Raw genomic sequence first — 72089 nt, 5'->3', positions numbered from 1 at the left:
CTGTTTCCGCTGAAGTTCAGGTCTCTTCAGGCCTGAAGGTGGGGATCTCACCCCCTCACCCTCCACCCTACCCCACCCTCCAGCCTCCCCACATGACTATTACTGGCTCCTCAAGTACTAAATTATCCTTGTGGTTTTCCTATATCCTGCCCACAACTTTGTCAATAATCCCTTTTATAAGCACTCTGCAGGGAGTTCCCTAGCACTCCATTAGTTAGGACTCAGCACTTTCACTGCCGGGGCTGGGGTTCAATCCCTGGTCTGGGAACTACGATCCCGCAAGCCCATGCAACATGGCCCCCACAAAAAAAACAAACCACTCTGCAAAATCCCCACTTGGAGTGTGCTATGTGTTTCCTGCTGGAACCCTGACTGATTCTCGTCATTCATGGTCCACCCTGCAGGGCAGTGGCCAAAGATGACTTTCAGGTTCATCAGAGTGAAAACTTAGAAATGCTTCCTCCTAACACTGACCTGCCTTCTTCAATAAAAAAATAAGTTCCAAGGGGGCTGTGATCCTCCGTTTTACTATTTATTCTTGGAGCCCAGCACAATACTTAGCACAGAGCAGGCACACTAAATATCACATACAAATGAACACTGAGTCCTACATATAGTAGTTTCTCAACAAATGTGTGTCTGATGATTACTCGAATGGCCCCAACCTTGTTGATAACGGCTTCAAACAATTCCTTCTGAAGCCATAAGAGATTTTTTTTAAGAGAAAAAATTACAGGACTTCCCTGGTGGTCCAGTGGTAAAGAATCTGCCTTCCAAAGCAGGGGATACAGGTTCAGTCCCTGGTGGGGGAACTAAGATCCCACATGCCGCAGGGCAACTAAGCTCGGGTGCTCTGGAGCCTGCGCGCCACTAGAGAGCACGCACGCCACAACTAGAGAGAAACCAACGTGCCACAACGAAAAGCCTGTGCACCACAACTAAGCCCCGACACAGCCAAATAAATAACTTTTTTTTTTTTTTTAATTAGCTGTCCAGGGCTTCCCCCGTGGCGCAGTGGTTAGGAATCCACCAGCCAACACAGGGGACACAGTTTTGAGCCCTGGTCTGGGCACATCCCACATGCCGCCGAGCAACGAAACCCGTGAGCCACAACTACTGAGCCTGTGCTCTAGAGCCCACGAGCCACAACTACTGAGTCCACGTGCCACAACTACTGAAGCTCGCACACCTAGAGCCCGTGCTCCGCAACAAGAGAAGCCACCGCAATGAGAAGCCCACGCACCGCAACAAAGAGTAGCCCCTGCTCACCGCACTAGAGAAAGCCCGCAGGCAGCAACGAAGACCCAGTACAGACAAAAATAAATAAATTAAATAAATAAAAAAATTTTTTTAATTAGCTGTCCAAAATGATTTTTTAAAAAAAGAGAGAGAGAAAACAGTGCACTATGTAACTTATTTAGCTGTGATACTCCTATAATCTCAAATCCTCATTCACCTTTATGGGTTTTAATACATCCTGTCATTGCAACATGTTCACCAGATTTTTCACTCCCCTTTGTAATGCTTTGAAGTAGAGTCTTAATTGAAAAACTGCAGTTGAACTTGAGCAAAGTTCTTAGTAAACAGACCGCAGACAATTTCCTTTAAATGTGATCTTAGAAAGGAGGAGTACGTTAAGCACAACAGGACAAGAAATTTACCAAGAAAAGGACATGAGATTCAACTTTTCAATCCAAAGCAAATACTACCATATTTCATTTTAGACTTATTTAGTCATAGATTTTCATTATATATCACATTGCTCTTTTCCACACATTTTGGTAAATATAATAACTTTTTGTTTCAATGCCAAATCACAGTGAGATTATTTTGAAGACACTGTAAATGGCAACTAAATGCATATAACTCAACTACAGTGTCAACAATATGAATAGCTACGACCAGATTCCTGCAACCATATCACAACCGTGACTTGGAAGATAATAATTGTAGATGCCTTCAGTTGTAAGATGCATCTTGATTTCAGAGATGTTAAAAATGAGGTGGAGGGAGTACAGTAAGTGTTGGAATCAATGAAATGAGACTTAGCGCAGCAGCCAGACTGAGGAGCTAAATCCCATAGTTCTCTGATTGTATCCTTTGTAACACCTCTGTTAGGAGTGGTGGGGGAAGACAAGAAGAATGGATCAGGGAGGCAACAATTAAAGAATGCAAATAATCTCTAGTTTCAAAATTCATCTTTAGCAAGTCAGGCTACAAATTACTTTTTTAAAAAATCACTCCCTAAATATTGCACATTAAATATTTTCTAGTTAATAATTGCTTAAGGTGACATTGAAAACTAAAGAATGATCCAATGAATTAATCAACGGACAGACCAGTCTAGATCTCAGGGAACACCCCCAAAATAGCCAGTAGGAAATGTTTCATGTGTTTAAATGCAAGCCAACGTATTCCCAAAATTAACCCTCAGAAAAAGTGGAAAATTCTTGTATTTGAGTCCCTATGAAGTCTTTCATATTGTAAAGTACTCTTTCCATTACTCTATTTTGAACTACAAAGTACGGTTTGAGGAACACATATTAGCCTAACTTTAATTAATACTATTTTGGATGTTTATAGGTATAAACAAATGAAACTGATTCTTTAAAGGGCATATTGTTATACATTAATTGTATGGAGGTATGAAAATTACAAGTATTGGATGTCATTATAATCAAGACTTTCAAAAATCACCTAAAGCAATACAGAAGTACTTTAGACTGTGGCCAGCATAGATGAGTCAGGAAGCCAATAGGAGAAATAAAAAACCCACTGGCTATAACATTATATGAATGGCTACCTGTGACTTGGGTTGAAATTTCTAGTGACCTTCATCATTCATGGATTCAGAAAGTGCTCTGTCTCAAACAATTTAGACAGAAATACAGACAAAGTGCTCTGAAAAACTGTGACTGGTAATGATGAAAGAAAATATATGCCAAAGATGTCTGTAATAGCATAAGTTAAAATTTTTCCATCCCTACTTTTTTTTTTTTTTTTGCTGTACGCAGGCCTCTCACTGTTGTGGCCTCTCCCGTTGCCGAGCACAGGCTCCGGACGCGCAGGCTCAGCGGCCATGGCTCACGGGCCCAGTCGCTCCGCGGCATGTGGGATCTTCCCAGACCGGGGCACGAACCCACGTGCCCTGCATCGGCAGGCGGACTCTCAACCACTGCGCCACCAGGGAAGCCCCACCCACTTTTAAAGTAATGCGTTTTATATGTGACTTTAAATATCAAATTTTAAATACGTAATTAAATTAATAATTAAATATAATGAGTAGACATTGGACTATTTCCTCTATATCCACAGAACTTTGTATATTCAAGTTGATAAAAATAAATATTCTCATTGTAAAAAACAAAAAAAAAGTAAATAGTATTACATTCCATGTTGCCTTATATTTGAACACATGTATGATTTTTTTTCCTGAATTAGCTGGATAATTTCCCAAATTCTTTATTTCATTTGGTCTTGTGAAATGCCTCTTCCCTTTCAAAATTTATAATAAAAACTATAAAGATAATGAGCATGAAATGATTAAACAGAAAAACTCTTAAGTGACTGCAGTTAAAGCTACATCAATTTATCATGGCATCCAGGAATCTGCCTAATGGGAAATCTTTTTAAGTCCAACTCAGTCTGGAAGTTTCTTTTTCCACCAAAATAAGCAAGTATATAGGCTTCTTCCTTCTGCCCCAGTGGGAAGGAGACATTCATTCAACAACCATTGATGGGAGACCCTCTGTGGGAGAGATGTTGGTCTAGATGTTGCAGATACAACAGTGAACAGGAGAGACTGGTGCCTGCCCTCCTGGCACTTAACGTGGGAGACAATGTGTTGACAACTAGCCACACAATAAATTAGTTAATTACAGTACAAGCTGAGCTCTGAAAGCATTTTGTAGGGTGGGGTAGAATTGAAGAGCACATGAACAACCAAAAAACAATGCCAAGAGGTGGGAAATGGCACCTGCTTAGAACTTAGAGCTCTCCCATCATTTCTGAAAGTTAAAAGATACAGAGTATTAAAAGCAAAATTCAGCTGAGAAAATATAAAGATCTAATTGGCTTTACTTAATGATTCATGAATCCGGCAGCACCCCATCTAGCAGAAGAAAGGAACCGTAAGGAGCTATACAAAATAGAAGGTGTTTATAGTCATAAGGGGGCGGGAAAAGGAAGTTTCTAGCAAAGAGTGGAATGTTTCAGGAAAGGTCACCTTCCTATGGGGACGGAAGGGGTCCCTCAAGCTGATAACCTCACTAGTGCTGAGCAGGCAATTCCAGATGGACTGGCTAAAGATCACATCCCCAGGAGAGACTGAAACTGCAATTAGGTTAGGTATTAAGTCTTGGTTTGCTGATGTGGGTTTAGCACAAGTGACTCCATTTGGGGTCTGCTGTCTCTTTTTTAACATGAGAAAAGACTTTCCCCGGCATAAAGTAGACAGCAAACACTTAGCCACGCCCACTGGAGCTGCCTAACAGCCTTTACTCAGTAACAAGGACTCTGTTATTCGAGCTCTAAACAGAGCATTTTTGCTGTATGAGACGTTCAGTTAGTAGCAGAAAAAGGAAAGGCCCCCTATTGGACGAAGCAACCATTCCAGTGCAAACTAGTGCCAGATAAGAGTAGCATGGGACATTCTAAAAAGGTCAGCAGACAAAACACAGAACCTGGCTGACAAAAGAGGAGAATAGACACAGCGGAGTCCCTTCCTTTAGGCACACACAGCTAAAGGTTTCCCCAAGTCTCCAGCAGCGAAGGATTATAAATTAATAGCAGAACCACACTGTAAGGTATCTGTAGTTGTTATATAGAAAATGGTGCTTACATTCAGCACAGAATAAATTGGATCTAGGTCTCCCTCCACATGAGCGTTTTAGCATTCTTAATTAATGCCTTTATTAGCTCTGTGAAATTCCCTGCTGATGAACCCTCCCGGTATTGTTATAGCCATATTCAGAGAAAACCCCTAACTGACAATGAAGGTCCAGATTCCGGTGCCTCAAAGGGGTGGACCAGGTAAGCAAGGTTACCCTACAGATGCTGCCTTAATAAGCTACCTGAGACTTCCCTGGCGGTCCAGTGGTTAAGACTCCAGGCTTCCAATGCTGGGGGCACAGGTTCGATTCCTGGTTGGGGAATAAGATCCCACATGCTGCGTGGTGCAGCCAAAATTAAAAAAAAAAAAGAAAAAGAAACTGGAAAATAAGCTACCTGAGTGTGCAGTGTGTCAATTAGAAATACCTTTCAGCTCCTACTCTACAAGAAAAAGAAGATGGATCAAAGGTTTTCAGTGCAGCCAACTGTTCAGGAGGAATATGTCATTTTCTAGATAAGAAAAAAAAAGGATATCTTAGACGTAAAATTACTTTTGTCTTCTCTGTGCTTCTTCTGTTTCTGCTTAACCTGAGACTTCTCAGACACCCCAGTGGCCTTTAGAGTACATACAAACTTCCCGGACTTCACTCAGTTCTCCAATCCCCTATTCTCATGCAAATTTACCCTATAAGTCCTCAGCTTTCTCATTCCTTTCCTACTTTGAAACATAAAAAGAACACCCCACCCCCACCCTCAGGCCCTGCAGTTGCACCGGAAGGGGTAGAAGCTAAATGACTTTCCTACCTTTTCCAACAAATTCCTGATCTGATCCCAATGTGTTCCCCTTAGTGCTGCTGCCTGACCATTCTGCAGTTTGAGTGTTTGCAATGCCCCCGGCAATTCACAACCATAAAAAGTGAGATTAAATGTTTATAACTGCTGGCCTGGACTCCTGAGTTCCCTTTCTGGCTCTAATAATGATTTTTTTTCAAGGGCAGATTTTTACCCTCAGGAAATATCATGATGCCTCTCTGATGGTAGGAATCATTTTTTAAGAAACCAAGCTAGATCTCTCCGACACAAAATAAATTATTTGGTGAGTTTAGTAAATTCACGGCAAAAGACAGCAAGAGAATCATTCATTTGTTAAATAAAATTTTATTAATTATCTACAGGAAATACACACAGATAGTCTTTATGCTCAAGAAACTTAGGATCAAGCAGAGGAGATAAAACAAAAATGTTTTTTTAACATGTGAGTGCTTAAAGGGCCACAGGAGTTCAAGGGAGGGAAAGAATTAAAACTTCCCTGTAGTTGCTTTTAAAATTCCTTTTGATTGGCTACATAAAGGCCTGTAACAGAATCCCAAAATATGACTGTAGGAGTTCAGGACACCCCAAAATATGCCCCTTTAATACACTGATTATTTTGAGCTGTACACACTTGAAAAACAGCAGATGCAGAGAGAGGCTTTCCCTGAACTTCCCTTATCTACTTAAAGACAGATCCTCCAAAAGGAACTGAATTGTTCCCAATCCCCTGCTGGGTCTGGAGCTTGTGCTCTGCAACAGGAGAGGCCACGACAGTGAGAGACCCGCGCGAGCCGCCATGAAGAGTGGCCCCTCGCTGCAACTAGAGAAAGCCCTCTCACAGAAACGAAGACCCAAAACAGCCAAAAATAAATAAATAAATAAAAATTAAAAAAAAAAAAAATCCCCTGCTGGGCAGTTTCATCAACCAGTGAAGATTGACTTTTTTTCTTTTAATAATCTATTCTTTTTGTTTGTTTTTTATAAATTTATTTATTTATATTTGGCTGCATTGGGCCTTTGTTGCTGCGCTTGGGCTTTCTCTAGTTGCAGCCAGTGGGGGCTACTCATTGCGGTACGCATGCTTCTCATTGCGCTGGCTTCTTTTGTTGCGGAGCATGGGCTCTAGGCACGCTGGCCTCAGTAGTTGTGACATGTGGGCTTAGTAGTTGTGGCTCACAGGCTCTAGAGCACAGGCTCAGTAGTTGTGGCGCAGGGGCTTAGTTGCTCCGCGGCATGTGGGATCTTCCCTGACTAGGCCTCGAACCCATGTCCCCTACACTGGCAGACAGATTCTTAACCACTGCACCACCAGGGAAGTCCCAAGATTGACTCTTATCACAGGAGAGAAGATGAGACAAACTTTGTCCCAAACTGTCATACTTCCCGTCAGTTCTTCTAAGGGTCCATTCATCTTTTCTAAAAATTATTTACACTCCCCTACGAGACCTACATCCCCTCTCCACTTTCCCTATTAAGATGGCATTTAAGTCTGAATTCTAAGCCACCTCGGGGAGTTCCTCATCTTTGCCTGGGTATCTCCCATGTATACATGAGGTATACCTGTTAATAAACTTCTGTTTGAACTGACAGACATAGAGAACAGACTTGTGATTGCCAAGGGGGGATGGGGGTAGGGGAGTAAGGGAGGGAAGGATTGGCAGTTTGAAAGTAGCAGATGCAAACTATTATATATAAAATGGACAGACAAGGTCCTACTGTATAGCGCAGGGAACTATATTCAATGTCCTGTGATAAACCATAATGGAAAACAATATGAAAAAGAATGTGTGTATATATATAACTGAATCGCTTTGCTGTACAGCAGAAATTAACACAGCATTGTAAATCAACTTGAATAAAATAAATTTTTAAAATAAATAAGCAAATAAACTGCTCTTTTTCTCTTGTTAATCTGTCTTTCATTACAGGGGTCTCTGCCAAGGACTCAGAAAGGTAGAGGGAAAATTATTTTTCCTCCCCTGCAGGCCCAAACATACCACCTTCAACCCAAACTAATTCAACAGTCATCAAAGTCATAACACATAAAAACTTTGCTATGACAGCTACAAACATCAGGATGAACAATGTTAGCCAAAGCAAACAAAGCTATGTGCCAGATGCTATGCTAAGCACTTTACGTACATTATCTAATTTTACCTTCACAGCAAACCTGAGAAATAGGTAAAGTCACTATATCATTTTACAGATGAAGTAAAAGGAAGTTCAGACAGGTTGAATAATTTACTCAAGATAGATAGCAATGCAAGAATTTAAAAATACTCAACTCTGTCCAAATCTTTAGTGTTACATGTACTATCTCCTCTTTTCCTAACAAGACAGTTATGTCAAGAAGAAAAACAATGTTTTCTCTATCCTCTTATGTTGCGATGAGGGGCCTACAAATTAAGATGACAAAAGACAAATTAGCAAGAAAAGTGACAGGTTTTTATTTACATATGTACACAGGAGTTCACAGAAAAATGTGACTCAAGGAGCTGGTTAGGGACTTCCCTCGTGGTCCAGTGGTAAGGAATCCACCTTCCAATGCAGGGGACGCAGTTTCGATGCCTGGTGGGGGAACTAAGATCCCACATGAGGGGGGCAACTAAGCCCGCGCACCACAACTACTGGGCAACTAAGCCCGCACACCACAACTACTGAGCTCGCGCACCTCAACTAGAGAGCCCGTGTGCCACAAACTATAGAGCCCACGTGCCCTGGAGCCCGCACGCCGCAACTAGAGATAGAAAACCTGCATGCCACAACTAGAGAGGAACCTGCACGCTGCAACGAAGAGCCCACATGCCGCAACTAAGACCCGATGCAACCAAAAATAATAAATAAATAAAATATTTTTTAAAAATACGGCTGGTTAGAGTGGGGCTGGAGAAGAGTAGAGGGGCCATTTCTGGGAGAATAAATAACTTCTTAGAAGGGGGGCAGAAAAGGCATTTATGAAAACACAAATGACTTTTTTTTGTATATATAGTTACTGCTTATTTATTTTAATTTTTTTATTGAGGTACAGTTGATATACAATATTATTATATGTTTCAGGTATATAACACAGTGATTCACAGTTTTTAAGGGTTATATTCTATTTACAGTTATTATAAAATATTGGTTATATTCCCTGTGTTGTACTATATCACCATATCTTTGTAGCCTGTTTTATACATAGTACTTTGTACCTCTTAATCCTCTACCCCTATCTCACCCCTCCCTGCTTCTTTTCCCCCCTTCTAAATAACTTCTTAGAAGGGAGGCAGAAAAGGCATTTATGAGAACACAAATGACTTCTTGAAAGATAAATGAGATCTTAAGAGAACAGATGGGAGATAGGATCGTTTGGATATGGTGCTTCTGGACTTCTGGACTTCTGTCTCCAAAAAAAAAAAAGATTAGGGACTTCCCTGATGGCGCAGTGGTTAAGAATCTGCCTGCCAATACAGGGGACAAGGATTCGAGCCCTGGTCCAGGAAGATCCCACATGTTTCAGAGCAACTAAGCCCATGTGCCACAACTACTGAGCCCGTGTGCCACAACTGAGGTCCGTGCGCATAGAGCCCGTGCTCCGCAACAAGAGAAGCCACAGCAGTGAGAAGCCTGCGCACCGCAACAAAGAGTAGTCCCTGCTCGCTACAACTAGAGAAAGCCTGTGCACAGCAATGAAGATCCAACACAGCCAAAAATAAATAACTATTTTTAAAAAGAAATAAAATGCTTAGAAATGAATGAAAACAAAAACACAACATACCAAAACTTATGGGATAGAGCAAAAATGGTGCTAAGGGTAATATTTACAGCTATAAATGCTTACATTAAAAAACAAGAGGGACTCCGCTGGTGGTCCAGTGGTTAAGACTTTGCCTTCCAATGCACGGGGTACGGGTTTGAACCCTGGTCGGAGAGCTAAGATTCCACATGTCTTGTGGCCAAAAAAACAAATCATTTAAAAAAAAAGGAAAACAGAAGCAATATTGTAACAAATTCAATAAAGACTTAAAAAAAAAAAAAAAACAAGAAAGATCTCAAATCAACAGCCTAACTCTATGACTTAAGGAACAAGAAAAATAAGAACAAACTAAAACCAAAGCTAGCAGAAGGAAGGAAATAATAAAGTTTAAGGTACAGATAAATGAAACAGAGAACAGAAAAACCATAGATATAATCAATGAAGCCAAAAGTTTGTTTTTGAAAAGATAAAAAATATTGACAAACCTTTAGCCAGAAGGACAATGGAAAAAACAGAGAACTCACAAATACTAAAATCAGAAATAAAACTGGAGGCATTACTACTGATTCTACAGAAAGAAAAAGATTATAAGAGAATACTTTGAACAACTGTACACCCACAAACTGGATAACCTAGATGAAATGGACAAATTCATAGAAGCAAAACCTACCAAGACTAAGTCATGAAGAAATAGAAGATCTGAATAGACCTACAACTAGTAAGAAAATTGAAAGAGTAATCAAAAACCTCCCCAAAATAAATGCCCTGGACCTAAGTGGCTCCACTGGTGAATTCTACCAAACTTGCGAAGAACAAATACCAATCCTTCTCAAACTTTTCCAAAAAATTAAAGAGGAGGGAACACTTCCTAACTCACTCCTTGAGGGCAGTATTATCCTGACACCAGAGCCATACAAAGAGTCTACAAGAAGAGAAAACTACAGACCAATATCCCTTATGAATATTGATGCAAAAATCCTCAACAAAATACCATCAAACTGAATTAAGCAGCATATTAAAGGGATCATATATGACAACCAAATGGGATTTATTCCTGGAATGCAAGGGTCGTTCAACATACAAAAAAATCAGTCAGTGTCAATGTAATATATCATATTAATCTAATGAAGGGGAAGAAAACACATGATCATCTCAAATGAAGCAGAAAAAGTGTTGACAAAATTTTAAATCTTTTCAAGATAAAAATACCCAACAAACTAGGAATAGAAGGAAACATCCTCAAGGTAATAAAACCATATATGGAAAACCCACAGCAAACATCATACTCAATGGTGAAATATTGAAAGCTTTTCCTCTAATATCAGGAACAAGACAAGGATACTTACTTTCATTACTTATTTCATTACTTATATTCAACCTAGTATTGGAAGTGCTAGCCAGAGAAATTAGAGCAAAAAAAAGAAAAAAGGAGAAGAAGAAATAAATAAAAGTCACCTAAATTGGAAAGGAAAAATTTCAATTATCTCTGTCTGTAGCTGATATGATCATATATGTAGACAGCCCTAAAGATTCCACGCACAAAAACTGTTAGAGCTAATAAATGAATTCAGCAAAATAGTAGGATACAAACTCAACACACAAAAATCAGTTGCATTTCTACACACTAACCATGAACAATCCAGAAAAGAAATTACAGAAACAATTCCATTTACAATAGCATCAAAAAGAACAAAATACTTGAATGGAAGACTTAATATTGTTAGGATAGAAACTATACCCTAAGCAACCTACAGATTCAATGCAATCCCTATCAAAATCCCAATGATGTATTTGCAAAAAGAGAAAAACCCATCTTAAAATTCATATGGAGGAATTCCCTGGCAGTCCAGTGGTTAGGACTCTGAGCTCTCACTGCCAAGGGTCTGGGTTCGATCCTTGATCGGGGAGCTAGGATCCTGCAAGCTGCACACGCGGCCAAAGAAACAGGAAAAAAAAATTCATATGGAATCTCAAGGGACCCCAAATAGCCAAAACAATCCTGAAAAAGAGAATGGTGCTGGAAGACTCACACCTCCTAATTTCAAAGCTTATTCTAAAGCTACAGTAATCAAAATAGTGTGGTAATGGCATAAAGACTGAAGTAAGGACCAACAGAATAGAATAGAGAGCCCAAAAATAACCTCTCACATATAGTCAAATGATTTTTGACAAGGGGGCCAAGACCATTCAATGGGTAAAGGACAGTCGTTACAACGATGGTACTGGGAAAACTGGATATCCATATGCAAAAGAATGAAGCTGGACCCTTACCTAACACCATATCCCAAAATTAACTCAAAATGGATCAAAGGCCTAAATGTAAGACCAAAAACTATAAAACTTATAGAAGAAAACATAGGGTAAAATCTTCATGACATTGGATTTGGCAACGATTTCTTGAATATGATGCTAAAGGCACAGGAAACAAACTAAACATCATAACATTTTTTAAAATTTGTGCATCAAAAGACAGTATCAACAAATAAAATGGCAACCCACAGAATGGGAGAAAATATTTGCAAATCATATATCTGATAATGGATTAATATCCAGAATATATAAAAAACTCCTATAACTTAACAATAAAAAAATTTAAAAGCTTATTCAAAAAATATGCCAAGGGGGCTTCCCTGGTGGTGCAGTGGTTGAGAGTCCACCTGCCGATGCAGGGGACACGGGTTCGTGCCCCGGTCCAGGAGGATCCCACATGCCGCGGAGCGACTGGGCCCGTGAGCCACAACTACTGAGCCCGCACATCTGGAGCCTGTGCTCCGCAACAAGAGAGGCCGCGATAGTGAGAGGCCTGCACACCGCAATGAAGAGTGGACCTTGCTTGCCGCAACTAGAGAAAGCCCTCGCATAGAAACGAAGACGCAACACAACAAAAATAAATAAATAAATTTTAAAAGAAATATGCCAAGGACTTGAATAGACATTTTCCAAAGGAAATATATACATAGCCAAAAAGCACACGAAAAGATGCTCAACATCACTAATCATTGAAGAAATGAAGATCAAAATTATGAGATACCACCTCATATCCATTAGGATGGCTACTGTCCTAAATAAATAAATAAATAAGTGTTGGTGAGGATGTGGAGACACTGGAACTCTTGTGAACTGCTGGAGGGATTGATAAATTATAAAGCTGCTTTGAAAAAAGAGTATGGCAGTTCCTCAGAAAGTTAAAAATAGAACCACCATAAGATCCAGCAATCTCACTTCTGGGTACATAACTAAAAGAACTGAAAGCAGCATCTCAAAGAGATATTTATACATCTATGTTCATTGCAACATTATTCACAATAGCTACAACACAGAAGCAACCCAAATGTCCAATGACAGATGCCTGATGGTGAACATTGTTCTCTCATATGTGTCACTGCCATAAAAAGCTTGGGGGGCTTCGCTGGTGGCGCAGTGGTTGCGAGTCCGCCTGCCGACGCAGGGGACACGGGTTTGTGCCCCAGTCCGGGAAGATCCCACATGCCGCAGAGCGGCTGGGCCCGTGAGCCGTGGCCGCTGAGCCTGTGCATCCAGAGCCTGTGCTCCGCAACGGGAGGGGCCACAGCAGTGAGAGGCCCGCGTACCGCAAAAAAAGAGAAAAAAAAGCTTGGGAACCCCTGTATGCGTGTGGCTTTAACCTCTATGTGAAAGGTGAGTTTTTTATGTCCAATCATATAGTAGATATAAAGGATGGTCTTTAAGCTACTGCAAGGAAAATGCACCACACAATTTTAAAGATATTAGTCTGATGATCATCTCTGACCTTGTAAACATATGCCTGGCATCCTGATCTTTCAGAAATATTGGTGGGGGAAAATGCTTTCTGAGTAGTAGAGGGGTGTGTCGGGTATGTGTATGTGTGTCTCTGTGTCTGTCTCTGTCTGTGTCTCTGTCTAATTTTCATCTCTACTGTGTAGATTCACATAACCTGAAACACTAGCACAAAAAGACCCCAGTGAATGCTATAGAAGCCGGCACCTGCTGCATGATCCTGGGCTTTTATGCCCAACACATGGGAATAATTCATGAAAATAACCAAGCAGTCTCATACCACATATCTGTTCAGTAGGCCCTCCCTGTCTTTAAGATCATACTGGATGTAGCTAGAAGATCTGTTTACCAATTTTCACTGTACCCTCACTTACAAGGAAGGCTCCTTAGTTGGATAAACTTAATTAACGAATCACTCAGATGACTAGTCAAGATGTAGAAATGACAGTGGCTCAAAATGTGCCAGTTTGGGGGGTTTGGGAGGTTTGGGATTTTTTTTGATTGCTGAGAGTATTTCTGGCTACGTAAAAGGGTAGCAGTAACTACTGTCATAAATCACATTGACTTTTCCCAGGTTGTTTAAGGCGGTATGGAAAGTTCAGCCAGTCAAAGCACCAGGCTGGCTCTCTATTCCACACCTCATAAAATGAGCCCAAGTTTCCTCTGAAAGAAAGCAACTTGGACCATAGGGAAGAGAGAAAATGTGAAAAGCAAACTACAGGCTTTAAGAAATGCAAATCCAGGTTATGTTTGGACTCAACAATTTTAAAATATTACCTCTCAGCTCACTAGCCACTCCGCTTGGAAGGAAACTCTTAATTTATTTCTAAGGAGTGGCAGAATCCATTAGAATCACAGTCTGCTCATTCAGCCTTATGGTTTTAAAAACTGCCTCTGGGAACTTGCCTAAAATAACTCTTTAGATCCTGTACCTCAATAAAGAGTCCTTTGCTGAAACTTGGATCAGATGTTCATTGATTACCCTCACCTTTTAATCAATTAAAAAATATATCACAGGGGCTTCCCTGGTGGCGCAGTGGTTGAGAGTCCACCTGCCGATGCAGGGGACACGGTTTCGTGCCCCGGTCCGGGAGGATCCCACATGCCGCGGAGCACCTGGGCCCATGAGCCATGGACGCTGAGCCTGCACGTCCGGAGCCTGTGCTCCGCAACGGGAGAGGCCACAACGGTGAGAGGCCCGCAAAAAAAAAAAAAAAAATCACAAAAGCACAATTCTTACGAGAAAAAACATAGGACTCCTTACTGTGCTCATGACACAATTTTTCTAAAATTAAGGGCAACTACACATGTGCACTGAGTGTAGGAAATGCAGCATCATGGGGTAGCTCTATGAAATGTTCTTACATTGTCAGAGTCAGACAGGGACTGATGGGCAGGAGGTAATAACTTCCCTTTGCAAGTGTTACCTCCGGACTCAGGTAGGAGTAGGAGTGTTTAAGAGACTGGAAAAAGGACCAGAAAATCATGTTTTTATTCCATTTTAAAAACTGAACATTCTCTAGGTAAAAGGAATCTTGCTTTATTGGTCTTGGAATTGGGATGATTACAGAGTGCTTGTGGAGATGGCTTATTCCTAAATCCCCTCTTCTTGAAAAAATACTTATTGAAAGCTCCAAGCCTGGGAGCCCTCACCAACTTTCCATTTGTTCTTCTTGGCACATGGCTGTTCTGCACCCAGCCAGCTCCCAAATCCAGTCATTGGGACATATGACATCACAGTCTAGGAGGCTCTTTCCTCTCCCTGCTCCCCCCAACACACACACACACACACACACACACACACACACACACACACTCATAAAGAAATGAAACAACTCTTAAATTCATGTACTTAAGCATGTTTGTTAAGGTTATATGGCTGCATCCCCCAGAGATGAAAGACAAGGAAAACCCAGACAGCAGAGAAAAAAAGGTGTTTGAAAACAATTAAAAAAAAAAAAACAGGACAAAACCTTTTGACTACAGCTTGAAACTCTTTTAAAAGAGCTCTTTTTGACGTGTTCAATCTCTGGTCCATCTAAAACAGCAAACTTTGTGACACGTGAGACTTCGTGTGACTTTGTCTCTCAACTGGGAACCATCATTTGGAGTGATCCGTATGTGTCTCATGTAGTAACTGGGATGGAGGGCTGGATGTCAGGGAAGTTAAGGTTTCTACTCACAGGAAGTCTGTAATCTAGTTTGGAAGGCGTAAGTAAGACGTGAAATAATTAACAAACTAAGCCAGACAATATATAAAAAGGTGTGGAAGGGTGCGACTGTCATCAGTGTTGCGTATTCCATCGGGTGTGCTGCAGACCAGCCTCCTCAGAAAGCAGGCTGAGGTAGAGATTAGGTCACAGGAAGATCTTGGGGACTGCTCTCGGGGGCCACACCTGTTGGAGAACGGAAGGACTCAGCCTGGCAGATGGAGAAGCAGGGCTGTGGCGCAGGTCATCTGTGGGAAGCTCTGAAGCTGAGATGTCCCTTCAGAATGGTCCACGTTGGGCCTTCAGACAGCCCCACACATTCTCACCAGTTGCTGGGTGTGGGATGTCCAGGTGGGAAGCTTGACGGAGAGCAAGGTGGCCTTTCCCAGGGTGGGCTGAGAGCTGGGGGCTCCCCGCCCGGCCTGCACACTCCCAGCAGCTGAGGAATAGGTTCTTCAACCTTGAAGGGGCCATCTGGGCAGCACAGCATCCATGGGATGGTGGCCCCAGGTCACAACAAATTCCCCTGCTCTGGGAAAAGTCTCCCCTCAGAGGGAAGGCCCCAGTGGCCCCAGTTTCCTCACCCACCTCCACCTGGCTGCAAGATCTAAATCACCTGAGTCAAACTTAAACACGCCAGCTTCTCCTGGGACTTGAAACTCTGCATCCATGCCCGAAGCAGCAGTTCTGGAAGCCGAGGCACTGCCCTGCAAAGTGTAAATATTTCCACTGCTGAGATCCCTGGAGATTCTCTCTTCCTGCCCCCGGAAGCCAGAGTTTCAGCTCTCCTTCAGTTCTCTGAGGTACCCCAGGACGTTCCCAAGAAATCCATGTTTGGGTCTATATTCCAGAACTAGGTCTTGTTGATTGCAAAAAAAAAAAAAAAAAAAAATACCCTGATTAATACGGATTATAAAGAGGACTGAAAGGCTCTATTATTGTGTGATTTTTGTGTGTATAATACCTAAACTTTCAGTCCTATGAAGGCGGGGAACAAATCTGCCTTATTTACTGTGGAATTCCCACTTAAAGCATGGTGGTGGGCATAGCACAAGCATGTAACAAATATTTGTTCAGTGAATGAATGAAGGAAGGAAGGAAGGAAGGAAAATATAGGACTTCGATGCAGGCTGGGATCATCAAAAAGCTTCAAGAAGGAGATAAAACTTGATCTCGGCATTACATGGAAGGATTTAGCTGAACAGAAAAAGGGACCCTGCCAGGAAGAAAAGAGACATGAATACACAGATGAAGGAGGCCAGCTGCTTGGAGCAGAGGTTATGGATTACAGGAGTAGGCCAGATTGTGCAGACTACTGAAACCCAGGGGGAGTGGGGTAAATTTCATGTGGAGGGCAGTAAGAAGATATTGCTGGGTCCCATGCAAAGGATAACTGGATTCCTCATCAGCTTCCTTCCTCTCTAGTGAAAACTCACACTGAGAGACAATCTAATGCCAAAACCTGTTAGAAATTTCCATCCACTGTTACTGCCAATGGAGCTGGGTTGAGAAAAATCTAACCAGAGCCAGACTGAAAAAAGCAATAAGACATGCTATACCTCCCTGGGATTCTACTTCCTGTCTCAGAGACTGAGTGTCTGTGGCTACCAAAAAACCAAATAATGAGCTGTAAGGCAGGCAGGATAAGATGCCTCTGTGCACCCTGTCTCTCTGCCAGAAAACTCAGGACAAGAGAGAAGAGTTGATAGCAGCAGTGCATTGCATCCTGGAAGGTAAAACCCCACAAGTAAAATTCTATAGATTAAGAGAAGGATCTGGGTGGCAGTTCATGGGGATTGCAATCTACCCTGGAGGGTGTGGTCCACCCTGGGGATTACAGTTGTCCCTGTGTTCCAATGGGTCAAAGAATCAAAGGACAAATCAAGAGGGTTTAGGAAGGACTCATTCCTGAGTACCTCAAGAGCCCCACTAGATTCATTTCTTTGGGGACATAGGCAGAGGGCTGAGCGTATCAATCTGCCTCCAGCTCTGAATCTAAGAAGGGGAAGTACATATAGTGAGTAGGTAGAGCCAAGGACAATCAACAGCAATTAAAGGTCTGAGAGCAAATATCAAGTGTGAATAGATCTCTCTCTCTCTTGTCTGAAGCTCAGAAAAAGGAGGGGATTGGTGGAAAACTTGAGGTCTGTGAAATCACATTTAGACAAGGGAAAAAGGAAAAATGCCCAGAGAGCTCATAGGAAGAGCCTACAACTGAAAAATGATCCTATGCAGGATCCAGGAAAGAAATTAGGAAATGGTTTAGTATCCTTTATACAATGAAGAAGGCAAGAAGGTGCATGTGATAAATTGTAAAAGTAATAAATACCATAAAGAGAAAACAGCTTGAAATGAAGGCAAATGTATTGATTATATTAATTAAGACTTTCCTTGCACCAAAAAAAAAAAAAAGGTAAAAGTAAAAAAAAAAAAAGAGAGTGAGAGAGAAGGGATTTATTGCAAGAACAGGGGGTGGTTTACAGACCCCTGGGGCACGAAGGAACAGAGCAGGGGCCTGAGAAGGGGCTGGAGCTGGACCACGGTAGGGTGGGGAGTAGGGTTTTGAGTTCTCTTTGCCCCTCTCCCTCACCACAATGGTATGATTAATATCTTTCATTTCTGTCCCAATGATAGGAGAAACAATACTATCTCATTTTAATATGCATTTCTTTGATTATTTGGCAAGTTGAGCATTTTTCATGTTTAACAATATTTCCGTTAAGGCTGTTGTGAGGAATGAGATGAGAGAATAGAAAACAAATTTTTTGAGAATAAATGCAGGCTGCTATGCTGCTTTACTTTTGTAAAAAATGAAGAGTGGTTTATATTGAGTACATATTTCAAATAAATTCTGAAGTTCATCAGGTTTCTATTAGAGAAGAGTAATATGTATGTATACAAAGCCCATTTCAGATGATGGAATTGCACCCAAGAAAATAAGCACTTGATGGTTACATATGATACAGATCTGTCATTTAGCCCGAAAGCAAACTCCAAAAAAGGGAGAAGAAAGGTAAAAATGGTAAACCTACAAGAAATTCCATGTAATAGGTCATCTTTTCTAGACTGTCTTTGGCTGATTTTTGTGGGACTCTTCTACAGAGAAAGTGTGTATTCACTTAGCTCTAATTATAAGGTATTTTCCTCAAGCTTTAACCCAACAAAATCAGAATAGCTACTAGGAATTATTTGACCCTGTTTTCAGGGTTAGTTTTCTCACACAGAGGGTTGGTAAATACTAAAAGAAAGGGACAAATGCCTTTTCTAAGTTAGATTCTCAACGGCACAATGAGGAATAAAACTGACTTATACTAACTCTTCCTCTTACTATAAAGAAGACATGATTCTACATGTATCTTCGAAAAAAATAGTCTTCAGTTGGGCACTGTTTTTAGAGCATTCTTTTACATATTTTTTACCCAACTGAGACTATGTCCTCACTGTAAAAACAACACATTATGTTATTGACCCTAAATTTTACAGAGAGAGAGAGAGAGATTCTTCTCCACTAATGACTTCCAGGTGGACAGAGCGGCTCCACTGGGCCCCATCACCTGGTGGAAAAGGGATAATTCTAACTGGACCGAAGGATCCATCTTGCCAGAGTAAGTCAAAGGCCATTAGCACTTCCAAATACTCTGCCAAATGGTTCATTATAATTAGAAAGACATACAGATGACCAAAAGCACATGAAAAGATGCTCAACAAACTACAATGAGGTATCACTTCACACAGTTCAGAATGGCCATCATCAGGGACTTCCCTGGTGGTCCAGTGGTTAAGAATCTGCCTTCCAATGCAGGGGATGCGAGTTCAATCCCTGGTCGGGGGAACTAAGATCCCACATGCCGCAGGGCAACTAAGCCTGCTCACCACGATTACTGAGCTCACGCACCTCAACTAGAGAGCCCGCGTGCCACAAGCTACAGAGCCCACGTACCCTGCAACCCACATGCCACAACTAGAGAGAGAAAACCCGCATGCCACAACTAGAGAGAACTTTTCCTTATACTGTTGGTGGGAATGTAAATTGGTGCAGCTACTATAGAGAACAGTATGGAGGTTCCTTAAAAGACTAAAAATAGGGCTACCATATGATCCAGCAATCCCACTCCTGGGCATATATCTGGAGAAAACCAAAATTCCAAATGATACGTGCACCTCAATATTCACTGCAGCACTATTTACAATAGCCAAGACATGGAAGCAACCTAAATGTTCATTGACAGAGGAGTAGATAAAGAAGGTGTGGTACATAAATACAATGGAATGTTACTCAGCATAAAAAAAGAACGAAATAATGCCATTTACAGCAACATGGATGGACCTAGAGATTATCATACTAAGCGAAGTCAGACAAAGAAAGACACATATATGACATCACTTATATGTAGAAAGCTAAAAACATGGTTCAGATGAACTTATTTACAAAACAAAAATATAGAATCACAGATGTAGAAAACAAATTTATGGTTACGGGGGGGGGAAGGGGGGGGAGGGATCAATTGGGAGATTGGGATTGACATATACACACGTGTATCATCAGGCCACTCACGATGGCTCTTCTCTTGCTCTCTGTACATCCCCTGCCTGACCAAGGCCTGCTTCACCTACACCATACTCTCATGACTGAACTTCCTTTTGCCCCAGGCCCCAGCTAATGATAGTTTATCAAAAGGGCAATGAGGGTCATGCCCCTTTGCTGGTTTCCCTGGTAACTAATGAGCCCACCTGATGTCAATTTCCTTATAACTGGTAATCTATTCCTTCCCCCTGGGAGCGAAAGACAGCCACCATGTCCTACCCACTGTCTGCCACACATGGTGGGGTATCACTCCAGGACCTTGCTTCAGACATGTAAGCTCCCCCATCCATTAAACCCCTGATGTCCCTGATTGCTGACTCCAGGCTCTTTCTTCAATCTTGAAGCTGGGCAAGCACAGGCCTTGTAGGCCTGTGGGGCATAGCCCAACAACACTACTATATATAAAATAGATAATTAATAAGGACCAACTGTATAGCACAGAGAACTCTACTCAATACTCTGTAATGACCTATATGGGAAAAGAATCTAAAAAAAGAGAGCATATATGTATCTGTAAAACTGATTCACTTTGCTGTACACCTGAAACTAACACAACATTGTAAATCATCTATACGCCAATAAAAATTTTTTAAGAAGAATCAGGGGACTTCCCTGGTGGTCCAATGGCTACGACTCTGCCCACTCCCAATGCAGGGGCCCAGGTTTGATCCCTGGTCAGAGAACTAGATCCCACAAGCCGCAACTAAGAGTTTGCATGCCACAACTAAAAAAAAGATCCCACATGCTGCACCTAAGACCTGGTGCAGCCAAATAAATAAATAAATATTAAAAAAAAAAAAGAATCAGAAAGAAATGTTCTTTACTAATTAACAGAGGATGGAGCACCCTGACTCCACTAGGGGGTCTGTATATATGCAAATGAACACCCCACAAACATCTATAAACCCTAAAGTCTGCTTTTATTTTTTTCTATCCAGCTTCATTTTCTAACTCTCCATCCCAGAGGTACAACAAAGGAAGTGGCACTAGAGACTATTTCCACCTAGTTCCTCACAGATCATTTTATTTGGTCCACATAAGGCACGCCAAAACATGCAATGCAAATCTGATCAATGTTGAAATAGATCCTTTTTTAAAAGAATCTATTTTTCTGACCAGAGGTCACAGAAACAGGATATCTTATTCTAATTCCCCAATTTTTTTTCTTAACAGAAAATATTTTCAGGGCACCCATAGAAAAATAAAGGAAGCCAAGCAGAACTCCTACACTTCTTCCTCTCAACCTGGGGAGTTATGCCTTTTCTGTGTCAAGGATCAGTTTCTGATTTAGAAGGCCCTAGATGTATAAGCTCACGAGGCCAAGTATCCAAAAGCAAGCCTCAACATCAAACATGTCTAGAACTGTGACGTGACTTTCCAATGGACTCTCACAATGGGAATACTTCAGTCGTCTGCATAACATTTGAAGGAAAAACGTCCATTAAAGGGGAGAAGGTAAGAACGAGCAAACCATTTTTCACATCTGAAAATCTTCCTGTGTTAAGAACTTCAAACAGTTGGAATTCAACTGGCCAGAAAGATCTGGATTTATACTTACTTCAAAGCAACTCAGCTAACTCTGGCTTTGTTTCTTGAGAGGTCTCCCCACGTTTCTGCAGCTCCTCTAACGGATTAAGAACTCAGGGGTCCAGGGACCAGTCTTTAAAACTGCTCCTCTTGGATGAAGGAAAAGATGGTGTAAGCAGATAGGTTAGAGGGTCCCTGGAGAAGGAGAATCAGGCTTCACTTTCTTGACATAAGAGAACCCCTTTTAGCCTAAGCCATTTTGTGATCTAAGTCTGGCTACAGTGCTTGCCCTTGAACAGGTCTCCATAATTAATGATCTTAAGGAAGGGAATGCAGAAACAAGGCAGGAGCAGTCAAGAATCAACAGCACAGGCTTGGGGTAGGGTCCTGGTTCCTCGAGGGATATACGTAATAATATATCTTTGAGTTGGGCAGGAACTAAGGCCCCCACCCAGGTGGAGGATGGAATGATGATGTTGACCCACCTGACTTCAATCAACTAAAGCTTGGACTCTGTCAAACCTTGCCCCAATTCTATGCTGAATTCTCCTCTGCTCAAGCCCCTTCATGAATATGCATGTACCCTTAGCTTGTAACTTCCCCAATTTTGCTTTTCTGGGAGACACTGCTTTGGGAGAGACCCCCAGTGTTCTCCTTACTTGCTTCAAGTAATGAATCCTTCCTTCTCCTGATCTCTGGCTTGGTTGTATCTATTGGCTCAAAACCCACCAACAGATTGTTGCCAAAATCTTGGCACTGTGTGATGCTGAACAGAAATACGGAGATGGAGTTATGGAGGAGAAAGAAAGAATGGCTTTATTTCTTTTTTTTTTTTAACTTATTTATTTTTGGCTGCAGTGGGTCTTCGTTGCTGCGCGCGGGCTTTTCTCTAGTTGCAGCGAGCAGGGTCTACTCTTCGTTGCGGTGCGCAGGTTTCTCACTGCAGTGGCTTCTCTTATTGTGGAGCATGGGCTCTAGGCGAGCGGGCTTCAGTAGTTGTGGCTCATGGATTCAGTAGTTGTGGCTCATGGGCTCTAGAGCACAGGCTTGGTAGTTGTGGTGCACGGGCTTAGCTGCTCCCGGCATGTGGGATCTTCCCGGACCAGGGCTCGAACCCATGTCCCCTGCATTGGCAGGCGGATTCTTAACCACTGCACCACTAGGGAAGCCCAGAATAGCTTTATTTCTTTGCCAGGCAAAGAGGAAACACAGTAGGCTAGCGCCTCAAGAACTGTGCCCCCCTCCCTGGGGAAGAGGGACAGGTTTATATAGCCAGGACTCCTGGTGATAAGGATCATGTGATAAGGATCAAGGCAGTAACAGTCTTGCATTCTTCTTTCTTCTGCAAAGTTTCAAAAGGGTGGGGTTGCTGACAAGATTAGGGTGTGTGGAGGGTCTCAGGTGGTCTAACCTTGAAGAGCTTCTCTGGTCCCTGTAATCTTGCCTCAGGTGGTTTCATGGCTGCTCCTTCCTTGATTAGCAACTGTTTGAATCTACCCTTTGGAACTCAGGGAAGGTCATGGAGGCTGGAGTCTTGCCTACGAGAAATGCGGGACAAAAAGGCCTCCGTACCTGGGAGCCCCACAGGGCCCTGCTCAGCATCAAGATGAACTCAGTTTTTGGGTATCAAATGTACCCAGTTTTCTAAGCAAGGTTATTTGCCTCCTTCACTGGGCATCCCCACTCACACCCACATCTTAGGATGCAATTTTTTGTCTATCTGTTCGTTCCTTGGGGGAAGGGACAGTGTCATGGACTCCTTTCCCCCTCGCTGGTTCCCCAGCACCTAGTGACCACAGCTCTCTCCTTGACCAGACTCTAGGCAGGCTCCTCTAAGTCCTTTTTCTTTTCTTTGTTTTAATTTTTATTAGAGTATAGTTGATTTACAATGTTGTGTTAGTTTCTGCTGTACAGCAAAGTGTATCATTTATACATATAACCACTCTTTTTTAGATTCTTTTACCATGTAAGTCAATACAGAGTATTGAAAAGAGTTCTCTGTGCTATACAGTAGGTCCTTATGAGTTATCTGTTTTATACATAGTATATGTCAATCCCGGTCTCCCAGTTTATCCCTCCCTCCACCCCACCCCCCACTCCCGCTTTCCCCCCTGGTAACCATAAGTTCGTTTTCTACATCTGTGCTAAGTCCTTTTTTTAAATATTTATTTGGCTGTGCTGGGTCTTAGTTGTGGCATGCGGGATCTTTCGTTGCACCATGTGGGATCTAGTTCCCTGACCAGGGAACGAACTTGGGCCCCCTGCATTGGAAGCATGGAGTCTTACCCACTGGACCGCCAAGGAAGTCCCTGTGCTAAGTCCTTTTTCAACTAGACCTCAACCTAGACTGTGTCCATTCATGTTAGGCCTGCACTGCCCAGTTTTAGCAAGAATCTTGTTAAGCTCAGTTTACAGAGAACCCCACCCTTAATATCTGATCAAATTTCTCAACCCGAATCATCCTCTGGGTGATATCTGATCACTGTTGCCTGCCCTCGGCTACAAACCTGTTCAGTTTGTTTAACCAGAATCCCCCCTACCCCTGATGTTTCCTCTTAGTAATTTCCTTCCACTAACTCCCTCCCTGCTCCTTGGCTGTAAATCCCCACTTTTTCTTGTTGATTCAGAATCAAGGTCAAATCTATGCCGGGGTCTCTTTTTCCCAGTTGCAATAGTTCCTGAATAAAATCTGTTTTTACAGCTTTAGCTACAGTCTGGCCCCGGTTTCCTTTGATAATAGTACAGTACCTGGGGTACTGTCTTCACTCAAAAACTGCATTAATTGAACGATGGATAAGACAAATATGAATGAACAAACAAATGCATGAGTGAACCTTCAGCCCACTCCACTCTCAGAGGGCAGGGGTAAGCAGCACAGATGAAATGACAGCCCTCAAGCGTCTCTCTCCTTACTCTGCTCTAGTACAGAATCGTTACCTCCTGCACGAATCTGACGGCCTTGTCGGGGAGGGAAAAAAATCTCTTCCTCTACTCATCTTACGTTCTCAGGCTGGGGCCCTGTACACTGGACTCACGAAAGACAAATTAACAAGAGAAAAACATAAAAATTTATTTAGTGTAAGTTTTATGTGACACAGGAGAATTCATAAGGAATGAAGACCAGAAGAAGCAGTTAAGCCCAAGTATTTTTACACTAGGTTTGATGAAGACTGGGAAGTCGTGGTAAAATGTGATAGGACAAAAGGATACGAGATAAAGTTAGTAAACTGGGGGGAATTTAGCAAGGCCTGATCATTTGGATTCCTCCTGGCATCACTCCATCTGTGAAGATAAGAAGGGCACCTCTCTCATGAGGATCTCATGACCCACTTTGGGGAAGAGGGGAGATGAGAGAATCCCTTCTGCACCTGCTACATCCCAAATTCCTTCAACCCAAAATATTCAAGATGTCAAGGTGCCATATTGTGAGGTAGCATGTGTTTTACCCCATCAGCCAAACCCCTAATAACAAGGAGATGGGAACCACAATATGAAGAAGTAATTGAGCTAAGAGGCTCCTCTGAGTAATGAGAAGAAAAAAAAAAAATGAAGAGTAGAAAGTGCAACAGAGTAGACACCTCCCCAAAACTAATAAAGACCATTAGAAAGGTCCGAGGTCTGACACCTGGGGGAGGGTTGATATGAGCCATTGCACCTGTGTGGTTACAGATGCATGAATGAAATTTGATGACTCCAGCAGAGGACCAAGTATGCACCTCGGGCACCAGCAAAGCAGTAGCACTAAAGAGGAGAGAGAATCTCAAAGTTGGGGCTTCATTGTGAAAATTAAATTATTCTTATTTTATTGTCTTCATATATGTGCGATGTCATCGTCTCTGCAGGGTCAGGACCTCTACCACTCTACCCCTACACACACGGACAGAAACAATTTTTGCACCTCTGGGAACCTAAATAAAGAGCATGCCGAGGAACGCATGAGATGTCGCCATAGAGTAAAGAAAGACTGTTGTGAGCAACTTTGAAAACTGTCTCACTATTTCCAGTGACGTTTTGTATATTTGTGAGCACACGTGTGATTAGAGGCTGGAGCTGAGTCCTCATGTGATTAGCTCTGTGTGATTGCGTGTTTGTGTAAACGTCTGTAGAAGCATTTGTACACAAGACGTGGGTAAGTAAAGGATCCCAAATGGTGTCCTAATCAGAAATGTTGTCTCAGAAGTGAGACAGATTGAAACAATCTATAAAGAGAATAAGAAAGAGAAAGGAAGTTAAGTCAGAAGAGGAAAAAGGCCAAAGTGTTACTGAAGAGGCACAAATGTCATAAATCTAAAATAGATGTTTAGCACCAGTTATAACTTTGCCACTCTGCTGTGACATTTAAAAATTACCAACTCCATAATATGGTTTAAAGCAGTGTTTGCCAACCTTAAATGGGTTTAGACATTCATCACTCACATGCGAAAGAAGTTTAGGTCAAGCATAAGAAAAAACTTCCTAAAGAACAGAGTTTCTAGTTAATAGATGTAATTTGTGATATTTTCATTAACCTAAGCTATTATAAAATAGTGCATTACATTACAGAAAAAAGCAAAATTTCAGAGAAATGATTACCAATTTATCATTCCTGGTTAATAGGAAGAAATCCACTTTCTGAAGAGAAGTAAAGAAAACCTTTCATTTTGATTGCCTTGGCCAATGTAAAAATGAAGAAATAGAATGTGACATTTTAAATCTCACAGACAGGTTTAGTGTAAACTGTTACAAAGTGGAAGAGGTATACAGATCTTAGCTGATCTTCCCCCGGAACCTGTTTTCTTGAAGGTTTAGGCATTTCACAAATCTCCTGCATTTGTGTAATGGTTTACCCTTTTTCAAAGGGCTTTTACATTTCTGATTCTTGCTGATCCCCATAACAACTTGGCACAGTGTTTGAGTATTAAGTGTGAGCTACAGAGAGGTTGTGTGGTTTATTTGAGATGTCACAGTCTGTGACAGCCCCACTACAAGTGATACTTATTCTACAGTCATTAATGCCTCCCTAAAATTATACAAAGGGAATCCACACATCCATTCCAGGAACTGTAGAGCCATCCATTGTCTTGTGTTCCTGTGAGATTTCCTGCCGGGAGGGGAACACAAAGGCTGCCATCTTGGTGGTATGGGTTCATTCTGACCAGTTGGTACCCAGGCCATGATAAACATTTTAATATCATCTGTGATTACTTGTGTAAAGGAAAAGACCCTGGATGGGGGTCAGGAAAGTTGAGTTTTCGTTCTGGCTTTTATTATTGAGAATACTGCAGCCATCGTGGCTAACACTTACTGAATGCTTACTTCAAATAACGCCAAGTATGCCACATGGAGAATCAATTCTCACAGCCACCCTCTGAAGTAGATAAGCTCAGCTTGTACTTTACTGATAAGAAAACCTAGATCTAGAGAAATGAAACAAGTTGCCCAAGGATATGAAGCTTCCTGAGAAGCCAGGACTTGAACTTGGCAGTCAAATGCCAGAACTTGTGTTTCTGACCATTATGAGAACCTGCCATTCACTGGTTGACCGATTTAGGCAATCTCTTAGTTTCCCTGAGTTCAGTTTCCTTGATTACTTAGTAAAAAGGTTTCACTAAGTCCCTTCAAATTCCATATACATTATGGAAATTAGAGAAGAAATACTGCTGAAGTGTGATTTCTCCTTTGTTAATCAGTGTGTAAAAGTTGCTCTGAACCCAACAGATAAAACTGAAGGGCTTCACACCCCCACCGGTTTCCTCCATTGTAAACTTCGTGTATCATATTTTTTTATTTTATACTTTAGGTATGTTCCCAGTATGTTACAGACAGAATTTTATTTTATTTTTATTACTTTTTTAAATCTGCATGCTATTTTATTTCCATTAGAAAAATATTATCTATATAAAATTTGGTCCAGTTTCTTCTCCTTTACCTCTACCATTCAAACTTAAATGCTTTAATCTTACTCAAGTAAAAGCAGAATCATGTATCTGACATGAGAACTAAATAGTTCACATCATTAAATTAATAGAGTTTAATTGAATTAGGTGTGCTCTTTCTTATTTCTCAGGAATAGTAACTCATCTTTCCTATATGCTATTTCCCTTTACTTTTATTTTTCTGAGTAACTATGTAATGTGTGTCTCTTTTCCCACATCCAGTAGTAATATGAGTGTTATAGAAGTGTAATTTATAACATCAGTAACTAGATTCATCATTAATCTTCAACTCATGTTCAATTCCCCTTATCATATGGTATTTCCATAATAACTTCAGATATATCAGTCAACCTTACACTTTCCAACAAATACTGTAAAGATTAAGACATTAATTTAAAAACATTATTAAAATTCCAGACTGAATAACACTGGGCCCACTTAGAGCGATGCTGTCACGAGAGGTCCTTGGACAGCTACTGCTTCAATCTCAACACGGCCTCCTTTGGTAAAAGCAGCTACCTGGTAAGCAGCTCTTGTAGGAAAACTACTCTGGAAATACTGCTTGTAGATGTCATTGACAGTATTGAAGTTGTTTATGTCAGCCAGCAAAACAGTCGTTTTTACCGCATTCGTGAAGTCACTGCCTGCTGCTTTCAGAATTTCACCCATGTTTGTAAGAGCTTGTTTAGCCTCTTCTGCCACCCCTCCTGGCACAAGCTGTCCACTTGCAGGATCCGTGCCTAGCTGTCCTGAAATGTAAATGGTCCTGTCGACTAACACAGCCTGACTGTAGGGACCAATGGCCGCTGGGGCTTTCACGGTGCTGATCACCTTTCTGATCAAAGACAACATGGCTAATCCTTTTCCCTTGCCGCCCCCACCCGTACGTACTCGCGTCTCACGGGTCTCTACAGACAGAATTTTAAAATGAAAATGCTATGTTAAATTTAGTGGATGATTAATCTTTTTAAAAATTCTATTGTGAATCTTTTTGTGTTTGTTGTTCTTAAATTTTATTATTTTTAAACCACTTTATTGAGGTATGATTCACATATAAAAAGCTATACATACTTAATGTGCACAACTTGATGAGTTTGGAGATAAGTATACACTCATGAAACCATCATCATAATCAATGTCATAAACCTATCCATCACCTCTGGAAGTTTTCTCCTGCCCTCTTATTTATCATTATTTTTAGTACTGTTATTAGTGATAAGAACACTTAACATAAGATCTATCCTCCTAGCAAGTTTTTAAGCATACAATACAGTATTGTTAACTATATTGTGAATCATTTGTAAAATAGAGAATCATCCCTTTAAAATTGCTTTTGTAAAACTCAGATTTTCATTGTGAAGTGCTTAATTAGAAGTGCTCCTATAATTCAACAGGTCTTTACACAGCTTTGTGCTTTTGTTCCACTATCCTAAACACAGCTCCAAAGAGGTAGTTCAATCTGATTAATATCAGTAATTCCTTCTTTCTTCCTAAACAGATTCTTCATTGTCCTCATTCTATGGAGGGGAGGCTTCTGGTCTCCCTGATGGTTTTCATTAACACATCAGCCATTATTTTACTTCAATGACATATTTTGTGGTGATAGCCCATCAATAGATTAAGGAAACATTGAAATCCAACACAGTCTGGTAAATAATCATGACAAGATTAATGGTTTTATTTAATGAAAGCCACCTGTTTGTTACAGCAGCTCACTTGCTTTCTTCATTTCATTTCAGATTCCAATAAATTGTGAATGCCTTGAAGCACACTCGACCCAGGCGGAGTAAACATAGGTCTCTGGGAGTAATCGCCACCTCTTTGGGAACACACCCAATATCCACATGGTCTACAGTTGGAAGAGGGAAAGCATAGTCAACTGACAGGCTGTTTGTTGACTTGACCAACAGGCCTGTCCTTTTGTGTCCCCCTGGCTTTCATGAACGGACATGTGTTTTCTTGGTGTGCAGGCATCATCACAGAATGATAGAGCTCAGACAGCTAAATTCCTGGTCTTACAGGTCATATTTTACCCTCCTCCCCAAAGCATGGTAAGTCAACCACCATAAAAATTACCTAATTAAAAAAAAAAATTACCTAATTGTCTAAAGTGAAACAGACAGTTCCAGCTTTGGTGACTTTTTAACCGAATGACTGGAGTAAAATACAAGTTGAAGGGAGCAAAAAAACTTGCAGTCTATCTTTTGAGGACACTCATCAGTGAGTGTGTACGCTCAAAAAGTCTAGAAGGACACAGTAAAAAACATGAACAATGACTATCTCTGGAAGTAAGATTAAGTGATTTCCTTTTTTAAATTGTTTACTATTTGTTTTTTCAAAATGTTCTTTACAACTTCTTATTACCATCTCAATAATAAAAGAAAAATAACTTTTTGTTTTATTATTAACTGAAATTATGTCATTCCCTCATATTTTGGTGGCAAATTTACAGTTAGGACAGTGAATAAGAGGTTAAAACTCATATCATTTTTATTCCCACTTTGAAACCAGGGCATACAAGGTTTCTCTGAGGAATCCATTTTCTATACAGTTATGCTAGTGATAAAATCTCATTCAGCTAAACTCTCCATCGTGGAGTGGCCAGAACACAAGAAATTCTAGTTTTAAAATAGACCCTTCTGGGACTTCCCTGGTGGTGCAGAGGTTAAGAATCCGCCTGCCACTGCCGGGGACATGGGTTCGAGCCCTGGTCCGGGAAGATCCACATGCCGCGGAGCAACTAAGCCCCTGTGTGCCACAACTACTGAGCCTGCGCTCTAGAGCCCATGAGCCACAACTACTGAAGCCCGTGCGCCTGGAGCCCGTGCTCCGCAACAAGAGAAGCCACCGCAATGAGAAGCCCGCGCACGGCATCAAAGAGTGGACCCCGCTCGCCGCAACTAGAGAAAGCCCGCACACAGCAACGAAGACCCAACGCAGCCATAAATAAATAAATAAATAAATTTATTTTTAAAAATAGACTCTTCTTACACAGAAAACTATTTATCTGGAAGTCATCACTTATCAAGGAACCTTAGCTAATCAGAGTATAGCCAAGTACCCTGACAATCCAAAAAGGCCTCTGAACAGTCCAAAAAAAGAGACGATAAAACATCTTGCTCAGGGCTTCCCTGGTGGCGCAGTGCTTGAGAGTCCGCCTGCCGATGCAGGGGACGCGGGTTCGTGCCCCGGTCTGGGAAGATCCCACATGCCGCGGAGCGGCTGGGCCCGTGAGCCATGGCAGCTGGGCTTGCGCGTCCGGAGCCTGTGCTCCGCAACGGGAGAGGCCCCAACAGTGAGACGCCCGCGTACCGCAAAAAAAAAAAAAAAAAAGAACCACCCTAGACAAGACAAGGGGTCTTAGCCCAGGCTAGAACCCCTGCGCGAGTCCAGGCAACCAATTTGGTAACAGTCGGAGGGGGCAGACTCACAATATATTCAAGTCCCATACTCCCAGGTGGGTGACCTACACACTGGAGAATAATAACGTTGCAGAGGTTCTCCCAAAGGAGTGAGAGTTCTCAATCACATGCTGGGCTTCCAAGCCTGGGGGTCCTGCACCAGGAGCAATGAGACCCCAGAGCATCTGGCCTTGAAGGCCAGAGGGGCTTACTTTTGGGCCGACTCAGAGGGCTGTGGGAAATAGAGGCTCCACTCTTAAAGGGTGCATATAAAATCTCACACGTTCTGGGACCCAGGAGAGAAGCAGTAATTTGACAGGAGCCTGGGTCAGACCTACCTGCTGGTCGTGGAGTCTCCCGGAGAGGCAGAAGGCAACAGCAGCTGACTCTGGGGACACAGACACTGGCGGCGGCCTTCTCGGACCCCAGTGCTGGCAAGCCTGCCGTTGTGGAATCCTCCCCTCTAGCTTATTAGCTCAGGCCCAACAGCCTGCTGGTGCCAGTGCCTGGACGCCTCAGGCCAAGCAGCACCTCAGGATAGGACACGGGCCCACTCCTCAGCCGTCAGGCTGCTTTAAGACGCCCAGAGCACAGAGCCCCGCCCACCAGAGGGCCCAGGACGAGCTCCGCCCGCCTGCGTTCAGGACCAATCCCAGAATCCCCTGCGCTTGGCCCCTCCCTACGGAGCCTGCTCTAGCCTCCCACCGACCTCCCCCGCCCGAGGGGAGACGCCAGAGGTGGTAAATCCACAGCCTGCGGAGCCAGCCTGCCCACTAGCAAGGTCTGACCGTGACTCACCACCAGCAGGCCACACAAGCTTCGGGACAGCCTGGACTTCGTACGCGACTGGGTCAGGAACCGGCTGCTCCCCGCACCGACCCCGAAATCCGACACCAGCTCCGGGAGCCCTGGGCCCTGCAGCCAGACTCCACGACCCGGCTCTGCCCTCCAGTAAGCCGGCACTAACCCCAGGACCTGGCTCCACCCAGAAGCCCAGACCCACCGGTGAGGCCGCACTAGCCCTGAGGCCTCCTGGGGTCCGCCCGTCAGCCGCTTCATGCCCTGGGCCTGCCGAGCAGCGGCCGGCAGCCTCCTCTCAAGGCAGGGCCCGGGGCCAACCGAGCCTACCAGACCGCCCTCATGGTCAGCCCGCCGCAAAGAAGGACCCGTGCAGCCCTCTTAGGGGGACCCCTAGAGCATATGAGTCAGGTGACAAGAGGGGAGTGCGCTGTGGGGAAACATGGGACGTCTGCTTCCAAAGGCCACTTCTCCAAGGTCGGGAAATGTACCTAACCTACCACATACATAAAAATACAGAGTTGGGAGTTCCCTGGCGGTCCAGTGGTTGGGACACCGTGCTTTCACTGCTGAGGGCCCTGGTTGGATCCCTGGTCGGGGAACTAAGATCCTGCAAGCTGCGCAGTGCGGCCGAAAAAAAAAAAGTTAAAAAAAAAAAAATACAGCAGTTTAGGCAAAATGAGGCAACAGAGGAACACCTTGCAGATGAAGGAACAAGATAAAACCCAGCAAGAAGAACTAAGTGAAGTGGAGATAGGCAATCTACCTGAGAAAGAGTTCAGGTAGTGACCATAAAGGTGATCAAAGAACTCCGGAGAAGAATGGATGCAAAGAGTGAGAGGTTAAAAGTTTTTAACAAAGAGTTAGAAAATATAAAGGACAACCAAACAGAGATGAGGAATACAATAACTGCAATGAAAAATGCACCAGATGGGGCTTCCCTGGTGGCGCAGTGGTTGAGAGTCCACCTGCCGATGCAGGGGACACGGTTTCGTGCCCCGGTCCGGGAAGATCCCACATGCCGCGGAGCGGCTGGGCCCGTGAGCCATGGCCGCTGAGCCTGCGCCTCCGGAGCCTGTGCTCCACAACGGGAGAGGCCACAACAGTGAGAGGCCCGCGTACCGGAAAAAAAAAAAAAAAAAATGCACCAGAGCCTGGGAACCCAGAAACACCCTGATAGGAGCAGCGGAAACAAAGTTTCAGAATGCCTTTGTTACGTTCATATTTAACTGTATTAAAATTATTATATCCTACACAAATGTGTTCAAAGGACATGGTTCTCAGAATTGTGACGCCTGGATATGTCCACTCACAGTCCACAAATATGAGGTGTCAAGACAGGGCTTCCTCACCTACCAGCTGTGTGACCTTGGGTAAGTCACTTAACCCCTTGAGCCTCAGATTCTTTTTCTATTGAATGAGGATGGGAATGTCATAGTGGGCCTCTGTTATTTTGGTCTGAGCAGCATCCATACCTTGGGGGATTCACGTCTTCCCCAAGTCATGTGTCAGCTCATAGTAATCACTGAGTAAATGATCATTTTTATTGATATTATTACACTACTAGTGTAATAATAGCGGTACAGAATGTACCTATGTCTCTGCAAAAGAAAGAAAATCTGTATCATGCTAAATATAGTCACTGACACATATTCTCATCAATGCTCTCTCTATTCTGCACCATGTGGATCCTGACCTGGAGGGTCTGTGAGGGGGAAACGCCCCTTACATTGTCACGTGGTATGTCCAGAGGCCCTGCAGCAAACCAATTCCATTTTTTCTTTCTGAGCATGGAGGTGTTCTTTTTGTCCTTTGTTTTCATCAAGCATTTCAGTTCTCTCTAACTAGTAGCCCCTGTTGTGAGACCGATTGTATCACGCTTAATGGTATGATGTCTGACCTGGGAGACTATGGGGATAATGTGGGTGGTGGTCACAGTTTAGCCAAAGTCTATATAAATTTCAATTACTACCTGCAGCTATCCCCTGCACGTACCCCTGTCCTGAGCCAGACGCCACTGCTTTCCTTTGCCATAAACTGCATGGACACAACCTATAATCTTCCTCCATCTTCCTCATTCCTTGTTTTTATTTTCATTCTTCTTTCTACAACTGCAATATTCACAATTCAAATGCCGCCTAGTGAAGCCTGTGACATGCACCGTGGGTGAGGACATCGTTTATATCAACAAGATTGGTTCTTACTCTTCCTGCTCATGCAAGAGTCAAGAGTTGAAAACACAGGCACGAAGTACATACCTGAGTCATTTTTAAGCCCTCTACACCTAGGATTCAGCATTTTTAAAAATCACTACTGTTTCTTTCCTTTTATTTATTTTTTTTTTTCAAAAGAGCATTTTCTGCTTTTTTATGCGAAAAGAGCTTCGTTAACTGTAGGCCCACATAAGTGCAATGGACAGAACACTTCAGGATGAACAGAAAGGCTCATTTATAGGATGCTTCTACTTTCCCAAATAGATTTCATTTTCCAATTGTCTCATCCACTGCTGTCTTACTCTAAAGCAGCTAATTTCTGTAATGGTTCTGTTGCCATGGACTAAAAAAAAAAGTGTTAAAATGTAGCAGAAGCCCTATGTTTAGGGGAGCCAGCTGGTGTCAAATGTTGTAGTTGTAGCCAACCTCTCCTCTTCTCCCAGGAGTCCCCTTTGGGCAGCAAAGGGACACTGAGTTTACCTGGCAGTCACTACTGTGTGGGAAAGGACATATTTTCCACCTGGGAGAAATCAAATCACAACTGCTAGAGGTGACTCTGAACACAGTTATCCTACAAATTTCCAGAAACTACGTGCACAGCAGTTGGGCTTCTGGTGCATTTTTGCTTTTTCAATGTACCATAAATTATATCTATAAAACATTGAACAGAAATCTCCTTGGTCAAAATAGCCATGGTTTTGTGCATTCCAAAAATAATTTCTTTTTCTTTTGGTCAGGATTTTAAAGGTAAATGGTATGGTCTCCAGGCAGGACGAGAATCCTCGCTTGCTGTTTCCCGGGCATGGGGCCTTGGGCAAGTCACTTAAGATTTCTGTACCTTAGTTTCCACATATGTAAAAAGGTGACATTAACAGTGTCTAACTCACATGCTTGTTGGGATCATATAAGTGAGATAAATATAGTGCCTGATATAGAGCAGCAAGTATAAATTTTTTAAAAATCACCTTTTAAAAAACTTTTTAAGGAGAAGTAAGATCTTGCAGTTATTCTATATTATTGATAATAGCAGCAAGATAGCTAAGCCTATTTATTATGCATCTTAGCTACTATTTTTACTGTTAGTATTATTAGTCTCATTTTGTTTCTACACATTTTCCATGTGTTCCAGAGCTCCCTTTCCCAAATAGAGTCAGCATCCATGACCTCATTTGCTGTTTTGCCTAAAAATTTTCATTCCCTTTTTTTTTTAAATTAAGGGTACTTTAATTTATTTATTTATTTTTGGCTGTGTTGGGTCTTCGTTTCTGTGCAAGTGCTTTCTCTAGTTGCGACAAGCAGGGGCCACTCTTCATCGCGGTGCGCAGGCCTCTCACTGTCGCGGCCTCTCTTGTTGCGGAGCACAGGCTCCAGACGCGTAGGCTCAGTAGTTGTGGCTCACAGGCCTAGTTGCTCCGCGGCATGTGGGATCTTCCCAGACCAGGGCTCGAACCCGTGTCCCCTGTATTAGCAGGCAGATTCTCAACCACTGCGCCACCAGGGAAGCCCCATTTCCTCCTTTTTTACCCTTTTGTGTTTTTTTTTATAAATTTATTTTGTTTGTTTATTTTTGGCTGCGTTGGGTCTTCATTGTTGCGCGTGGGCTTTCTCTAGTTGCGGCGAGCGGGGGCTACTCTTCGTTGCGGTGCACGGGCTTCTCATTGCAGTGGCTTCTCTTGTTGCGGAGCATGGGCTCTAGGCGCGCGGGCTTCAGTAGTTGTGGCTCGCGGGCTCTAGAGCACAGGCTCAGTAGTTGTTGTGCACGGGCCTGCTTGCTCCGCGGCATGTGGGATCTTACCGGACCAGGGCTCGAACCTGTGTTCGCTGCATTGGCAGGCGGATTCTTAACCACTGCGCCACCAGGGAAGTCCACTTGCAGTAATATCTTAATATTTTCAAGTAATTCTCATATAGCATGTCTTCATGCACCTGTATAAATTAGGGCATTTATGTATATGCATAACCACAATATTATCAGCTATACAAACAAAATTAATGTCATCTAATACCCAGACCAAAATCAAATATCCTGATTTGGCTCAAAAATGGCATTTTATAGTTGGTTTGCTCAAACCAGGGTCCAAACAAGGTCTACACCTTCTATGTAATTGTTGTATTTCTTAAGACATAACAATGTACTTGAGGCATGATACTATCTCTTAAGTCTTTGGGGTTTTTTTTGTTTTGTTTTGTTTTGCGGTATGTGGGTGGGTGGAGCACAGGCTTATGGGCCCAGCCGCTACCTCAGCATGTGAGATCTTTCCTGGACCGGGGCATGAACCCGCGAACCCTGCATCAGCAGGCAGACTCTCAACCACTGTGCCACCAGGGAAGCCCTATCTCTTAAGTCTTTTTAATCAATAATATAAGATCTTAATTCTCCTTAAAGACCTATTATGAATTTTAAAAGCAGGTGATTCTTTTTCTCTTTTTATTACTAAGCGTTGAAATGAATTCTTATTTGGATTATGCTCCTCAAGCGCAAAAAGAAAAAGAAAAAGGAGGTGGGGCCGGGTTGGAGCTGAAAGCCAGAGGAAGGGCATCTTCTCACTTTTGTTTTCTCTTCATTGTTTTTGTAGCCTTTCATCCTTCTGTTATTTCTTACCCCGATACTTTGTTTTTTTCCCCATTTTCCATTATGTTAGGAATGATCAAGCACATTACCAAGGATAAAATGTAAAACCCTATCACCCACCCAACTAAAAAATAAGGGATTGTTTTACTGGACCGCCTTTACTTTACTTCCTGAGAAGTTAGTCAGCAACACCATTATGTATCTTCTATGTCCTTGCTGTCACCTTGCATCATCGTGGAAGCCAAGAAAGATACAGAAAACAAAGTCCTGATGTCTGGGCAAAGATGGAAGAATTGAACCTTTGCATTTATGTCTATTCTCTCCTAAAACCATGCTAAAATGACAGTATAGGGATTTTTAATCCAATAAAAGTAGTGTTTTATTGGTAAAAAAAAAAAAGGGCAAAATATAAACACGAGTGCTTTAAATCTACTTTAAAATGAAATTTAAGCCAAACGTATCCAGAACCCCAGCACATCTCTATGGACCTTCATTTGAAAACCTCGGGCTGAGCTCTGTTTGGGGGCTTCCTTCTTGTCCCTAGCAGCAAGAACTGGTAGCCTAGGAATCACCAGATCCGGAAGCCAGTCCCAGCCCCGCCCCTCTCTGGCTGTGAGATATTAAGCTAGTCTTTTCCCCTGTCAGGGCCACGACTTCAGCTTGTGGGAAGGGGTGGGGCAAGTCCCATATATGATCTCCCACATCCCTTCCAGTTTTGAGAGTGTTTGCTTCTGGCCCCAGTCTTAAAAATCTTAGGCAAAATCAAATGAAATCCTATCTCAGAACCTACTGAACCAATAGATGTGACCCAGTTCACCCAGAGGGTTTAAATCAATAAACCAACCCCCCAAAAAAGAAAGAATAGGAGAGAAAACAAAGCATGAAAACTGTGAAAGCCGGAAAGCAGATTATTAACCGACAAATGATTTAGCACCCTGAAAAAACTAAATCCTAAACTGACAGTGAAGAAAGTCAAGAAACAACTGGATTTACGGCCGAGAAGCCCCAAAAGGCTTGGGAATTGGTGGCATCAGACACTGCTAGAAATGGAGCTGAAATGGAGGCAGGGGTGAGGCAGGGAAGGAGAGTAAAAGAGAGACTTGAAAGTCTGTCTGAGAAGCAATTAGAGCTTCCTTTCCCTTGCCAGCTATAAACAATCAAGCTACTGCCTCATCCCCACAAACGGGGAAAAGGCAAGGGGCTTGGGACTGGGGGGCACCAAGGAATAATTGAAAGCAGAAGAAAATGGAGGGATTCATTAGCATATGCCTACTGGATGCTGAGACGCCACCTTTCTTTCTCCCGGGCTTGCAGAACATTGACCATCAGCACCTCCCTCAAGCAGTATTTGACAAGTCTTCTCTATAGAATGTGACCAGTCCAAGAGCAAACATCTACGTGGAGGTTTCCCACTGAACAGCCAGCCTAATGTGAAGTGCAGTCCATGTGTAGGTACGACACACAGATTTTTACCCATCCATGCTTAAGTGGGAGCTGACACTCGAGTATCAACAGGTATCCAAGGAAGCCGTCTAATATGAAAGACACTGTACAGTTAGAGGGCACGGTCCAGAGGACCACCCTCACTTCTGACGTCAACTGTAAATTTGGAGGTCCCCAAGACCACCCTTGGGCTTTTCTTTAATTCGCTAGAAGGACTCACAGAACATGCTGAAAGCTGTTTTACGCACAGTTATGGTCTACTGCAACGAAAGGATACAGATTAAAATCAGCCAAGAGAGGAAGTGCACAGGGCAGAGTTTTCTCGTTGTCCTCTCCCCATGGCATCCAGGGATGATGTGTGGCAGTGAGCAGACTATTGCCAACCAGGGAAGCTCACCCTGTCTGTCCAGAGTTTTGACAGGACCCAAAACACCCACTCTAAATCATGCTGTTGGCCTGGCTCAAAGCCCCCAGGCAAACAAAAACAATCCTATCAGCCTGACATTCCAAGAGCTAAGAGATTACCTCCCAGAAGCCTAAGGCAAAGGCCAGAACATTTTTAGAGCAAAATTAAATTCTTTACTATACAGGCCACTCCTTGGTTTTTTTGCCAAGGCTTTTTTTTACAACAAAACAATGAGTACCTAGCATTCCCATGATAACATGTCCCTGTACAGACCCTTTCCATTCTATTATGAAATTCTTCTGGGCACGGCCCTCCCCCATTAGAATGTTTTTTTGTTTTGTTTGGGTTTTGTTTTTTTTTTTAATTTTTTTGTCACGCAGCATGCGGGATCCAGTTCCCCAACCAGGGATGGAACCTGTGCACCCTGCAGTGGAAGGGCGGAGTCTTAACCACTGGACAGCCAGGGTTAAACCCAGAATGTTTCTTCAACATCACCCAAGACATTTGGGGTATTTCAGGTTTCAAGATTATTTTATATCCCGCAGTCATAGAGGCAGTTTCAATTAAAGTCTGAGAGTAAGCTAGTAATCTCTCAAATGGGAATTTTATGGTCCAAAATCCCAGTGGTCACTGCTGGGTGGTGATCACTGGCTTTTACCATAAGCCTCAGTCTGTGCTTCACACAGGGCTATTGTAGAGAGAATTTGTCTGAGCCAGCACTCAAGCTTCTAACAGGGCATTAATTAAAGTAATAAACTTTTTGTCCACCAGATGTTCTATATTCTTTCAAATTAACAACCTGTGTGGGCTTGGGCAATCTTGTTGGTTTCCACTGAGCATGTCAAATCAACATTGGCTGAAGGGCAGATTTACATGACTTTTGTTTTACAATACTAAAATAGGAGACATGTTCCTCAGCCAGACACAATATTTATCCCCATAGTACATTCAGGTAAAGGAGACACAAACATTCCAATTTTCTGGAAGCTGTTCAGTCATTCCAGCTTTCATCCAAATTTTTACCTTGATCCTATCAACCACTGCGTTCCTACATCCTCCCAATCTCAGTGTAGCCCTGTTAGGACTTTACCGACAGATTTTGGAATCACAGTGCATTGGGCTCCTGTGTCCAGGAATCCTAGGAAAGTCTCTTCTCCACCCTCTGACCATTCTACCCACTCACGTGCACATGACTGTGAGTCTTCAGACAGGGGTCAGACCAAGAGACCCAGGCCCCCCTGTCAATCCTTATCTTGATTATCAACGTGGGGGTTTGGAGATCAGATTTCTGTTTATCATCTTTGTCTCCTGGCTTTTTAAATTTCTCAAAACTAGGATATATAGAGCAGACTTGTTTAGAACCCTTCAGAGTTGGGAGACCTTCAGGGATTCGTGTCAACCCACCCAAGTTCCAAGAGTGCTGCAGTAAGACCTTTGTTTTGACCATATCAATTCCACTTTATTCATCCCATTTCTTTTTGTTGTTGTTGTTAATTTATTTATTTTTGGCGGTGTTGGGTCTTCATTGCTGTGCATGGGCTTTCTCTAGTTGTGGCGAGAAGGGGCTACTCTTTGTTGCGGTACACAGGCTTTTCTCGTTGCGGTGACTTCTCTTGTTGTGGAGCACGGGCTCTAGGCACATGGGCTTCAGTACTTGTGGCACACGGGCTCAGTAGTTGTGGCTCGCAGGCTCTAGAGTGCAGGCTCAGTAGTTGTGGCACATGCGCTTAGCTGCTCCATGGCATGTGTGATCTTCCTGGACCCAGGCTCAAACCCATGTCCCCTGCAATGGCAGGCGGATTCTTAACCACTGGACCACCAGGGAAGTCCCTACTCATCCCATTTCTTAATCACCATTTAAAGAGTTCTATCCTGCTGGGGTAAGTTTTTTTTTAAAATATTTATTTATTTGGCTGTGCCAGGTCTTAGTGGTGGCATGCAGGAACTTTATGCTGCGTGCAGGATCTTTAGTTGTGGCATGTAAACTCTTAGTTGCAGCATGCGTGTGGGCTCTAGTTCCCTGCCCAAAGATTGAACCCGGGCCCCCTGCACTGGGAGTGGGGAGTCTTAGCTACGGGACCACCAGGGAAGTCCCCTGGGATGAGTTCTTTAACTCTCCCTTCTCTCTTTCCCCATTCTCTTATGTATCACTCTAACCTTCTTCACTATCTGTTATTTCAACATAACTTTTCGCTTTGGTAATGACCCGGAGGCTAGCAGCTGTAGCTCAGAGTCCAAGCTTGGTCCCGTGTCAGGATCTGCCCTAACATTCTCCTTTAACTTCATTTTAGCTGTTTCAGAGAATAATAACCAAGGGATTGTATAGTTAGCTTGTTTCTTGTTATTTTGCATTTCTATATGCAACCAGTGAGCCAGCTCCTTGGAGTTGGATTCATCATTTCTAAATTCCATTGTTAACTTTTACCTCCAGTAACTGATGGCAGTAGAATTGCAGTTCCATACCATGGATGACCCTGTAGCCATCCAGGAATCAAAGGTTCATCATCCCACACCCTCTCATTCTTCCTCGTCCCAAACCATAGCTTTCAGTTCTGTGAGTCCTTTTAGTGAGTTATCAGACCTAAGGGTGGTCTCATGAACCCTTGAATTTTTGCAGTTGGTATCAGAAGTGAGGGTGGTCTTGTGTACTATTCCCTCTAACTTCACAGACACCAAAGCAACAAACAGAAAATAGCAACTTGGGGGCTTCCCTGGTGGCGCAGTGGTTGAGAGTTCCGCCTGCCGATGCAGGGGACACGGGTTCGTGCCCCGGTCCGGGAAGATCCCACATGCCACGGAGCAGCTAGGCCCGTGAGCCATGGCCGCTGAGCTTGTGCGTCCAGAGCCTGTGCTCCGCAACGGGAGAGGCCACAACAGTGAGAGGCCTGTGTACCACAAAAAAAAAAAAAGAAAATAGCAACTTGGAGGAAAAAGAAACTATGTAGGAAGAAAGTGTTAAAAAACAAAACAAATAAAAATCCTCAGATAAGATATTGTAGCACAAAACAAGAATAGAATATTCTAAAAAGATGAAATATCAGGAAAAAGTTTTTAGAAGTTATAAATACGTTATCAGAAACTAAAAATTCAATGGAAGAGTTGAAAACTAACATTGAGGAAATTTCTCAGAAAGATGATCAAAATCTGTAGAAGGGTGATAGAAGAGAAAGAGGTGGATTCCCAAGCAATTATACAATTGTTTGCTAAAGAAATATTTTGTGATACACAAACATTTGCTTGAGCATTTTAAAGGAGAATTTTAAGAGAACAGATGGAACCCACAAGTAGAAAAATGATCAAATGGGGGAGAAAATCCAACAACAGAAGGATTGGCTAAATTGTGAAGCAGTCCATGACCACTGAAAAATATTATGATCATTAAAAATTGACATGAAAATATGTGAAATCGTATTTACTTAAAATTTTAAGTAAAATTTTCAGGTTACAATGTTAAATATGATTATATTGTTATAAAATATATTTTATCTATGGCTATTCACATTGAGTCTTTTTTTTTTTTTTTTTCGGTACACGGGCCTCTCACTGTTGTGGCCTCTCCCTTTGCAGAGCACAGGCTCCGGATGCGCAGGCCCAGCAGCCATGGCTCACGGGCCCAGCCGCTCCACGGCATGTGGGATCTTCCCGGACCGGGGCACGAACCCGCATCCCCTGCATCGGCAGGCGGACTCTCAACCACTGCGCCACCAGGGAAGCCCACATTGAGTTATTTTTTAAAGACAAAGGATAAAGAGGAAAGAATTAGCATCAGTGTTTATCTTCAGATAGTAGGAACGCAAGTGATTTTTTTGTTTGTTTTTCTATATTTTCCAAATTTCCTACGCTAAGCCCCTTACTTTTGTAAATAGGAATAAAAATGTGTTCCTTTAAAAGACATGGTACTTGGAGGAGCTTATTCCTTTCCTCTCTTCAACTGTCATCTGGAGCAAGTGACCCACATTCGGGTTGCCAGTGCCCCTGCCTCACAGCTCTTCTAACCATCTTTCTCACAGGTCCTAACTTCTCAGCCTATCAGCTGTCATCTCATCTCCTTCAACAACTGATTTCCTTCCTTTAATCCCATATATAAACAAGTTAAAGCCCTTTAAAGGGACCCTGACATAGTTCTTCTCAGTTTCACTCAATGCTTCACAAATAATAGGAATGAGGGAATTCCTTGGTGGTCCAGCACTTTCACCGCGGGGGGCCACGGTCCAATCCCTGGTCAGGGAACTAAGCTCCCGCAAGCCATGCAGTACAGGCAAAAAACAACAACAACAAAACAAATAATGGGAACAAAATAAACACTTATTGACTGGCTTCCCTGGTGGCACAGTGGTTGAGAATCTGCCTGCCAGTGCAGGGGACGCGGGTTCGAGCCCTGGTCTGGGAGGATCCCACATGCCACGGAGCGACTGGGCCTGTGAGCCACAACTACTGAGCCCGCGTGTCTGGAGCTTGTGCTCCTCAACAAGAGAGGCTGCGATAGTGAGAGGCCCGTGCACCGCAATGAAGAGTGGCCCCCACTTGCCGCAACTAGAGAGAGCTCTTGCACAGAAACGAAGACCCAACACAGCCAAAAATAAATAAATTAATTAATTTTAAAAAAGCAGGCTTCGCTGGTGGCGCAGTGGTTGAGAGTCCACCTGCCGATGCAGGGGACGCGGGTTCGTGCCCCGGTCCGGGAAGATCCCACATGCCGTGGAGCGGCTGGGCCCGTGAGCCACGGCCACTGAGCCTGCGCGTGCGGAGCCTGTGCTTCGCAACAGGAGAGGCCACAACAGTGAGAGGCCCAAGTACCGCAAAAAAAAATAATAATAAAAATAAATAAAAATTTAAAAAGCAAGTTTTGTTAAATGAATAATGAACCCTGTTTAAAAAAAAAAAAACAAAAAAACACTTACTGAAGAAGTCATTGTTAGAGAAGAGGGAGATGTAGTAGTGGGAGGACTGGAGAGCTGCAGAAAGTCTTCACGGAGGTTGGAAGACCTGAGCTGGGCCTTGAAGAATGGCTAAAATTTGGATGGCTCAAAGGGAGAGCAACCAGGCATGCCAGGAAGAGTGAAGAGCATGGGAGAAGAGATGGACTTGGCTACATAAGCTCAGGAGACATACAGTAAGCTCGCCTGGTTGGAGTGCAAGTTGTGGGTTGGAAAGCAATAGAGTAAGTTTGGAGAGGTCAAGGCTGAATGAAGAAGCGTGAGGGTCAAGCCCAGCCTATATGCTATGGTCCTCAAACTTTGGCAGACTTTTTACACACCTTACTGGACCCGAGTCTCAGAGTTTCTGTCTCAGTAGATCTGGGGTAGGACTTGAGATGTTACAGTTCTAATGTGTTCCTAGGTCATGCTGGTTGCACATTAGAACCACCTAAAAAGCTTTTCAAAAAGCCAAAGCCAGGGCCCTACCCTTTAGAGATCCTAATGTAATCGGCTTGAAGTACCTGAGCCCTGTTGTTTTTTTTAAATAACCCAGGTGATTAAAATATGCAACCAGGGTTTTTAATCTTTCTAATTACTGGCGTAAGCAATAAGGAGCTCTTCGTGGTTTCTGAAGGAGAGGATGTTAACATTTATTAGTTACACAAATAATAAATAATGTCAAAAAATGAGAAATTACAAAGAAAAAATCTAAATTATGTAAAATCCCAGTACAAAGAGCAACTCTTGTTAATGATTTAAATAAAATCACCAGATCTTTCCCATGCAAAATATACGTAAAGATATATATTTACAAAGATGGTATCATATTTACTAATTGCTTTCTTTATTGAACAATACACTGTGAACAACTTCCACAACAGTAAATATAAGTATAAATCATAATTTATGATGGCTGCATGGTACTCTATCAGAAGGATGTCCTGTGGTTTGTTTAACCCATCAGTAGAGCTTGTTTTGAGATTGTGGAAGGCGGGCCATACCATACCAGGTCAGAGACAAAGCCCAGGACCCGGGTTCTACTCTTGGCTTTCCCATTTGCTGAGTGAACTTAGACAAATCAAAATCTATGTATGACGTTGAAAAGTCCTCAACTAGGGTATTATTGGTAAGAAACCCAGTTTGAATAAAGAAACCCTAGGACTTGTTGATGGTTAAATGTGACAGAGAAAAAATATTTTAAATATGTAAATTGATAGTAGACAAGGAAACAACTTTTTTTTTTAAAGAAAAACCCAAGACAGAAATTAACATACTTTCAAAAGCAGAGAGGCTCAAGATAGCCTCTATAAATCATAACCATTCTTTCTTGAAGCACTAGTTGATGTCTTGCCTAATCTATGAAGCCTGCTGTGATTTTTACTCTGTGATTTTCTGTTACACTTATAGTCTAACACATGGCTTAGCCCTTAATCATAGAGTCTTTTATCCTTCCTCAGTTATGTGTCTTGGCACCTCAACTAAGCTATAAACTCCTTGAGTATAGAGATGGCCCCTCCACTACCACACGTAATACTTTCTTTTTGGGCTATGGTGCCTAATGTAGTGCAGGATTCACCATAAGTATCTATTAGGAACATTTGTTGATCTTCAGTTTTGCAATTTAGTAATCTGATCAGCAGACCACTCTAGTTACCAATGCATATTTTCTGTCCCCATAGACAAATCTCTAGGAATCCTTAAATTTACACAAGTATGTCAAAGATAGCCACTTCAATTTAGACAGTCTCTAAATAATCTAGCATTTGAGGTTTTCCCCACCATCCATTAGCTCTAGAAATCTAAGCTCCCCAAAGCCCCCTTTTTTATCCTATTTTACACCAAATGACAGCTGCAGTGACTTCCAGAGTTCAAATCACTACACATATCATACTACCATGGAAATCCGCAGTTCAGCATGTTTGGTGAGCTCATTACACAATAAAACTTGATGTCAGAGATTAAAGTCTGTTTCCCAGTAGATAAAAATTGGTTTGACAATATGCAAACCAACAGTTTGTTCAATATGATATATATGGCAAATTTTGCTTCTGAAGTCAAAACATTTTCATTTTTATTAATATTTGGTTATAAAAGCAACAAATTCACAATTCTGTTTTTTGCCTGAAAATAATACAGAGAGGTAGTGAGTGGTTTTTCTTTCTTACAGTTTATATTAACTAACTTAAAACTCCTAAATATGAAATCTGTCAACTTGCCCAGAGTTTAATAATATTCTCAATATTGGCAATTTTTCCAACATAATTCTTTACAGAAAGGAAAAAGAAATCCAGTTGTAATCTTTTCTTTCTTTCTCTCTTCCTCCCTTCCTTCCTTCCTTCCTTTCTTTCTTCTTTCTCTTCTTTTCAATTAACATTTAGTGCCCACTATGTGCCCCCCCCCGAACCAGGCACTACACAAACAGTAGTGAACATAACATAGTCATAGCTCTGGTCATGGAGACAGATACAAACCAGAGATTGTAAACTGGCAGCTTTCAGATGTATCATGACCCACAAATGAATTTTGTTTGGCCCACACCATGTCTTTTTTCAACTGAATTATTTACCTACATTTTAAGGCCGGGACATTTCCCACAAAAAGTCAGAGTTCTGGGTTATATGAAAAATTGGAAAATCCAGTCTCATTGAGCCCCTTGCTCCCTCAAAAGAACAACTAGCAGATCCAAGCAGGAACTGCCCTGGTTGGATACATGGAGTTCTTCCCAGCCCTCACACAATCTCCCTCAGCACTGTTTGCAAATGCTATGTTAACAGTCACAGAAATAATAAATGCACAGTTACCAATAGCAGCGAATGCTATGAAGGGAAAATACAGAGCTTTATTCTCAAGAGAATGTAAGAGCGGACTAATTTAGATTGAGGGTCAATCGTGATCTCTTTAAGGACATCACATTCTTAACTTTCCTCAGTATTGACACTCACCTCTTATGAAGTATTTATCCAAATAATATTTACCATTTATTGAGAGTCTACTGGTGCCAGGTACCTTATTTAATTCTCACAGAAACAATTTTGCATCATCCCCATTTTGCTAATGAAACACCTATGAAATACATGAGTTTCAAGAAGGTCAAACGATTAGCCCAAGTATATAGAACCAGAAGGGGAAAACCTGAAGTCAGAACCAAATCCTGATTAATTCCAAATTATATGTTCATTCCAGTAAAAAGAGCTGTTTCAAATAAGTCCCATTTCCAATTCCAAAAGTCCATTCTTCTCTGCTCTTCCTAAAACACATGGCCAAGAATTTTCAATATGGAGCACCCTTGATTTTTCCTTACGATGAGACTGGGATTCTTCTCCGATTATTCCTCTACTTATACATGGAGTGGGGCAGAGTCACCATTTGAGACAGCTGGTTCTGCAGCTGAAGTCCAGAATCTCTGGCCAGATCTTGGGACCTGCTGGTGCTTTGGATGATCCTAACTTGAGCCAGGTTTATCAGGCCAGGTGCCTGCTTGCCTACCATGTTGGTGGGGATTTCCTGCCCCCACCAATCAGCTGGAACTTCCCATGTCCATACCCAGAGAGCTTAAATTTTGTTTTCCCCTTATCACTTAACAGGTTGTGTGAACATCTCACCAAATTCCGTTCTGATCTTTTAGGCTTTCCTCTCAAACCTCTGGGTCAGTTTGATGTTGCTGCATCTTTCTTTCTTTCTTTTTTTTTTTTTTTTTGTGGTACGTGGGCCTCTCACTGTTGTGGCCTCTCCCATTGCGGAGCACAGGCTCTGGACGCACAGGCTCAGCGGCCATGGCTCACGGGCCTAGCCGCTCTGCGGCATGTGGGATCTTCCCGGACCAGGGCACGAACCCGTGTCCCCTGCATCGGCAGGCAGACTCTCAACCACTGCTCCACCAGGGAAGCCCACTGCGTCTTTCTTTCTTCTTACTATGAGACATTTTTGACCGTTAAAATTCCTTATCATGCCACCTATTCCAAATTCTCCAACTCATCCAAGATCCCAATTAAATAGTATCAGCAAGTAATTTCCCAAGGCATCGCTGTGTTCCTACCACCTCTATCATTCAATTCAAGTACAATACTCAAAGTAATGACATATGATATTTTGAAAGTAAAAGCAATTAAAAAAGGAAGATATAGTGTTTTCTGTTTTGTTTTGGGGAGTTTTGTTTTGTTTTTATTTGTTTGTTTTTTGGTTCGAGGATACAAGGCAAAAATCTAGGTATTTTAGGTTTTGAAGAAAGTAGAATCTGAGTATTTATGGCATGATCTATACCTTAGCTTCGTAACACTATATTCCTCACCTGCAAGATATTTCTGTCTTTTTAGGCCTTATTTTCCATTAATAAATTTGCTTTTCTAGTCAACTTGACGACTGAGCCAATGTAAGAAATCCTTCCACTTCAACCTCATAGGAATGCTGTATTAATGTTTTATTATGTTAAGATATAAATGAGCTTGAAATCAAGAAGTGAAACTCTTAGGAATGCAGCAAAATTTAGGATGGTAACTAAGTCAAAATGCTCACAGGGGAATCAGTTGAATATAAGCCTTAACAGCTGGAGTTTGTGACATTAACACCTATGTGAGGATGGGAGTAGAGGACTCTAGGTCAAGCCAGGACTCACACAGGGCTGGCCCTTGTGAAATGGAGCCTAGAAAAACTTGGCCCACCCATTTGAGGAAGCAGCAAGGAAACTTGCTGTTACCATGAATAGAAAAACAGTCACTGGAGAGAAATCCGAAACCCAGGGCTTTGCCGTGTGCAGAAATGAGGTTGGAATTCACACTCTTTGCATGATACTGGGACCTCAAGGCTGAAAAATTAACGTATAAACTGGTTTGACACTATGGAACCCACAGGTCCCCAGTCAGGGGGAAAAGCAAAACCATTCTGTAGGAATACTCCAACAACCTAACGCTCAAGAGACTTTCATAGAAAACAGAGCAACCCCTGCTGAAATAACTTCACAGTAAAAATCAGAAACCACACCAGAAAATAAACCACTGAGGAAAAGTCAGCAGACAGGACAAAGGTGATCCTTTATACCCAAGAACTGATTTTAGTAAAACTATTAGGAAGAGAGTTTAAAGTAAGTATGTTAAAAATGTCTGGGGAGATAGTGTAGGGGTAGAAAAATCTCTTCCTCTACCCATAATAGGTTCTCCAGCTGGGGCCCTGTAAATTGGAGGGACAAAAGACAGACTCACAAGAGCAAAGAATACAAATTTATTTACTATAAGATTTACATGACACAGGAGCCTTCATAAGGAAATGGAAATCCAAAGAAGTGGTTAAACCTGAGCCTTTTTATAACTTAAGTTTGCTGAAGAGTGTAACCTTGTAGAAAAATTGATAGGACAAAAGGATACAAGCTAAAGGTAGAAAACTGGGGAAACAGCAAGGCTTGATCTTCAAATCCCTCTCACAGTCCCTCCGTCTTGGGAGATAAGGATGGTCCTTTCCTCTGGGAATGGGGAGGACATCTCTCACATGAGGATCTCAAAACGCGCTTCAGGGGAGATGGAGAGGTCAGAGAATACTTCCTGCATCTTCTGTTCCTCAAATTTCTTCAGCTTAAAATATTCCATATGCCAAGGTGCCATTTTTTTAAGGTAGCATGTTTTGAACACTGTCACTGGGAATCAGTACAAAATGAGGAAATGGGACTCTCTGACCTTTATGTTCCCCTCTTTCAGCACCAACATTACAGTTGCCCGACCCCGCCTTCCACCCGTAGGTTCCACATCCACGGATTCCACCAACCACAGATCAATTTAGAACAAAATCAGTGCAAGGTTGGTGGAATCCGGGATGTGGAACCCAAGGATTTAGAGTGCCAACTGTACTAGGCCATTTTATATAAGGAACGTTCGAATTCAGAGTCTGGTATCTGAGGGAGTCCTGGAACCTATCCCCACCCCGTGAATATGCAGAGCCGGCTCTGTTGGATTCTGTATGCAGTGAGCACCAATCTTAATCTACAGTCTCAGGCAATTTTGAGTCCTCATTCCATTAGTCTGACAAGGAATGTTAACTTTTGCAGATTTCCCATCCCCTTCCCTGTCATGTCAAAATGCCAGGGAACTTTCTACCAAAGCACTAGAAAAGCAAGTCATTCCTCAGATCATTTGATATAGATTTTACAACATTCCATTTGCTCAATAAATACTTGTTGATCTACTGATTTATGAAAAACACCTAGAAAGTGTTTTTATCTGTAGCCCACCACATTCTCAGAATGATCAGAATAACAAAGATATCTATACTAAAGATTTAAAACACAAAGAAAATCAGAATCATGAGAGGGAAATAAAAAGAAAAAATGTTTCTAAGAATTGAGAATAGCCTTTTGTTCTAAGCACCCAAGTAGCCAAGGCAAGGAGGAAATGTGGGAGTCTATAGTTCATGCTATCAGAAAAGAAGAAATAACACTACTCCTTAATGGAAAGAATGTTTTACTTTACTTATCAATTAAGTTGAGTCTCTTGGGAACAAAAATATTTAAATTATGAGAGACTAGCTGCTTAATGGTGTACAGAATGAGATTAAAAAAGATACTGAAGTTAAAACTGTGATAAAGTTCTTCCAGATTCATGAAAAGTAGAAAAACTAATATGGTGTGTTGTTTGTTAAAGCAGTTTTGAGAAGCATAGGAAAAATTTGTATGTGGTAGTTTAGTCATTTTATTCCCACTTACAGCTGTTACAGAAATTGGAGACTTTAAGAACAGGTATATATTTAAGGATGAATAACACTGCCATTTAGTAAATTATTACTGCTATTAATCCAAGTCAATTGAAATTGTTCCTTAAAAGTCTGAGCTAACCTAAGTCATATCAGAAATAATATGGAAGCATTAACAAAATCAAAAGACAGGGGCTTCCCTGGTGGCGCAGTGGTTGAGAGTCCGCCTGCCGATGCAGGGGACACGGGTTCGTGCCCCGGTCTGGGAAGATCCCACATGCCGCGGAGCGGCTGGGCCCGTGAGCCATGGCCGCTGAGCCTGCGCGTCCGGAGCCTGTGCTCCACAACGGGAGAGGCCGCAGCAGGGAGAGGCCCGCGTACCGCAAAAAAAAAAAAAAAAAAATCAAAGGGCAAATTTTGTCAGTAGGTAACATCAAATCAAGCAAGCAATTTTCAAGGCTCAGAAATGTTAGGGACCTAGCATAAACCTAGTTCAAGAGCAAATGATGTAGGGAATTAATGGCTGAACCAGAACTAGCACCATTGAGCCCTGCCAGGCTAACTCCTAAGGATGATGTAGTGTCTTTTGGAAAAAAAAAAAAAAAGGAGAAAAGTATAGAATTGTGTTAAAAACTGCTCTCCCGAAAAATAAATAAATAAAAATTTAAAAAAATTAAAAAAAAAACTGCTCTCCCACGATCACCTTGTAAGAAAAAGGAACTGCCTGCTTACTGAATAAAATATATCTAAGAACACCTGTCACTTCAATGACAAGAAGAACAAAAATAATAATAATTAAATTGTATGCATGTGAATTTTAGAGAAACAAGGTTAACCAGCCTTAATCTTGTTCTCATGTTACCCTGTGGGGCAGGTTTAAACACTAAGCTCTTCCAGAGCCACATAAGCTGCTCAGGGCCCCAGGGTGACTTGACTGCATTGTTACTGTGATGAATAAATAGCACCCTTCTGACCTGAAAGAGTTAATATGATTCCTCTCCCACAAATGTATTACTAGGGAGCTCTCTGGGATATTATTTGGTGCTGGAAGGAAAAAGGCCCATTTTTCCCAAGGTTTTTTTTTCCTCAGAAAGCTCAGCAAAGACCCCTTCTTCTGTCTATGTCCAACCCCCGCTCCTGCCTACCCTACAAACCATATTTTGTAAACCAAATTTTCAAACTGTAAGACTGGTTTTTCTCATGAGGCAAAGGAAAAAAACCTCTGTGATTAATGCTTGAGCTAAAAGCATAGAATGTAAAATGGGAAGATTATTTATGGTTCTTCTCTTCAGGAGCTAATAGAGTCAGACGTTAGCCTAAAAGGTTGGAAATCCTGCGGTGGGATTTTTTTTTTTTTCCAACAGATAAAAGTGGCTTCTAGAAACAGCATAAATACTGTCTGCAGCAAGCCGTAAGCACTAATAATTTTGCTGTAAGTGCTCAGTCAAAGGGAGATGAACATGTTAAATGTTATTTAAAAATGGACAGCATATTATCTTGAAAGCCACAGTGAAATACTAACCTAAGTGGCAAGCATTGCTTTCAGTGCCATGTTTTAAGATGGACGGTGGTTGGAGGGATTTACCAGGCCACGCTTCCATTTAGTCAAATCACACTCAGTAGCTCAAAATGTAATGTGGACTGAATTTTCAATTTCCAGTTATATTTTCCCCAAGGCTGTTTAAATTTCTTTTTTCCTGAACTGCTCATTCTTCTTCAGTTAGTTCTGTTTAAAAGAACTGCTTTGCTAATTACCTAAGGTAGGCAAGTGAGCATGAAACTTGATTTCACTACCTAGGACAGTGTTAAAATTTAATTTGGCAGAGAAGAGTTTTATTTGTTTTAATACGTTATTTCCAGTGAAAAGCACTTTGCATTTTTAAAAATGTATTTAATTTATTTATTTTGGTCTTAGTTGCAGCAGGCGGGCTCCTTAGTTGTGACTCGCCAGCTCCTTTAGTTGCAGCACACGTGCTACTTAGTTATGGCACATGTGCTCCTTAGTTGCGGCTCACAGGCTCCTTAGTTATGACATGCAAACTCTTAATTGTGGCATGCATGTGGAATCTAGTTCTCTGACCAGGGATCAAACCCATGTCCCCTGCATTGGAAGGCAGATTCTTAACCACTGCACCACCAGGGAAGTCCCAAGCTTTTTGCATTTTTGTTCCCTTTTTAAAAATCAGGAACACCAAAAGTTTCCTCTTCTTTAGTGGTGTTCTTTTAAAAAAAAAAAAGGATTTAATGAATTACTGGAGACAAATAAGGAAATGACAGTTTGGAAATTAAAAGGCCTGAGGTGAAATGCTAAGACAAATATATTGCCTCTTTATAATAAAAGAGACTTCCACAAACAGATGTGCTGGTTGTCAGTAAGCCAACGATTGCTTACTGGTCTAATTTTGGGGGTGATTAAAACATTCATAATGCACAGAAACAGCACTGTTACCAATTGATTCCACAGGTGATTTTGGTCAAAGGAGCCAATGAATCACAGCACCCTGGAGGGACAGAGAGCTCCAGAGGCGTCCTACCTCCATGTGAGTGGAAATAGTCTAGACGTGGGCCAATGTAAGAGGAGTACTCCAGATCAGGCTCCCTAAATATGTTCAGAGTGTTGTGCAAACGTGTACTGACATGAAAGCAGTTCATGAATCCCCACTGTTCAATTCCTTAACAGAAGAAAAAAAAATCTGAAGTAAATAAAGCATAGATTGATAGATTATAGATCTAGATCAGTCCAATTCTAACAGGAAATAGCTATCACTCTCAAACTGGATAATTAAATGTTAATGAAAGGACTATTTATAAAGGTGCTGTATTTGTTTGCTAGGGCCACTGTTACAAAGTACCACAGACAGGATGGCTTGAACAACAGAATTTTATTGTTTATACAGTTCTGGAGGCTGGAAGTCCAAAATCAAGGTGTCGGCAAGGTTGATTTCCTCTGAGGACTGTGCGGGGAGGGTCTGTTCCAGGCCTGTCTCCTTGACTTGTCGATGGCCCTCTACTCCCTGTGTCTTCACATTTTCTTCCCTCTGTGTGTCTGTCTCTGTGTCCAAATTTCTCCTTTTTACAAGGACACCAGTTATATTGGATCAGGGCCCACCCTGATGACCTCACTTTAATTTGATTCTCTCTGTAAAGATCCAATCTCCAAATAAGATCACATTCTGAGGCCCTGGGGGTTAGGAGTTCAACATAAGAGTTTTGGAAGGACATCACTGAACCCATAACAGCTGTGTACCGCATTTGAGAAAGCCGCCAAGGGATAGCACAGTATCCTGGGACTAATCACAGCAGAAAGCTGTCTCAACCCTAGGTGTGAAGAGATTATCAGAACCCAGAGAGAGAGGAGCTAGGTGGAGATGACTGTCATATAGGAACCAGGGCTTTGAGTAAAAGGATTTAGCCAACAAGCAGCCTGGATAGAGCTGGAGAGTGAAGGGAATAAACGCCCTGACCTCACCCACCTCCCACCTTCCATCTCCCCCTGCAGGTTCCTCCTATGAGCCAAACCAGGTGGAAGCCAGAGAACAAAGCAGTGGATCAGTCCAGACTGGCCAGCCTCCTGGGGCCCTCTGCAGGGCTGCATAAAGGTAAAGAATGAACCTTGAGTGATAAGCAGAAGATAACTAGTAGATTGTCTATTAAAACTCATAAAACCAGCTAGTGGATATGCAAGAGTTCCTTATGTTTTTCTGTATATATTTGAAATAATTCACAGTAAAAATCTTAAAAGAAACTTATAGTATATTGTTATATGGCAAAAAAATACACATAATATTATCACTACCCATGTTCTGAAGGATATAGTCAAAAATGCAACCATGTTTATCTCGTGGCTGGGGGTTAAGGATAGTTTTTACTTTTATTTTCTTTTATTATTTTGGCATTACGAAGATTTTTATGGGGATGGAGAGTACCAGGAAAATAACACTGCCAGCAACTGTAAGGGATGTAGTAAGAAGGAGTAGCATCTCTTTGAGTAAATAGAGGAAGACTTCCGAAAAGAGGCTTAGAGTACAGGAGGGTTTGCTTATGATGGAAGAGATTCCAGAGACCAGAGTACAACATTTGGTAGATGAATGGGGAAAAGAGAATGTGTAATATTATGGACCTCAAACCATAGGAGAAGACGATACAAAGGGCTTGCATTTTGGGCGATGGCCAAACATTCAGGGGGTTATATATTGAGGCAGTGAAGAATTAACTACCTGCCATGTTTTAAATAGAACTCTGATGAAAGTTATTTTTAAACTCCAAGTGTCAGAAGGCTGACCACACTAGCAATCGGCAGTCTTTGTAGGACTCTATCCAGAATGTGTGTGAAAATCTCTTATGAAGCCTTCCAAAAAAAAAACCTTTCCCATGGAGTGCCAGAACACTCAGGCCTACTTTGATGGGGTATGAACATAACTGAGATCAGTTCTTGGAGTCACCTTCGTAAGATTTTCTATATAACTTCTGCAGTGTCGTGGTAGGATCTCTGTTTTTATATTGCTGAACAGATGTAAAGTTTGAACTTCATTGTAAAGGTTACAGCATAAATTCCATATGCCTTTGTAAGTTCTAAGACATGGTAAATAAAGTAAAAACCCAGCATCTACACATATGCTATAAAAGTCTCATATCAATTTTCATCAGCAGACTAAGAGTAACGTACCAAGCATGTGCAAACATGTAATATTAGAGCTTTCCAACTAAAAAAAATACTCAGCTTTTTCTCAAGCTAACAGTGATTGTATTCCTCAGAGAGCCATGAATATGTAAAGTTTGAAGTTTTTATGTCCAACTGTTCTTAAAGTTATTTGAGGGCAGAAAAAGGTCACCAGGATTTTTTTTTTTAAATAAATTTATTTATTTATTTATTTATTTTTGGCTGCATTGGGTCTTTGTTGCTGTTTGCAGGCTTTTCTCTGGTTGCAGCGAGTGGGAACTACTCTTCCTTGAGGTGCACAGGCTTCTCACTGTGGTGGCTCCTCTTGTTGCGGAGCACAGGCTCTAGGCGCACAGGCTTCAGTAGTTGTGGCTCGCGGGCTCTAGAGCGCAGGCTCAGTAGTTGTGGCGCACGGGCTTTGTTGCTCCACGGCATGTGGGATCTTCCAGGACCAGGGCTCGAACCCGTGTCCCCTGCATTGGCAGACGGATTCTTAACCACTGCGCCACCAGGGAAGCCCTGGTGGTTGCCCAGGTTGCTCAATCTTGATCAGTCATTGGCTTCTCTTGAAGCTTATACAGCACCCCATCCTCATGTAGGATAGAACATCCCTTTCACTTTCCTTCAAAAACATCAAAATTTAATCCTGTCTGCATCCTGGACTTTCCTAGTGTGCACACAACAGTATACAAAGGGGAACAAAGAGTCCATGGGTTTGCATCTGAAGGTACAGATCTCGAAGGCATCCATGAGGCATGAAGCCATAGAAAATCACCCAGGGAAACATACAAGCAAGAAGGAAAGAAGCTTACAGGGTGGACAGAGGATAGGAAACCAGCAAAAGAAACTAATGAAGAACATAAGAAGATATCTGATGCCCACCTGGTGTGATCCGCAAGAGTACCCACAGGTATGAAAGTTCCCAAAGATATACCTAACAGACAGATGTATGTAACCCAAAATTCAGCTGCCCGGCTGACCCTAAATCCTTCAATCATCTAGGGTCAATCTGTACTTCAAGATTAAAATTAGGCTGTGTTCTTTGGCCACTGAACAAAGCTTGTGCTGCATGGGAAAAAAAAAATTAGTCTGTGGAAATGCACTTTGGTACAACCGGTCTAGAAGGTAACTTGACAATGGCTATTAAGATTTTAAGGGAATTAATTCCCTGACTGTCCAGTGGTTAGGACTCTGTGGTTTCATTGCCGAGAGCCCAGTTCGATCCCTGGACGGGGAACTAAGATCCCACAAGCTACCCAGTGCATCCAAAAAATAAGATAAAAATAAATTAATTTTTTAAAAAAAGATTTTAAGCACACCTATGTTGACCTAGCAATTCCACTCAAGGATTTATCCTATAAACATATTAACACCAAAAAAAATTCTTTTAATTTTAAAAATATTGTAAGTTAACTGTATCTCAATAAAAATTAATTAATACATTTTTAATTTAAAAACAGCACATTTGCAAAACTACGTAAGTATAAAGATATTATAGCTTTATTTATAAGCAAAATATTAGAAAATCTAAGTTTCATTTATTTTATTTAGTTATTTATTTTTGGCTGCGTTGGGTCTTCGTTGCTGCATGTGGGTTTTCTCTAGTTGTGGCGAGCAGGGGCTACTCTTGTTTTTGTTTTTGTTTTCCTTTTGCGGTACGCGGGCCTCTCACTGTTGTGGCCTCTCCCGGTGCGGAGCACAGGCTTCGGACGTGCAGGCTCAGCGGCCGTGGCTCACGGACCCAGCCGCTCCGCGGCATGTGGGATCTTCCCGGACCAGGGCACGAACCTGCGTCCCCTGCACTGGCAGGTGGACTCTCAACCACTGCACCACCAGGGAAGCGCCAGGGCCTACTCTTTGTTGTGGGTTGCGGTACCTGGGCTTTTCATTGCGGTGTCTTTTCTTGTTGCTGAGCACGGGCTCTAGGGTGCAAGGGCTTCAGTAGTTGTGGCACACTGGCTCTAGAGCGCAGGCTCAGTAGCTGTGGTGCACGGGCTTAGTTACGCCACAGCATGTGGGATCTTCCCGGCCCGGGGATCAAACCCGTGTCCTCTGCACTGGCAGTCGGATTCTTAACCACTGTGCCACTAGAGAAGTCCCTAAGTTTACTTTAAAAAAGGATTAAAGAAGTGATGGTACTACTTTTTTTTTTTAAGGATATGTTGGTCATTTATTCTGAATCTTATATTGATAGATAATACCAGAAGATTTCAGCATAGCAGATAAAATTCAGCAAATTCTAACCAGCACAGGTTTTAGTGACAAGCAAGCCCATGCCATAGACATAGATGACTTCTTCAGGTAATTACATTTTTCTTTTCCTACATGTTTACATTTCTTTACTGTGATACCTGCAGATCAGAGACTTAAAGCCTCGAAAGCAGTATAAGGTGCTAGCTGGGAGTTATTGCATGGCGCCTCCGTGGTATGGAATAGTATCTGGTGTAGAAGATGGCTAGTTAGCTGCAGCAGAATGAACATTTTAAGAACGGTAGTAAAGAACATTCCAAGCCTGGGGATAATCTCTGTGGCAACATGTGTCGTTGTGTGTGTGCTCCTCCCCTCCAGCCCCCTCCCCCAACTCCCATTCATAGTCTTAACTGTTTGTCTCTTCAAAGTAGCCTGTAAGGTAGAAGACTCATATTACATGTAGCTGGATCTCATTCTCTTTTTTTTTTTTTTTTTTTAATTTTATTTATTTATTTATTTTTGGCTGTGTTGGGTCTTCGTTTCTGTGCAAGGGCTTTCTCTAGTTGCGGCAAGTGGGGGCCACTCTTCATCGCGGTGCACGGGCCTCTCACTATTGTGGCCTCTTTTGTTGCGGAGCACAGGCTCCAGATGCGCAGGCTCAGTAATTGTGGCTCACGGGCCTAGTTGCTCCGCGGCATGTGGGATCTTCCCAAACCAGGGCTTGAACCTGTGTCCCCTGCATTGGCAGGCAGATTCTCAACCACTGCGCCACCAGGGAAGCCCTCTTTTTTTTTTTGAGAATAGCTATTATTATATAGATCTTAAGTATGAAATATCAGTTACAATCATATCTGGTTATCATTTCTAACTAGTTTAGTAATGTAGTACCTTATTTTGTGGACTGAAGCAAGTTCTACACACCCAAAGTGAAAGAAGGGTATCATAATTAGAAGTGATGGTACTTCTGACCATGAAATACTATGCAGCCAAAATTTAAAAAAAACAAAACAAAACTCTATGTGGAGATATTAAAAGATATACCCAAGACATACCATTAAGTGAAAAAAAAGATGTGAAGAAGATTATGTAAAGTATGCTACCATATGTATAAGGAAAAAATAATGTGTAAATTCACATGTTTATAAAAATGCTTGAGATATCTCTTGAAAGATGCTCAAGAAGTTGATAACAATGGAGGCCTGAATAGCTAGGAAACTGAGGAGAGAAGGATGCCTACTTTTCACTGTATACCTCTTTTTGCTTTTTTAATTTTATTCCATGTGTATGCAATATCTGTTCAAAAAATAAAGTTAAAGAATAAGCAATCACTAAGATTTTTTTAAAGCAAGAAAACATTTACAAATGAGGTGAAGAAAAATATTTTTATAAAAATGTCTCACTGTCCCCTCCTATATACAGGGGGAAATCTAGTGTCCCTCCCAATAACTCCAAGAATTCTTGGAGGGAAACAGGGATTGACATCTCTCCCAGTCACCTCCTCTTCTGGGATCTTGATTTCTCTGGCTTCTTAGGCTCAACTTTGAGTCTGGCCTTCTACATATGCTACACATCACTGTGAACAGTAGCGGCAGTTGCTGACTCTAATTCAGCCTGTTTTTTCCTTAAAAGCTCCCTGTCCTGGTCTCAGAGCTCTTTGTAAAACTCTCTTTAATAGTAACATAGGGACTTCCCTAGTGGTGCAGTGGATCCGCCTGCCAATGCAGGGGACACGGGCTCGACCCCTGGACCGGGAAGATCCCACATGCCGCGGAGCAACTAAGCCCCTGTGCCACAACTACTGAGCCTGCACTCTAGAGCCCACGAGCCACAACTACGGAAGCCCATGAGCCTAGAACCCGGGGTCCGCAACAAGAGAAGTCACCGCAATGAGAAGCCCGCACGCTGCAAGGTAGAGTAGCCCCCACTCGCCAGAACTAGAGAAAGCCCACGAGCAGTAACACAGACCCAACGCAGCCAAAAATAAAATAAAAACTAAAAAATTATTAATCATGTAAGAAAAATATTTTTTTAAAAAGTAGTAACACAAATGCAGAGGTTAGTGCATTTCAAGTAGGTTAGTTTCTACTTCTGGTTAGTGCACAATCAAACACTTTGATGTATGAGTCCCAGCTGCCTCCATCCCAGTGGTACCAGCAGTATCAGCATCCTGTCCTTGTCCTTCACTACCGTTTCCCAGAGACCTGCCACTACTGAGCATCTCTGAGGTGTGGCCAAGTCACAAATTGAAGTCCTTGACTCTTGTCCTAATCCAATATCCACAGTCTCTGGCTGCATATGGCCTCCTCCAGGTCCTCTACTGCTTGTCTAGCTGCCTGCCCTATAGTATAAGCCCAGCCTGTCAAGGATCCTCTCCCAGCAAATGCAGCAGGGTAGGAACATTGGATCAATCAAAACACACCTATCAAAGACCTTTCCCCCTTCAGGAATTCTGTGGCCTACACACTATCTACACACTATTTTCCCAGATCCTCTCTCACTAGCTATTTTTGGAATTTCTTGGTCTTAATCCCTCTAGGAAACGCACACAATCCTGCATACACAATGCTCTCTTCCCCCTAAAACTTTTCTTCTTGAACTATAGCTTCAAGGAGCATCTCAAGTAGTTTCAATAAGTTCTCTGACTTTGAAGTCTTGTTCAAGAATCAACATATCTTGTGCAGGTTAATTTATCACCAGGAGTTGGTTACGTGTGGTAGTCCTAGCAAAGATGTATTCCTGGCTTAAGTCTAGAGCGATGACTGAATCCAACGTGCATCTGGTACTGCACCAGAGTTCAAAACTGCTCTAGACAGGCTCCCAAAACGTAACCCAGAAGTCAGTCAGCTGGGTGTCTCCCAGTCCTCCAGGCTGCAGGGCTTACTCCGTACCATGGTATTTAAATTCAGATGACTCAAGTACCATCCCGTGTGTGGTTGGACGTCTAGGGTCTCGCCTCCAGTATCTCTGGGGATTCTTGAGAAAAACATATTTCTCCTCATCTCTTGTTCTAATGCCCGACTTCTGCTGGATTCTCACATGTCATCCTGTGAAGATTTTTCTGCCTCAAAATCGTGTTTTCAAAGCATCCCACCCTTTGACCACTCCCTCTTATTCTTATCCTTCAAACTTACTAACCTTAGATCCCCTGCTCTAGCTATCTTTGACCTCACGGGGCTCTTTTTTTTTTTTTTTTTTTTTTTTTTCGGTACGCGGGCCGCTCACTGTTGTGGCCTCTCCCGTTGCGGGGCACTGGCTCCAGACGCTCAGGCTCAGCGGCCATGGCTCACGGGCCCAGCCGCTGCGCAGCATGTGGGATCTTCCCGGACCGGGGCACGAACCCGCGTACCCTGCATCGGCAGGCGGACTCTCAACCACTGAGCCACCAGGGAAGCCCTCACGGGGCTCTTTAATCCATAGGTATAACTGTTTTTTCACTTCTATAACTGCCTACGTGTTCTCACTTCCCTCCGTATTCATCTTAGATGTCATGATCCAGCTCTCCTCCCCTGAAAATACACTTAACCCCTTTGCACCTCTCTTTCTTCTCTGCATTTGCCTGGAAAACCCCAGCCCTGACTAGACTCCTACGTCTATATCCTGTGACCGCCTGGCAGCAGCTTCAGAATCATGCTGATTGTTGCCACATTAAATTAATGACTACAAATCCCAGGTACAGAATTAACACTGCCAGACCATCCTACTATACCTCCTGGCAAATTCCCTTACCCATTCTTGAAAAGGACTACTCCAGGGAATTCCCTGGCAGTCCAGTGGTCAGGACTCGGCACTTTCACTGCCGAGGGCCCGGGTTCAATCCCTGGTCAGGGAACTAAGATCCCACAAGCTACACAGTGGGACCCAAAAAAAAAAAGGACTACTTTAGACTCCTTTGCTTTCCTAACATAGTGTTTTAGGTCACCTATACTTCAATTTAAAGAAGGAAAGAATGTGGGGGAGGATAAATTAGGAGGTTGGGATTAACATATACACACTACTATATATAAAATAGATCATCAACAAGGACCTGCTGTAGAGCACAGGGAACTCTACTCAATACTCTGTAATATCCTAAATGGGAAAAGAATCTGAAAAAGAATATATATATATATATGTATGTATAACAGTCACTTTGCTGTACACCTGAAACTAACACAACGTTGTAAATCAACTATACTCCAATATAAAATTCTTTTTAATTTTAATATAAAAATAAAAAGCACAAATTAAGGCAAAAAAAAACTATTTCAGGTATATCATAGGATCAAGAAAATAAATAGTTACATTACTGTTGTTTGGTACCAAGATTTTCAGCATGAGAAAAAAAAAAGATAGCATAAAATAAAAGAAGAAATAAATATCCTGAACTTGTTAAATTTTAATTAGAAATATCAACATGAACTTGATTTTTAAACCTATCTGTCTATCTATTGAAGGGTAGCAGAATATGCCACCCCAAAATATGCCACTTTGGGCTTCCCTGGTGGCGCAGTGGTTGAGAATCTGCCTGCCAATGCAGGGGACACGGGTTCGAGCCCTGGTCCGGGAAGATCCCACATGCCGCGGAGCAACTAGACATGTAAGCCACAACTACTGAGCCTGCGCGTCTGGAGCCTGTGCTCTGCAACAAGAGAAGCTGTGACAGTGACAGTGAGAGGCCCGCGCACCGCGATGAAGAGTGGCCCCCGCTCGCTGCAACTAGAGAAAGCCCTCGCACAGAAACGAAGGCCCAACACAGCCATAAATAAATAAATAAATAAATAAATAAAAAGCCATGCTTATAAAATCTTTAAAAAAAAAAAAGCCACTTTAACATGAGCATTATTTTGAGCTGAAAGCAACTGAAAAGAAGCAGATACAAGAAAAGCTCCCTACCCTCCCTCTAAGGCAGGACATAAATTTACAAAGGGGGCCCTCCTCTCTTCTCTATCAAGAAGGACAAAGGTTGATCCTGGAGGCAACTTTAGACCCTTATCAATGGAGGAGGCACCGACTTAAATCTGAATAACAAATTGTACTCCTGTTTACCATGCTTTTCCTTGTAACCTCCCCATAACTGGTCTCCCCCACACCTTTATTTCTTTTGTCTTTAGCTGAAGATGGTATTTAAGCTGGAGGTCTACGTCACCTCTGAGAGTTACTCATTTTTCCCCAGGTATTTCCCATGTATATATGATGTATACACGTTGACAAATTTCTGTTTCTTTTTCTCTTTTTAATCTGTCTTTTATTACAGGGGTCTCAGCCAAGACACAGGGTAGCAGGAAAAATGATTTTTCCTCCCCCATACTACCTATCTATCAATCTCCTAACTCTAGTCACTCAAAGGACCTGGAAGCAATCTTAAACCAGTGGCAATGAGTGTGCCTAGTAACCACATTTTGTGTTCTGAATACCACCCTCCTCTAAATGGGAGCAAGCCTGCTTGGAGAAATAGCTAACTCCAAGTCTGAGGCAGGGAATACATGGTAAGGCTGGAATAAGTGCTACTATATGCTGTGTGCCTGATAAAGTAGAATTCAAGACTTTCCCTGGGTAAAGAAGCCAATAGCATATGTGCAGTTTATTGTATGTCAGTTATACCTCAATAAAGTGTTTTTTTTTTTTTGCGGTACGCGGGCCTCTCACTGCTGTGGCCTCTCCTGTTGCACAGCACAGGCTCCGGACGCGCAGGCCCAGCAGCCGTGGCTCAGGGGCCCAGCCGCTCCGCGGCATGTGGGATCCTCCCGGACCGGGGCACGAACCCATGTCCCCTGCATCGGCAGGCGGACTCTCAACCACTGCGCCACCAGGGAAGCCCTCAATAAAGTGTTTTTAATTAGGAGGAAGGAACAGGAAAATAACTACATAACTCAATAGTTCTTAAAGTATATTCTGAAAATCTTGGGTGACCCCAAGATCCTCTCAGGGGATCTGCAAGGTCAAAACTATTTTTATAATACTACCAAAATATTATTTGCCTTTTTTCCACTACTTACATTTACACTGATATTACAAAAGCAAAGGTGGGTAAAAATGCTGGCCACTTAGCACCAACCAGTACTGGTAGGCACTGGGTTCTTTTTTCTTTTTTGGCTGTGCCCACGAAGCTTGCAGGATCTTAGTTCCCCAACCAGGGGTTGAACCTGGACCCAGGCCCACAGCAGTGAAAGCACCGAGTCCCAACCACTGAACCACCAGGGAATTCCCTGTGTTCTTTATTATTATGAACTCACAGCAAAAACAGAAAATGAACAAAACAGAAAAAGATAGATGGAGGCAGGGTCAAGTTGGTGTACTGGGAGGACACAGAATTCGTGTCTTCTTACAACTAGGGCACCTACCAGGCACCGGTGGGGGACCACAGACACCTTAGGGGATGGGAGGAACCCCCAGTAACCAGGTAGGAAGTGGGGTATGGGGGGAGTGAAGGAGGAGGAGAAGTGGAGGTGGGACAGGACTGGCACCCCTGAGGGGTGGCTGGGGGAGGGGAAGGGATCCCATGCCCAAAGGGGGAAATTGGGGAACCGTTGGGAGGGCAGAGGATCAAAAGGGAGCGTGGCCAGGTTTCCCCTGCCAGCTTGGGCCCCCAGGAACCTGCTGAGATCCCAGGCCTGATCCTCTGCCCACCAAGGTCCCCTCCAGCCTCACAGGTCCTGAGGGGGTGTGAGGTGGGGAAGGGGGAGCAAAAGTAAAGGCCAGACCTCCGGGACCAGCACCTCTGAGGAGTGGCTGGGCAAGGGAAGGAGTTCCTACACTGAGGGGGACCCACCCACGGTTAGGAGTCCAGCAGTGATGGAAGAGACCCTGGGGGAGACAGTGGGGAGGGGCACGAAGGAACGGAAGGGAACACGGCCAGTGCTTTCCCTGTCCACTTAGGCACCGGGAAGCCTGTTGGGCTCCCCAGCCTAAACCTCTGCCCTCGGAGCCTCCCTCCTGCCATGCAGAACCCAAGTCCTGCCCCTACACCCCCACCCAGGGCTCCACCTCTACACTCGGAGACCCCCTCCAACTAGGTGGGACTAAACCCCACCCACACACCCTCACTCAGGGTCTTACCTCCAAACTCCAGAACTCCACACTCCAGACGCCCTCCTTTGGACAGTTTACCTCTCCCCTTCCTTGCAAGTCCTAAGCAGAGGCCCCGCCCCATGCTTGAACATCGCTCCCCCACCCACCTAGGTCCCGCCCCACCCTAAACTGCACCCCTGCCTAAGTTCCACCCCCACCTAAACTCCACCCCAATAGCCAAGGCTTTTTTTTTCTTTTCATTTCTTTTTTCTCTTTTAGATTAGGGTTCTGTTTTACCTGTTGATTCATTGTTATTGATTCTTTTATATTTTTATTTTTCCTAATAAATCTTTTATTTTTCTAATTTTATTTTGTTCTTTGTACTTTGTTAGTGACCTCTCCTTTTAGCTTGTTCCCCACACCTTTTTATTTTTTTCTTCTTTCTGTTGTGGTTTTATTTTCCCTTGTTGTAGTTGTTTCAATTATAGTTTTATTTGTCTTAATATATTTTTTATCATTCTAGTTTTATTTTATTTTTTTCTTCGATATTGCACTGCTCCTTCCTTTTTTTCTTTCTTTCTTCCTTTTTTTTTTTTTTCTAACCACACCATGAACCTCGTGGGATCTTGGTTCCCAAGCCAGAGGTCGGGCCCAAGCTCCTGTGGTGGAAGCTCCAAGTCCAAACTGCTGGACTAACAGAGAACCTCAGACCCCAGGGAATATCAGTCGGAGTGAGGCCTCCCCGAGGTCCTCATCTCAGCACCAAGACCCAGCTCTATTCAACTGTCTGCAAACTCCAGTGCTGTACGTCTCAGGCCAAGCAATCAGTAAGACAGGAATACAGCACCACCCATCAAAAAAAAAAGAAACAAAAAAAAATATGTTACAGACGAAGGAGCAAGGTAAAAACCGACAAGACCAAATAAATGAAGACAAAATAGGCAACCTACCTAGAAAACAATTCAGAGTGGACTTCCCTGGTGGCGCAGTGGTTAAGAATCCGCCTGCCAATGCAGGAGACACAGGTTTGAGCCCTGGTCTGGGAAGATCCCACATGCCGCAGAGCAGGTGGGCCTGTGTGCCACAACTACTGAGCCCATGTGCTCCAACTGCTGAAGCCCGCGCACCTAGAGCTCAAGCTCTGAAACAAGAGAAGCTACCGCAATGAGAAGCCCACGCAGCACAACGAGGAGAAGCCCCACTTGCCACAACTAAAGATAGCCCACACGCAGCAATGAAGACCCAACAACGAAGACCCAACGCAGCCAAAAATAAATGAATAAATAAGTTTATTGAAAAATAATAATATTTCAGAGTAATGATAGTAAACATGATCCAAAATCTCAGAAACAGGATGGAGAAAATACAAGAAACATTTAACAAGGATCTAGAAGAACTAAAGAGCAAACAAACAGTGATGAACAACACAATTACTGAAATTAAAAATACTCTAGAAGGAATCAATAACAGAATAACTGAGGCAGAAGAACAGATGAGTGAGCTGGAAGATAAAATAGTGGAAATAACTGCCAAGGAGCAGAATAAAGAAAAAAGAATGAAAAGAACTGAGGACAGTCTCAGAGACCTCTGGGACAACATTAAATGCACCAACATTCGAATTATAGGGGCCCCAGAAGAAGAAGAGAAAAAGAAAGGGTCAGAGAAAATATTTGAAGAGATGATAGTCGAAAACTTCCCTAACATGGGAAAGGAAATAGTCAATCAAGTCCAAGAAGCACAGAGAGTACCATACAGGATAAACCCAAAGAGAAACATGCAGAGACACATACTAATCAAACCATCAAAAATTAAATACAAAGGAAAAATATTAAAAGCAGCAAGGGAAAAGCAACAAATAACATATAAGGGAATCCCCATAAGGTTAACAGCTGATTTTTCAGCAGAAACTCTGCAAGCCAGAAGGGAGTGGCAGGACATATTTAAAGTGATGAAAGGGAAGAACCTACAACCAAGATTATTTTACCCAGAAAGGATCTCATTCAGATTCAATGGAGAAATTGAAACCTTTACAGATAAGCAAAAGTTAAGAGAATTCAACACCACCAAACCAGCTTTACAGCAAATGCTAAAGGAACTCCTCTAGGCAGGAAACACAAGGGTAGACAAAAACAAACCCAAAACAATTAAGAAAATGGTAATAGGAATATACATATCGATAATTACCTTAAATGTAAATGGATTAAATGCTCCACCCAAAAGACACAGACTGGCTGAATGGATACAAAAACAAGACCTGTATATATGCTGTCTAAAAGAGACCCACTTCATACCTAGGGACACATACAGGCTGAAAGTGAGGGGATGGAAAAAGATATTCCATGCAAATGGAAATCAAAACAAAGCTGGAGTAGCAATTCTCATATCAGACAAAATAAAGACTATTGGGACTTCCCTGGTGGCGCAGTGGTTAAGAATCCGCCTGCCAATGCAGGGAACATGGCATCAAGCCCTGGTCTGGGAAGATCCCACATGCTGCAGACCAACTAAGCCCTCAAGCCACAACTGCTGAGCCTGCGTACTGCAACTACTGAAGCCCGTGCACCTAGAGCCCGTGCTCTGCAACAGGAGAAGCCACTGTAATAAGAAACCTGTGCACCGCAACAAAGAGTAGCCCCAAAACTAGAGAAAGCCTGCGTGCAGCAACGAAGACCCAACGCAGCCAAAAATAAAATAAATAAAATTTTAAAAATAAAATAAAGACTATTACAAGAGACAAAAAAGGACACTACATAATGATCAAGGGATCAATCCAAGAAGAAGATATAACAATTGTAAATATTTATGTACCCAACATAGGAGCACTTCAATACATAAGGCAAACGCTAACAGCCATAAAAGGGGAAATCGACAGTAACACAATAATAGTAGGGGACTTTAACACTCCACTTTCACCGATGGACAGATCATCCAAAATGAAAATAAATAAGGAAACACAAGCTTTAAACGACACATTACAAAAGATGGAATAATTGATATTTCTAGGACATTCCATCCAAAAACAACAGAATACACTTTCTTCTCAAGTGCTCATGAAAAATGCTCCAGGATAGATCATATCTGGGGTCACAAATCAAGCCTTGGTAAATTTAAGAAAATTGAAATCACATCAGGTATCTTTTCCGACCACAATGCTTTGAGACTAGATATCAATTACAGGAAAAAAACTGTAAAAAATACAAACACATGGATGCTAAACAATACACTACTAAATAAACAAGAGATCACTGAAGAAATCAAAGAGGAAATCAAAAAATACCTAGAAACAAATGACAATGAAAACACGACGACCCAAAATCTATGGGATGCAGCAAAAGCAGTTCTAAGAGGGAAGTTTATAGCAATACAATCCTACCTCAAGAAAGGTGTCAAATAAACAACCTAACCTTACACCTAAAGCAATTAGAGAAAGAAGAACAAAAAAAACCCAAAGTTAGCAGAAGGAAAGAAATCATAAAGATCAGATAAGAAATACAGGAAACAATAGCAAAGAACAATAAAACTAAAAGGTGGTTCTTTGAGAAGATAAACAAAATTGATAAATCATTAGCCAGACTCATCAAGAAAAAAAGGGAGAAGACTCAAATCAATAGAATTAGAAATGAAAAAGGAGAAGTAACAACTGACACTGCAGAAATACAAAGGATCATGAGAGATTACTACAAGCAACTCTATGCCAATAAAATGGACAACCTGGAAAAAATGGACAAATTCTGAGGAAAGAACAACGTTCTGAGACTGAACCAGGAAGAAATAGAAAATATGAACAGACCAATCACAAGCACTGACATTGAGACTGCGATTGAAAATCTTCCAACAAACAAAAGCCCAGGACCAGGTGGCTTCACAGGCAAATTGTATCAAACATTTAGAGAAGAGCTAACACCTATCCTTCTCAAACTCTTCCAAAATATATCAGAGGGAGGAACACTCCCAAACTCATTCTACAAGGCCACCATCACCCTGATACCAAAACCAGATAAAGATGTCACAATAAAGGAAAACTACAGGCCAATATCACTGATGAACACAGATGCAAAAATCCTCAACAAAATACTAGCAAACAGAACCCAACAGCACATCAAAAGGATCATGCACCATGATCAAGTGGAATTTATCCCAGGAACGCAAGGATTCTTCAATATACACAAATCAATCAATGTGATACACCATATTAACAAATTGAAGGATAAAAACCATATGATCATCTCAATAGATGCAGAAAAAAGCTTTTGACAAAATTCAACACCCAGTTATGATAAAAACTCTCCAGAAAGTAGGCATACAGGGAACCTACCTCAACATGATAAAGGCCATATATGACAAACCCACAGCCAACATCATTCTCAATAGTGAAAAACCAAAACCATTTCCTCTAAGACCAGGAACAAGACAAGGTTGCCCACTCTCACCACTATTATTCAATATAGTTTTGGAAGTTTTAGCCACAGCAATCAGAGAAGAAAAAGAAATAAAAGGAATCCAAATTGGAAAAGAAGTAAAACTGTCACTGTTTGCAGATGACATGATACTATACGTAGTGAACCCTAAAGATGCTACCCGAAAACTACTTGAGCTAATCGATGAATTTGGTAGAGTAGCAGGATACAAAATTAATGCACAGAAATCTCTTGCATTCCTATACACTAATGATGAAATATCTGAAAGAGAAATTAAGGAAACACTCCCATTTACCATTACAACAAAAAGAATAAAATACCTAGGAATAAACTTACCTAAGGAGGCAAAAGACCTGTATGCAGAAAATTATAAGACACTGATGAAAGAAATTAAAGATGATACAAACAAATGGAGAGATACACTATGTTCTTGGATAGGAAGAATCAACATTGTGAAAATGACTCTACTACCCAAAGCAATCTACAGATTCAAAGCAATCCCTATCAGACTACCAATGACATTTTTCACAGAGCTAGAACAAAAAATTTCACAATTTGTATGGAAACACAAAAGACCCCGAATAGCCAAAACAATCTTGAGAAAGAAAAACAGAGCTGGAGGAATCAGGCTCCCGGACTTCAGACTATACTCAGAAGCTACAGTAATCAAGACAGTATGCTACTGGCACAAAAATAGAAATATAGATCAATGGAACAGGACAGAAAGCCCAGAGATAAGCCCACGCACCTTTGGTCACCTTATCTTTGATAAAGGAGGCAAGAATATACAATGGAGAAGAGAAAAGACAGCGTCTTCAATACGTGGTGCTGGGAAAACTGGACAGCTATATGTAAAAGAATGAAATTAGAACACTCCCTAACACCATACATAAAAATCAACTCAAGGGCTTCCCTGGTGGCACAGTGGTTGAGAGTCCGCCTGCCGATGCAGGGGACACGGGTTCGTGCCCCGGTCTGGGAGGATCCCACATGCCGCGGAGCGGCTGGCCTCGTGAGCCATGGCCGCTGAGCCTGCGCGTCCGGAGCCTGTGCTCCGCAACGGGAGAGGCCACCACAGCAGTGAGAGGCCCACGTACCGCAAAAAAAAAAAAAAAAAAAAAAAAAATCAACTCAAAATGGATTAAAGACCTAAATGTAAGGCCAGACACTATAAAACTCTTAGAGGAAAACATAGGTAGAACACTCTATGACATACATCACAGCAAGATCCTTTTTGACCCACCTCTTAGAGAAATGGAAATAAAAATAAACAAATGGGACCTAATGAAACTTAAAAAGCTTTTGCACAGCAAAGGAAACCACAAACAAGATGAACAGACAACCCTCAGAATGGAAGAAAATATTTGCAAACAAAGCAACCGACAAAGGATTAATCTCCAAAATATGCAAGCAGCTCATGCAGCTCAATATCAGAAAAACAAACAACCCAATCCAAAAATGGGCAGAAGACCTAAACAGACATTTCTCCAAAGATGATATACAGATTGCCAACAAACACATGAAAAGATGCTCAATATCACTAATCATTAGAGAAATGCAAATCAAAACAACAGTGAGGTATCACCTCACACCTGTCAGAATGGCCATCATTAAAAAATCTACAAACAATAAATGCTGGAGAGGGTGTGGAGAAAAGGGAACCCTCTTGCACTGTTGGTGGGAATGTAAGTTGGTACAGCCACTATGGAGAACAGTATGGAGGTTCCTTAAAAAACTATAAATAGGGCTGCTTTGGTGGCGCAGTGGTTGAGAGTCTGCCTACCGATGCAGGGGACACGGGTTCTTGCCCCGGTCCGGGAAGATCCCACATGCTGCAGAGCAGCTGGGCCCGTGAGCCATGGCCGCTGAGCCTGCGCATCCGGAGCCTGTGCTCCGCAATGGGACAGGCCACAACAGTGAGAGGCCCGTGTACCGCAAAAAAAAACACTAAAAATAGAACTAGCATGTGATCCAGCAATCCTGCTGCTGGGCATATACCCAGAGAAAACCATAATTCAAAAAGAGTCATGTACTCCAGTGTTCATTGCAGCACTATTTACAATAGCCAGGACATGGAAGCAACGTAAGTGTCCATCAACAGATGAATGGATAAAGAAGATGTGGCACATATGTACAATGGAATATTACTCAGCCATAAAAAGAAACAAAATTGAGTTATTTGTAGTGAGGTGGATGGACCTAGAGTCTGTTATATGGAGTGAAGTAAGTCAGAAGGAGAAAAACAAATATCGTATGCTAACACATATATATGGAATCTAAGAAAAAAAAAGGTTCTGATGAACCTAAGGGCAGGACAGGAGTGAAGACACAGAGGTAGATAATGGATTTGAGGACACAGGGAGCTGGAAGGGTAAGCTGAGACGAAGTGAAAGAGTCGCATTGACATATATACACACTACCAAATGTAAAATAGATAGCTGGTGGGAAGCAGCTGCATGGCACAAGGAGATCAGCTGGGTGCTTTGCAACCACCTAGAGGGGTGGGATAAGGAGGGTGGGGAGGGAGATGCAAGAGAGAGTGGAGATGGGGATATATGTATGCATATAGCTGATTCATTTTGTTATACAGCAGAAACTAACAGAACCCTGTAAAGCAATTATACTCCAATAAAGATGTTTAAAAAAAAAAAAAGATGTTAAAAAAAAAGAGGAATAATGCCAATTGCTGGGGTGGATGCAGAGAAACTGGATCTCTCATACATTACTGGTGTGATTGTAAAATTGTATGGTCACTCTGGAAAAGAGTTTGTCAGTTACTTATAAAACTAAATATGCGTCTATCATACAGCCCAGCAGCTATACTCCAGGACACTTATCCCAGAAAAATGAAAATTTATGTTCACAGAAAAATCTGTACATAAATGTCCATAGCAGCCTTAGTTGTAATAGCAAGAGAGAGAAAAAAAAAAAGAGACAACCCACATGTCCTTCTAGGGATGAAACTCTGGAATATTCATACAATGGAATACTACTCAGCAATAAAAAGGCCTAAACTATTGGTGAGGCAAAAAACTGGGTCTCAGATGCGCTACGCTTAGTGAAAAAAGTAAACCTCAAAAGGTTACATACTGGATGATTCTATATAACATTCTTGAAATGATAAAACTACAGAGATGGGGCTTCCCTGGTGGCGCAGTGGTTGAGAGTCCGCCCACCGATGCAGGGGACACGGGTTCGTGCCCCGGTCCTGGAGGATCCCGCGTGCCGCGGAGCGGCTACGCCCGTGAGCCATGGCCGCTGAGCCTGCGCATCCGGAGCCTGTGCTCCGCAACGGGAGAGGCCGTAACAATGAGAGGCCCGCGTACCACACACACACACACAAAAACTGCAGAGATGGAAACAGATTGGTGGTTGTCACGGGACAGGGCAAGGGTGGAAGGGGTTCATATATAAAAGGGTAGCAGGAGGGAGTTCTTTGTACAGATGAAAGAGTTCTATGCCTTGATTGCTGTGGTTACATGAACCTATAGAAGGGATAAAATTGCATAGAACTACACATACACAAACACACACGAATGCATGTAAAAAATGGTGAAGATTGAGTAAGACCTCTTGTAACCTATAAGCTACTTAATGGTGTTAGACAATGTCAGTTTCTCGGTTTTGATATTGTACTGCATTTAGTTATATGACATGTCATCATTGGAGGAAGCTGAGTGAGGGTACATGGAACTCTGTACTATTTTTGCAACTTCTTCTGAGTCTATAATTATTTCACAATAAAAAGTTAAAAAAAAAAGACAACGGATAAAAATAAAGGTGCTTTTAATCATTAATTATATCAAAGCTCAAACCTATTTATACATCTTTTTACTATCCTATGTGATGAAATGGAAATAAAACACTTCTGCTTCATACCCAAGTGGGATGGTTGCCCCAAGGGAAAGCACTTGTGTGACTGTATGTGGTCTGAGTTGAACTAGCGGTTTTTTCATGGATCGCTGTTTTTACTTGAGAGAACTGACAGACTTACTATGATTATTTTGACTTGGGTAT

The 72089-nt window shown here is 42.3% G+C and overlaps 1 pseudogene; it reads right to left on the bottom strand.

Moving 5' to 3' along the window:
- Positions 1–27831: 27831 nt before the first annotated feature.
- On the bottom strand, positions 27832–28265 carry LOC115842332 (2-iminobutanoate/2-iminopropanoate deaminase pseudogene; annotated as a pseudogene).
- Between the last annotated feature and the right edge of the window lie 43824 nt (positions 28266–72089).

This window comes from Globicephala melas, chromosome 2, assembly GCF_963455315.2.
Source record: "Globicephala melas chromosome 2, mGloMel1.2, whole genome shotgun sequence".
NCBI lineage: Eukaryota > Metazoa > Chordata > Mammalia > Artiodactyla > Delphinidae > Globicephala > Globicephala melas.
This window is presented reverse-complemented; position numbering and strand designations above follow the sequence as displayed.